Source organism: Nicotiana attenuata, chromosome 3 (genome assembly GCF_001879085.1).
Source record: "Nicotiana attenuata strain UT chromosome 3, NIATTr2, whole genome shotgun sequence".
NCBI classification, from domain to species: Eukaryota; Viridiplantae; Streptophyta; class Magnoliopsida; order Solanales; family Solanaceae; genus Nicotiana; species Nicotiana attenuata.
In genome coordinates, this window is record NC_031991.1 from 30,956,774 (window position 1) to 31,027,855 (window position 71,082).

The window sequence follows — 71,082 nt, forward strand, 5'->3', positions numbered from 1 at the left end:
AAGTAATATTTATGTTGCACGAGGTGATCATTTAGGCTAAAAACTTAGGACCCCCATTCTTTTATATGTTTATTGTTCACACTTAGTCATCAAATATAGACTAATCAAGTTGTACCTTGTAACCTCTAAAGATTTGTATTAATCACCTATATAGTTTGATTTTTGCTCGATTCCTTTTACAGTTGTTCACGATAGAACCTTTAAATTCCTTGTCTTCCTTCACTTATATGATCGCTTAGGACAATGGTAATCCGATAATCCCACGTAGTTTAAACTTCGGCCGGGACCCACAGTTATGGGCCTCAAAGAGTACCTGACACCTTCTCTTTGAGGTAATTTGAGCCCTTACCCGATCTTTGGTGACACAGACTAGATAAAAAAGAGTTATTTGCAAATAGGTTCCCTAACGCACCTTAAAATTGTTAGGTGGGGACTCTTCTCTTTTAAAACCCATTTTAAAAGAGTTGTCACGTGTTGAAACTTGCTTTCGGGAGAAAACGGGGCGCGACAACTCTAAAAGTTAAATTATGAACTTTTGAGAAATTATTCATTAGTTTGTACCACCTTTGGCTAGTTTCGTATTGTTCGACACCAACTTGAGGCTTTTTAGAGCGATTTAAGGATCAGGAGTGGACTTGGGAATGAGGTAAGTCTCTTGCCTATCCTTGTAAGAGGGAATTAACCCCATAGGTATTTAAATTGTCATTTGCTACTAATTACGGGTGCTACGTGCGCACAAAGTGATGAGCGTCCGTGCGTAGCTAAAATTCATGTTATGTCCGGGTAGACATAGGCCTTTATTTATGCTATTACTTGCACTATTTGGACTCGACTTGCTAGTTTAATTGCTTGTATTAGTAAGTAAAAATTGGTTAAAAATTATATTAAATCGAGCTTCATTACTTACAGAATTGGCAGAATATTATTTATTGATGGAAATTATATTCTTTCATGGGCTTACCTCGGAGTTGTAAATATGAAATTCGAAATCCAAAGAGTTTCCCTATTCATGTGGATCGGACTGAACGCCTCGAAAATATTTAGATATATATTATGGGGTGCATCCATGGATCGGGCCGTGTTGTCACTCGGAGTTCGATTACACCTGATATGCCTTACATGACTTGAGAATTTATAAATACATGTTAAGCCCTCACATTTTGAGATTAGTATGAGATATTTGGGGCTTTTAATTGTTATTTGATAAATGGTCATTTTATTATTGCCCTTTTATTCCATCATTGATATTGTATTTCATGCCTATTAGATAATCTTGTACATTCTGTATATTGCCCACTAGTAAGTGTCGAAGTCGACCCCTAGTCACTACTTCTTAGAGGTTACACTAGATACTTACTGGGTGCATGTTATTTATGTGCTCACGCTATACTTCTGGACAAATTGTGCAAGTTCTGAGGCATGTGCATCTAGAGTTATGTCACGACCCAAAATTCCACTAGTCGTGATGGCACCTAACCCAACCAGCTAGGTAAGCTAATTAACAACTATCCAATTAAATGATATTTATTAAGAGAAAAGAACATAATAAAATTGCCTTTATACAAAGAATTCCCCAAGGACTGATAGTACAAATCATGAAATTCTAAGATATAGAGTTTACAAAGCTGGTTTGAAATAAAATACACCATCTGTTTGAAGTATACATGAACAGATTTGAAAAACTAAAGCTACCAAGATCAAAAGGCAGCTATGACTGGAACGCAGGTACATCTCCAAATCCAGCTCTCGCCGTACTTAGCAACATCAACATCCAACATCTGCACGCAAGGTGCAGAAGTGTAGTATGAGTACAACCGACCCGATGTACTTAATAAGTAACAAACCTAACCTTAGGTTGAAAGTAGTGACGAGCTGGGACATGGGTCAGGGTCCAACTCCAATAACCAGTCGCGGTTCATAACAATATAATAAAAATGGTACAAGAAAATAACTCAGAGATAAGATGCTCAACTCGTTCACAGTTACGACAAATAGGCATGCTTTTCAAGTATAATAGTAAATCCCAAATCTTAGACCGAAAAACACCAAGGACATATGAGTAAGTTCAAAAATTGTGATTTTCCCAAAAAATCTTTTAACAATAAATAAGATGTTTCATTTCTCAGATAGCATGAGGAAAATACATCTCAATGCCTACATGTCAATGTGTATCTGAACTCATGAATGATGCAATATCATACATCATGAGGAGAGTGCATCTCTATGCTCGCATCTCAAGTATGCATGTCAAATGCAATGCATCTCAGTGATGAAATCATGTAACACACTCTCAGAGTACTCAATCTCATGGTCTCACTCTCTCACTCATCACGCTCAGTACTCAGCACTGTACAGGGCGGATATCCAGCCCAAACAAACATGAATAAATCCTCACACTCAGTCACTCAATATTGTACAGGGCAGATCTAGCCCAAAATCAATAGCAACTGACATTCAGTCACTCAGTACTGTATAGGGAAAATCCAACCCAGGGTAGATCCATCCCAAATATAAAGGTTTAGGGCAGATCCAGCCCATGGCAGATCTAGATCAAATACAAATAATCGCTAGCAACTGCGCCCACTATGGATGTGCAGAATCGGGAGGGGCGGATCCACCCCTAGCGCTATGATAAGCCAAATCCTACTATGAATCAATAAAGCATATCGCGGCGTGCAACCCGATCTCATAAATATCACTCATAACAGGCCCTCGGCCTCACTTAGTCATCAATCTCTCCAGTCTCTCGGGCTCACAACACTTATGCTAAGTAGCCCAAATCAATGATATGAGATGTGATAATATACAATAACAGAGACTGAGATATGATATGTAATGATGAATGCGACTGAGTACAGAACAACAATTAGGCAAATAACTCAACAGCAAAGAACGACCACTGTGGGTCCCAATAGTACCAGCATATAGCCTAAACATGATTTCTAGCATAACTTACAGCTCAAGTGCTCTAACATATAGAGTACAGTAAAAAATGCAGATAAGATAGCTACACTATTCTATAAAATCGACTAAATGATAATTCACACGGTGCACGCCCACACACTCGTCACCTAGCATGCGCGTTACCTCAACATCACTCACATAATACGTAATTTGGGGTTTCATACGCTCAGCACCAAGTTTAGAAGTGTTATTTACCTCGAATAAGTCAAATCCAATACCGAGCAAGCCAAGCGATGCTCAAAAAATACCACCACGCGCGTCCCAACCTCTAAACGGCTCGAAACAAGCCTAAAGCAACTCAAGAACATCAAATCATGCCTAAGAAAACCATTCCAAATGACAAAGGTCGAATCTTTAATTAAAACCCCAAAGTCAACCAAAAAGTTAAACCTGGGCCCGCAACTCGGAACTCTACAAAACTCATAAAATCCGACAACCCATTCAATTATGAGCCCAACCATACTAGTTTCACCAAAATCTGACTCCGAATCGATATTCAAAACTCAACAATTCACTCTAAGAAACTTTGAACAAAAAAAAGCCAATTTTCTCTTTAAAATTCACAATCCAATTACCAAACAGGAAGATAGATTCATGAAATATAACCAAAACGAGTAGAGAATACTTACCCCAATCCCTATGGTGAATATCACCTCAAATATTGCCCAAATCCAAGCTCCCCAACTCAAAAATATAACCAAATGAACAAACCCTCGATATTAAATATTTTTTTCCGTTGTTCTACCCGTTTTGTGTACCAAACAATCTCAAAACTCGCTTTTGATGCATCTAATGGACTCCTTATAAAATTCCAGTCAAGTTAGGCTTTTGAATCACTTAATTTGACCTTATAATGAAAGAGATATGTTGGTTTCAATATTTGGAAAGAGTGCAAATTTTTAAATACGAAGTCAGTAGCAATTCGTAATTAATCTTAAAAATATCTGGCAACCTAATTCTTAGTAAAATGACCATAAATTCCTCACACGATGTCAAAACTTGATGATTCCAGTTGCTATGGTTCCAAAATTACGATATTGATCTAATGCTTCAATCAAAACAGAAATTGGAGCACATTAGCTTAATGTGGTACCATTTATGCTTGAAGAAACGACATCGAAATATCAAAACGAGTGCAACACAACCCAAACCTATCCGAAACTCACCCGAACCCCTCGGGGCCCCGTCCGAACATACCAACAAGCTCCATAACATAACATGGACCTACTCGAGGCCTCAAATCACGCATAACAACATCGAAATGATAAAGCGCACCTCAAATCAAACTTAATAAACTTTTGAACTTTCAACTTCCAAAACCCAAGCCGAAACATATCAAATCAACCCGGAATGAACTCAAATTTTGCACATAAGTCCCAAATTACATAACGAAGCTATTCCAATTCCCGGAACCACAATTCGAATTCGATATCCTCAAAGTCAACTCTCGGTCAAACTAATGAACTTTCCAAACCTTCAAATTTCCAACTTTTGCCAATTAGCACCAAAACCTTCTAGAAATATCCAAATTCAAATTCGGGCATTGCCCGAATCCGAAATCACCATTCGGACCTAACGGAATCATCAAAACTCCGTTCCGGGGTAAAATACTAAAAAATCAAACTCAGTCAACTCTTCCAACTCTAAAGCTTCAATCATGAAATTTATTCTTCCAAATCAATTCCGAATAACCTGAAAATCAAAACTGACAATTCACACAAGTCATAATACATCATACGATGCTGCTCAAGACTTCAAATAGCTGAATAGAAAGCAAATGCTCAAAACGACGGATCGAGTCGTTACATCCTCCCCTACTTAAACATACATTCGCCCTCGAACGTGCCAAGAGTCGTTCTAAAACCATCAAACCGCCGTGTAACCTTACCATGAACATACCCGGGGGTGATCCCACGTCACCCTAACCCGTATAAGCCTGAGAACACAACATAACTGAAGATCATTACTCCAACCTTAGACCGTATACCTTAGAATCCAATTTCCACATCCATAATTCCTTACCATACCCGAATCTCTCACCTACACATTATATAAGTCTAAAAAAGTTGTATCGAGCCATAACCATAACCCAAGATGTAATCAAATGATGTACCACATAACTCAGATGCTTACAGCAATAAATGTCATATCAAACCAAACCTCGTTCTAAAACTTTCGTACATTGTCGATTATGAAAGAAACACATAGAAACATTTAACCACTTATCAAGTCAACAAGTCATGGAGCCCTCTCTTGTACAATCAGAACCAAGACAAATCCTAAGCCGACTTCCGATATTATTCCTCCATACATACTGTAATCAAATCTGATAGTATCCATTTTAGGTATATTGACCTTATATCATCAAACGCATCCATTCTATTGACATGCCACACCAATATAACATAACACCACAACCATGCAATCTGTGTACCAATAAGCAACAATTCAAATGTACTCAACATGGGGAAAAAATGACTCAAATGAGAGAACTGTCCCGCAAGTTCAACAAGCACCACCATAACCGCAATGCCATGTGTCCTTCATACATAGTAGAACCAAGATACATGAATCTAACAGAAAGAATCATATCTCAACATAACTCTGCTGCAATGCATGACCCCATCCGAATAATGGTCTATATAAAATACCTCAAGCTACCATGCCCAAAATCAACAACCACGCGCAATTCAAAATAAAGTACCCAATGTGCATGACCATAACCACAGAGTAACAAATAACACAATACCACAGTCCAAAAAGAACATAAACAATGCACAATCAGTCATTCACGCCCTAATATCCATCCCGCTCAAATTCCGCTATAAGGACCAAATGGAACTGCACCATGTGTGCATGTAACCAATGAATCACAACTCCTCGTAGCATAGAAGAGTAACTCATAGAACATATCAGACATGAATAAGCTCACACTAACCGGATGGCACATCCCTCAACAATAGCAGTACGGATCCAATCAATCCGACCCGATATAGAATACACTTCCTCATTAGGCCTACCAATGGGCCCCCAAATCAACCTTGGTCATCTACAAATAGATAATTAACTCTCCGAAGGTCCAATATGACCTAACCATAACACATACTATCAACTGGCTTGGCCATATCTTCACATTCCGCAACCACGAAACAACCTGCTTCTTAGAACTATCAGTCCACAAATCCATAGAACACACGAATCACCGCATCTGATCCCAAATCCACCGCCTAAATGTCTAACACATCTCTCATACACGATCATCCCACGAGGAATACTTCTATTATTCTTCTGTGCCACATAGAAAAATCTGACCATCAGTAGTCGATCAACCAGGTGAGTACCGCAATACCAATGAAGCATCCGTAAGTCAAATCACAGTGCGCCTTCTGAATTTACACTCTACTCAGGTAATACCAATTAGTAATAGCATTCATCTAAGCATCTAAAACCATCCACATTGTTCACGATTCACGACCTCCCCTTCAAAACTGGTCTATGACCTTGCACATGCAAATCTCAATCCCACACAGCACACCTTATCTACCATATCATCATATGAAAAGTACGAGAATCTCATAATCAACTCTGAGTCACCAGAACAATACATACCCTATCAATTAAAAATATTCCATTTGTTTCCATCCAGGAGAAAATCACAATACGTAACATGCTCTTCACGCCGGTAGGAAATATTCATCTCAAATCGTGGTCGTCGAAAACTCTTCGAAACCCATTTGCACATAACCAAACCATTAGAGCTGAATCTCTCTAACTCAACCAGGCCACGTAGGTCAACAAAACCTAAGAGAATGACCACAAAACACATGTAGAGACTGGCCTCATCATATGTATCCAAAGGACCGATCATATCCATTATCGTGCTGATCCAACCTACTACCAAGCTATCCTATTTCTCCGAGTTCCTTCCGAATTACCCTCAAGTTGACACTTCCCCTTGACAGAACACCACGATCATCCACCAAAATACACCAAATGAGACCCTAGCATAAAACCACACCGCCCTAAGGCCCATAAGCTTTTGTATTCCCTCTTAGCACCCCAAAATATCATAATCGAGACACCCACTCTGAAGAGACCTCATGTGAACCTAAAATTATTTCCTTTACCTTCCTGATACTGAAATATAGAATCCATAATTATACCGAAATACAGTGTGTCCTGACACAATGCAGATCCTAGATCTTGCTATATACAACTCCGAATAAATCTCAATTGTTACATATAAATCTTGAATCCATTAGAACCTTCTCGAGAGTCATCTACTCTGCTCAAATCTCAATTGCACCACCCAAACGGGCCGAACGACTTGTGCCCCATTAGCACAATAACACCCAAAGAAGTAATCCACACCTCTAAATAACCGAGTAAATTCCTACTCCATGCGCACTACATCCTTCATGAATAACCACTCAATCATTCAAAGATTCACATATAACCATAAAGTGTAATACAACCTGCATCTAGAAATTCCCTCACTCGAGTCATCCTCGATCTCAACCTCTGCAAGTCATAACTGGATCCCAAGTATGCCTCAGACCGAAACCAATACAATATGTAACCATGAAACCAAATCTTCGATAGCAGACTCCCCCACTTGGCTCAAATCCATAGATCAAAACACTCGATAACTCACAATGCCCATACTTTATTACATCTATAGTACCGCAGTAAGATTCAACTAAATCCTTCATAAGCTCATGTAACACAAATCATATAATACCTCAAATCATCTGCAATCTCACATTCATCTTCGTGACGGTCAGGTCAACTATTACAACCAATCCAAACTCAAATCGTAATACCCATAACCCACTAGTAGAAAAGAAGTCCTCCTCACAACCTCATAAGGATCACCCGTCCGTAGATTACCCCGCAAGTTATAACCCACATGCTTAGCCTCAAACTGACATCTCTCTATAACCTTTCATAGCCACAACTACTCCACAATCACTTAATCTTCCTGAGTCTGAACTCATCAATAAGACATGAAAATCTATTTCGTTCCATAATTAAACAACATGAAAAAAAAATCTTTCAACACGCTCATAAATCGAGACTATACGTCACATAAAGACATAAATCAAGCACTCAATAGTCCTTTTTACATCTCAAGAAAATTCTTCTCGTCACATTCAAACCGCCTGAACACATTCCGCCGTTACATCATACTCATTATATAGCCATCCAGCCACTCATCGAGCCACAAATTCCACTCAAAAGAACATTACCGGACATATAAGTGCAAAATCACATGCTCACACAACCGAAATCCCCGTGCTCAAGCTACAGTCAAAACCCGGCCTCCAGTTCTCTAGACCGGCCCATCATCAGCACACTGAAATCACATCTCGCACCTTATCCATAAGCCGTCTATGCACACCTTATCAGTTATGTTTCAAGCTGAATCGATGTTGCACGATAAGGAATGAAATATGGGAAGTTTATCCTAAACACCCTGTAGCCTCTCGAAGATAGGTATGGAAGTCATCATACCGATCCCCAAGACTCGACTAGACACTTGCTCATGACTTGTAAAACCTATGAACCTAGAGCTCTGATACCAGCTTGTCAAGACCCAAAATCCCATTAGTCGTGATGCCACCTAACCCAACCCGCTAGGTAAGCCAATTAACAATTATCCAATTTAATGAGATTTACTAAGAGAAGAAAAGATAATACAACTGCCTTTATGCAAAGAATTCCCTAAGGACAGGTAGTACAAATCATGTGCTTTTAAGATATAGAGTTTACAAAGTTGGTTTGAAATAAAATAAACCATCCGTTTGAAATATACATGAACGTACAGATTTGAAATACTAAAGCTACCAAGATCAAGAGGCAGCTATGACTGGAACGCAGGTACATCTTCAATTCTAATTCCCGTCGTACTCAGCAACATCGGTATCCAACATCTGCACACAAGGTGCAGAAGTGTAGTATGAGCACAACCGACACCATGTACTCAATAAGTAACAAACATAACCTTAGGTGGAAAGTAGTGACGTGTTGGGACATGGGTCAGGGTCCAACTCCAATAACCAGGCACAGTTCATAACAATATAATAAAAATGGTACAAGAAAATAACTCAGAGATAAGATGCTCAACTCGTCCACAGTTACAGAAAATAGGCATGTTCTTCAAGTATAACAGTAAATCCCAAATCTTTCACCGAAAAACACCAAGAACATATGAGTAAGTTCGAAAACTTTGATTTTCCCAAAAAATCTTTCAATAATAAATAAGATGTTTCATTTCTCAGATAGCATAAGGAAAATATATCTCTATGCCTACATGTCAATGTGTATGTGAAATCATGAATGACGCAATACCGTACAACATGAGGAGAGTGCATCTCTATGCTTGTATCTCAAGTATGCATGTCAAATGCAATGCATCTCAGTGATGAACTCATGTACCCACACTCTTACAGTACGCAATCTCATGGTCTCACTCTCTCACTTATCACCCTCAGTACTCAGCACTGTACAGGGCGGATCCAGCCCAAACAAACATGAATAAATCCTCACACTCAGTCACTCGGTACTGTACAGGGCAGATCCAGCCCAAATCAATAGCAACTGACATTCAGTCACTCAGTACTGTATAGGGCAACTCCAGCCCAAAGTAGATCTTGCCCAAATATAAAGGTTTAGTGCAGATCCAATCTAAATATAAATAATTGCTAGCAATTACGCCCACTGTGGATGTGAAGACTCCGGAGGGGCCCATCCATCCCAAGCGCTATAATATGCCAAATTCTGACATAAATCAATAAAACATGTTGCTACGTGCAACTCGATCCTATAAATATTACTCACAACATGCCCTCGTCCTCACTCAATCATCAATCTCTTCAGTCTCTCGGGCTCACAACACTCATGTTACACAGCCCAAATCAATGATACGAGATGCAACAATATACAATAACAGAGACTAAGACACAATATGTAATGATGGATGCGACTGAGTACATAACTGCAATTAGGCAAATAACTCAACTGCAAAGAACGACCACTGTGGGTCCCAATAGTACCAGCATATAGCCTAAACATGATTTCTAGCATAACTTACAGCTCCAGTGCTCTAACACATAGAGTACAGTAAAAATGTTCAGATAAGATAGCTACGTAGTTCCATGGAATCGACTAAATCACAATTCACACGCTGCATGCCCGCATGCCTATCACCTACCATGCATGTCACCTCAACATCAATCAAATAACACGCAATTCAGGGTTTCATACCCTCAGCACCAATTTTAGACATGTTACTTACCTCGAACAAGCTAAATCCAATACCGAGCAAGCCAAGCGATGCTCCAAAAATGTCATCCCACGCGTACCGACCTCCGAACGACTCGAAACTAGCCAAAAGTAACTCAAGAACATCAAACCATGCCTAAGGAAACAATTCCAAATGACAAGGTTGAATCTTTAATCAAAACCCAAAAGTGAACCAAAACGTCAAACCCGGGCCCGCACCTCAGGACACAACAATACTCGCAAAATCTGATAACCCATTCAATTATGAGTCCAACCATACTAGTTTCACCCAAATTCGACTCCGAATCAATGTTCTATGAAATATTGGACAAACACCCCCCCCCCCCGCCAATTTTTCCTTTAAAATTCACAATCAATTACAAAAATAAAAATAGATTCACAAATATAACCAAAACCGAGTAGAGAATACATACCCCAATCCATATGGTGAAAATCGCCTGTAATGTTGCCCAAATCCGAGCTCCCCAACTCAAAATATGACGAAATGAACAGACCCTCGATATTAAATATTTTTGCCTAGCCGTTCTACCTCATTTTATGTGCCAAAAGATCTCGAAACTCGCTTTTGATACCTCCAATAGATTTCTTGTAAAATTTCGGTTAAGTTAGGCTTTTGAATCACTCCATTTGACCTTATAATGAAGGAGATATGTTGGTTTCAATATTTGAAAATAGTACAGATTTTTAAATACGAAGTCAGTGGCAATTTTGTAATTAATCTGAAAAAAATCTTGCAACCCAATTCTTAGTAAAATGACTATAAATTCCTAATATGATGTCGAAACTTGATGATTCCAGTTGCTATGGTTCCACAATTACGATACGAATCTAATGCTTTAATCAAAATAGAAATTGGAGCTCATTTGCTTAATGTGGTACCATTTATGCTTGAAGAAACGACATCAAAACATTAAAACGAGCGCAACGCAACCCAAACCTATCCGAAACTCACCCGAGATCCTCGGGATCCCGTCCGAACATACCAATAAGTCCCATAACATATCACAGACCTAATAGATGCCTCAAATCACACATAACAACTTTGAAACGACGAATCGCACCTCAAATCAAACTTAATGAACTTTCAATTTCCAAAACCCGCGCTGAAACATATCAAATCAACACGGAATGAACTCAAATTTTGCACACAAGTCCCAAATGACGTAACAAAGTTATTCCAATTCCCGGAATCATAATCCAAATTCGATATCCTCAAAGTCAACTTTCGGTCAAGCTTACGAACTTTTCAAACCTTCAAATTTCCAACTTTTGCCAATTAGCGCCGAAACTTTCAAGAAATATCCAAATGCAAATACGGGCATACGCCCTAGTTCAAAATCACCATTCGGACCTACTGGAACCATCAAAACTCCATTCCGGGGTCAAATACTAAAAAATCAAACTCTGTCAACTCTTCCAACTCTAGAGCTTCAATGATGAAATTCATTCTTCCAAATCTATTCCGAATAAACTGAAAATCAAAACCGACGATTCACACAAGTCATAATACATCATACGATGCTGATCAATACTTCAAATAGCCGAACGGAGTGCAAATATTCAAAACAACCGATCGGGTCATTACAAGTTTGTCTGGGCGTGCATTCGCATTATTAGAAGGCTTAGTCGTGAGCTGCTTTTCACATGCTCCGTTCTGCATCACCCAGAGCCTTCTCTTGTTATGTTTTATCATTTCTGTCTATTTTGTTTCAGACAGTAATTCTTAGAGAGTTTTGTACATTCTACTAGTTTGCTTATGCACTTGTGGAACTGGGTTTTAGAAATATTCTAGTAGATATTATATGATTTTGAGTATTAAATTCATTATTTTACTCTTTTGTTAATTTATACTTTACATTACTACGATCACATATCAATCGTTCTCTTATGAAATAAAATCAATTACTTTAAAAAATATTCAAAAATGAACAATTACGTGGATAGTTCATCATTGGCTTGCCTAGCGAAAACGTTGAGCGTCATCACGGTCTATAGTGGGAATTGGATCGTGACATCCGGTTTTGTGTTTATAAACTTCCTGACAAATAGTACATCTTACATAATTTCTATCTTCTTCTAGTTTTTCAAATAATTGTCAACATTTACTTCTTAATATTCGACTCTTCTTAATAGGGAGAAGAGGCCTACCTATATTACAGTTACCACGACCGCCATTCCCAGTATTTTGACTAGAAGTACCAGGTGTAGGTGGTGTTGTTTAATAATTATTAGGCAACTTAATATCATCTATACCGTGATCTTCTTGTATGCTCATAGTCTACATTTATATTTTCAGGTGAACTTTCAGAAATATGTGAAAAACTACTAGAAGAACCACCACCACCTCTTATTATTTTTAGTATTTTTACTCTTAATAGTATCACTACCACCTTACTAGTAAACGCTTTTTTGGCCACTCTAAAATATCCATTATGCAAATTAAATTAATAATTCTAATAATAAAATCAAAATAAATACCAAAGAAGAAAAAGAGATGGAACGAGAGTACCGAGAGTCCGGATGCCACACTAAATGTGATATCACACACTTCTATTGATATTTGATGATACCACACTTCATTTGATAATTATAATTTTGTGGTGGCTACTGTAAATAATTGATAAAATTTAAAATAATAATTAATTGAGACTTTGAGAGCAATAAGCAATTCAATAATAAAGAGGGAATTGAGAGAGAATTAGAATAGAAGAAGAGACCAAGTTGTGAGGAAAAGTGAAGAAGAGGGGGGCAATTTTTAGTTTTTAAAAGGCTAAAAATATAATTTATTAATTTTTAGGGGTAGGGGCTATTTTATTAAAGGGTAGGCCGAAATGGTCTTTTCTTGCAAAAACAGTCGTTGCCCACCAATCATCTCAGATTTTGACCGTTAGCCGGTCAGTTTTTTTATTTAAAAAAAATTCATAACGGCTGTCGGGCTGGATCGGGTTGGAACCCGGTTAAAACCCATTAAAGGATTACCAGGCTAGCCGGATTTTGGGGCACCAGTTGCCAAAAAGAGCCCGACCCCTTCCGGAACAACCCCCTACCTTAGCCAATCTGTCCCACCCCTTACTGGACAGGACCGACCCAGGTTGTACCGGGTCGAACCAGGTTATTAGTTGGCAGGCCCGGCCCGGCCCGGCCCGATCCAATTAATACCTTTAGTCTAAAGAATACTTTTATATATATATATATATATATATATATATATATATATATATATATATATATATATATATATATATATATATATATATATATTCCTTTTCTTAAGAAAAAAGAAAGAATTGATCTTAGTAATTCAAAGACACGTCTGACATACCAAGAACGTGGAGACATTTCTTCTATATTTCGTAAAAATAAATTCCTATAAGAATACCTTTTCTCAAATTTCTAAATTGATCTGAGACAAGTTAAACTAGTATTTCAAGTCTAGTCTTGAGGATTATTAAGTCTAAACCCCAAATAAGTCTAAAGTAGGTGGCATTTGTAGGCATCTAAGTTTTATTGGATTTAAATCCATAAAGTTATTTGGAATATATTTTAAATTATAATAATCCAAATAAGTATTATAGGTTAATATAATTAGATTTTAGCTAAGTACAATAAATGAGTTGCAATAAATAGATCCAAATATATTGGGCCAGCCCATGCAAGTAGGGCTATAAATGATGAGCCCATTTCATTAAGCCCAAAAAAACTATATTTTCCTAGAGGCCCAGTTTAGTGCCACGTGTCAAATGACGTGGTATGCCGAGTCAAACAGAAGAGTTAATAGGATCATGTCACATGTCAAAATGACAACGCATGCCAAGTCAAATTAAAAGGCCAATGAAATCATGCCACATGTGCAAGTGACATGTTCTGGCCAATCAAATGCAACCTTGTCACGCTTCAATCTGATTGGTCAAAATGAGTTTGTTCTCATCACAACTCTTCTCTTCCACAAATATAAATAGGGATCTTCATAACTCAAATAAAGGGCACCAGAAATTATAACAAGTAAGAGAGAGCTCGTGGATCAAACGGCGTAAATTCTTCTACAAGCTTCGAGTTTCAAGCAATCAAGATCAAGTCCAAGAAATCAACTTCAAGCTCAAGAACGAAGAACAAATGAAGGTTCAAGGAGGACGAGTTCAAATCAAAGTTCGTGCTAGTTGAATTCAAGGTCATCATTCGTGAAGACACGCATAAATTCAAGATCAAACTCAAAGGCCCTTGAATTTATCTTAGAAAAGAAGAACTAGAGGATTCATAGAAATTATAACACTGATATCGTTTGAAATGAAATATTACAATTGTTGCAATATTTTTTGGTGTCAATTATTTTCTTGACGCAATTTTATTGTCTATAGCATACAAATAGTCAATGGACTAATATTCATAGTATTTTATGAGTAACTGGCTAATATTAGTAGCAATTTTGCTTGGAAAGGCTAAATTAGGTATAGTTTTCTAAGAGATATGGGTTCTATGAATTTTATCATTAAAACATAAGTTTTTAATATGACATTACATGTCAAATGAGTTTTTTTTTTTTTTTTTGAGCCAAAAAAGTAATAGTTAGGCTCGTTATTATTCCAAAAAAAATAAAAAGCAAAAGTAACGTTGATAGATTATTTCATAAGTTGAGCAATCATTCATAAGTTGATAGAAAATCCGAATACATGTGTACGACATGAAAACCATGTACTTTGTAAATACTATCTCTAACAATTACTCCTTCCGTCCAATTTATGTGAACATAACTTCTTTTTAATTGGTGCCAAAAAGAATGGCTCATTTCCTTATTTAAAAATAATTTATCTTTATGCAATGATCTATAGCCACACAAAATATATATGTCTTATTTTACACTGTAAGTTTAAAAGTTTTCTCTCTTTTTTTATACTCTGTATCCAGTCAACATAAATTAAAACGGAGAGAGTATTATTTTTGAAATTATGTGTCACAACTTGACTATAATGCAATCATAGTGAAAGTTGAATAGTTAAGTCCTTAAACAATACCGAAGAGCCAAGAGTAGCAAATATATTAGTACTTATAATCGGTAACGAATCTCAAAGTCCTACCATCAAAATTTTCAACGGGGAGTCTGAATATTAGTATTATTATTGATTCAACTTTCTATGGTGTATGCTACTGCTGTTTTTTTATTCATTAAATTATACATTTATCTATCTTAAACAGATGTTCAGAGAATAGATCTAACAATTAAAAGTGTGACGTAGTGGTTCTCTTTTTCTTTTTGTTTTTTCCTTCTTTAAGATGGGTGGTACCTTCCTCCTTATCACTCAAAAAGGCTCAAACAGTCCTCTATACAACACAAATTCAGCAAAAAAATAAGTGAGATAGAGAGAGAAAGGGGAGATGGGGTTCACAGAGAAACAAGAAGCTATGGTGAAGGATTCTTGGGAAAACATGAAGCAAAATATTCCTCAACTCAGTCTTCGTTTCTTCTCCTTGTGAGTACCACTTATATATATATATATATACACACACTTTTATCTAGTCTGGATTTGCTACTGCGCGTAAAAGTGTGATGCATACAATATATTTTTTCCCTATTTGGGCTTCAATATATTTGTCCATTTGATATAAAAGGGAAGGTAATTTTAATGTGGCCGATTTGACAGGATCTTGGAGATAGCACCAGCAGCAAAGAACATGTTCTCATTCTTGAAGGATTCGGACGAAATTCCTCAGAACAATCCTAAACTTAAAGCCCATGCTGTTAAAGTTTTCAAGATGGTTAGTAGTTATATATATAAACATTTTTTTCCATTTTATCTTCCTTTTAAGCAAGGATCTCCATTCGTCATTTTTTTGGATATGTTCTTAGAATTAATTTGATGCAACATATTCAATAATATTGTCTTATGGTGCTTAATTGGACATTTCGAAAAATATTATCAAGTGTATTTTAAAAAGTTCGCGGTAACATATATTGAAATTATCACAATCTCTACGTACCTCATATTTCCCAACGAAGGATAAGGACCGTGGCATGCACATGCTCACTTCGTCTGGTTATACGCATTAGCTTGGAAGTTTCTGCTTGCATTTTCCGTCTTACTATTTTATATTTTTTTTCTTTTCATGGAAGTTTCTTGAAAAGTTTATTGGTTACTCCACTACTTTTTATTTCATTTTATATGAACTCCAATCCAAAGAATCATTATCTTTCTATCTTTATTTTATGATCATATAAGTACCATGACATATTCTGACTAAGGATAGTTTTGGTATGTGCTAAAAATTAATTTTTCCTCTTAAACTTCGTGTCCAATAAACAGTGGCGGATGTACATGGATACTTATGGGCACTTGAGCACCCATTGCTTTTAACCAAATTTAATAAATTTGCATAGGCAATTATAAAAATAATTAGATAAATATAGAGTGAACACCCATAACTAAACTTTTTTTCCTCTTCTTTCGAATTTTTTATCGGCGAGCACCCATCACTTTAAAATTCTAGATCCGCCACTGCCAATAAAACATCGTTATATAAAAATAAAACTTAGGGAATATTCAATAATTAGGAAAGTAAAGTATTTTCACTAAAATCAAACAATTATATATAATAATCCAAAAAAGAAAAGAAAAGAAAAGAGAAAAGACTAATATAATGGTTGAATATTTATAGACATGTGAATCGGCCGTTCAACTGCGGGAGAAGGGTGAAGTGGTGGTTGGTGAGACTACGCTCAAGTACTTGGGATCCGTCCATCTCCAAAAGGGAGTTATTGACCCCCACTTTGAGGTAATTTTTTATTTCCCCATAATAAATAAAAAAAACAAAGAATTTTTAACTTCTATATAATTAAAAAAACATTTATATATATGACTGCGTTTGTGTATTAATGTAGGTAGTAAAAGAAGCATTATTGAGAACAGTGAAAGAAGCAATGGGAGAGAAATGGAGCGAAGAGATGAAAGAAGCATGGGGAGAAGCCTACGACCAGTTGGCTGCTGCCATTAAAGCTGAGATGCACGTTGAGGCTGCTGCAGCCTAGGCCTAGCGTTCATGTTCTTTGTTTCTTATGTATGTGTGGATTATATTTTGTCCTTTATCCGTTCACTTTTACTTGGCAGATATACTAAAAATAAATTTTCAATTTTACTTGTCACTTTACGCATACAAAGAGAAGATAACTTTTTTTTCCTGTTGTATCCACAGTATTTATTACTCATTTCAAATCATTTTCTCAAATCCAATAAAATATGCATCCATTATTATGGGTATCATGATAAATTATGCACTTCATTTATTATTTCTTAAGGGGCGTCAAAAGTCAAAACGTGCCAAGTAAAAGTGAACAGAATGAGTACGTTACAATGAAGAATCTTAGTTAATTGTCCCTTCCAAAAATGAATAAATGGGTGTGCTTGATCATACATATTCCTCCACTTTGGATACTTAATTATCATATACTTCATCGTTTACTTTTACTTGTCCACTATATTAGAAATACATTTTTACTTTTACTTGTCCAGCTTAGCAAATCAAGATAAAGGCAAAAAAATTTCTTGTTTTACCCTTATCATTAACTACTCATTCTCCAAATTATTTTTCGATACTTTTTCAAATGTTGTCATTATTATGGGTAATCGTAAAATACATAATTTACCCTGATGTCCTTGTTCTCCTTGAGACAAGAATGGCTGCCTATTGGGTTGTCAACCTCTATATAAGCTTGTCACTAAAATCATAGTGAATAGGATAAAGTCCTTACTCCAGACCATTATTGGGCCATCTCAGGACAGTTTCCTATCTAACAGAAGAGCTGCTGATAATACCATAATTGTTCAGGAGTACATCACTCATTTCCAAAAAATGAAAGGAAAGAATGCTAACATGATCCTCAAGATAGGCTTAGAGAAATCCTTTGACAGACATCAGTGGTCTTTCATCAAGGACTCCCTAATGTTCTTCAAGTTCCCACCAATATTGACAAATTTGATCCTATCATGTATATCCACTAGCTCCATATCCACCCTAGTCAATGGGAGCCAAACTAAGCCTTTCAATCCTACAAGAGGAATCATCCAGGGAGACCTCATATCCCCATACCTATTCATTATTTGCATGGAGAGGCTCTCAAGGAACATTGACCAGGCAGTCCTGAGAAAAGACTGGTTTCCAATCACCATCAGTAGGAATGACCCAAAAAATCTCTCACCTTTTCTTTGTTGATGATCTCACACTCTTTGGTAGAGCCAATAAAAAGAGTTGTGATGATATCCTGGCTACCTTAGATGAGTTTAACAGTGCATCAAGCCAAAAGGTTAACTTCCAGAAATCCAAGGTCATCTTCTCAACCAATTACAAATAAGATTGGGCTGTTAGCTGCAGCTCAATGCAAGGAATTAGGAAAAGCAAAGATTTTGGTAAGTACCTAAGTTTCCCCATCTTCCATAAAAGGCCTACCAACAGAGATTTTCAATTCATCATTGATAGTATGAATACTAGGTCGGTAGGCTAGAAAACTAAAATGTTAAACATGTTGGCCGTACAACTTTGGCCAAATCTAGTCTGGGGAGCATTCCCAGCCATGTGATGAACTATATAAAGTTACCCTCTCACATCACCAACTAGATAGATAAAATCCAAAGAAACTTTATATGGGGAACAACTGCACATGATCAAATTGGATACTATCACTTAGCCTAAGAACAGGGGGTCTGGGCCTTCAACAAGCCCACATGAAAAACAAAGCTAGCCTAACCAGTCTAGCTTGGAGACTATACAAGAACACTGACACTATGTGGGCTAGGGTACTGATTGGGAAATACTGTAGTGGTAACCATCCTAGATCTAAACCTAAACTAGGACTTGGCAATGTATTCAGGAAGGATCCCTAATATGCAGCCCCTCAACACAATCCTCCAGGGGCCTTGGCATAACCTGACTTGACCATTAAGATCGACTCCATCCTCAGCAATGGGGAATGGAACCTCGATGTTATTCACTACCCCATCCCCAGGGACATTAAGTGTGTTATTCAATCCACCTTAATCCATATTTCTAGCAACTCTGAGGATAAACTTATTTGGAACCTCAATGAAAATGGGCTTTCAGCTCCATATCTGCCTACAACCTGATTAGCTCTGAGCTAAACCCCAGTACCAGTCCTGATGATTACTTTGGCTGGATTTGAAATCTAAAGGTCCCTATAAGATAAAAATCTCCACTTGGATGATGCAACATAACAGACTTCCCACTACCAAGCACCTAAACAACATAGGCTTAAATATAAGCCCAATATATCACTTGTGCTTCTCTGGAGTGGAAGACATAAATCATATCTTCTTTGAATGTACAAATGCCAGAACATTCTGGTAGTCCCTATCCCTAAAGTGTACTAACAAGACCTCTCATCCACACCTTGTGTTTTCAATGGTCCACTGGGAGGATACATGGCAAAAGGTCAAGAACATGCAGTTTAACAATGCTATCAGCTGGAAATCCATTCTTCCTTTCTGTTTCTGGAGCCTATGGCTCACTAGAAACAACAATCTTTTTGAAAATAATAAGAACTTTGCCCCTGTTAAAAAAATCATTGCCAAAGCCACTAAATACTATCATGTGGATGTCCAACCAGGGATAAAGGTGAAACAACTGCAATCCACATCAAATGGGAGCCACCACCTCCTGGATCCTATAAGCTCAACGTTAATGGGTTTGCTTGCCAAAATCAAGAGTAGGAGGGGCTGGGGTGTCAATAGGAATAGCAGGGGTGACTGGATACTAGGATACATGAGAGGCTTACCACATACCACAAGCTTAGAGGCTGAACTTCAAGATCTATGGCAGAGACTCAAAATAGCCTTTGAGCACAAACTCACACCTCTACAAATATGCATTGATTCTGAATTTTAAGGATGATAAATAAGGGAAACCTGCACTTTAACTCTATTATCTTTGAATGCAGGTCATTGATGGAGCAACTGGGGAACCCAGTACTAGGACATAATTTCAGAGAGCTTAATCAGGTGGCGGACCTCCACGCAAAGGAAGGAGTAGAAATGAAGTTATTTGATAAGATAGAAATTATGACAGGTCCTCAGGTGTTTGCAAACAAGGCCCTGTGGGCAGACATTTAAGGAACTGTTTTTGAACGTAAATCCAGAGGGGGATCCCATTGTAATGCAAGACAATGTTAATACAATTATTGGGAGTTGTAGCTCTCAAACAATGATGTAAACATTTTACTATATTATATAATTATCTAGTTCACCAGAAAAACATCTGAATACAAAAGTTCAAACGATGAGAAAGAGAAATGCCCCTATATACTCTTTCCGTTACAATTGAGATGAGATAGTTTGACTTGAAGCGGATTAAAAAAATAAATTTGTGGTTCTAAAAGTTTAAGAGGAAAAATATTTGTGAGACCACAATATTTATATGGCTATAAAATTTTCTCATTAAGGGTAAAATGAGTAAATAAAAAGTTTAAATTTGAATTATTTTCAAATATAAAAATATATCATTTTTTTACCGACTAATAAGAAAAGTATGTCATATAAATTGAAACAGAGGGAGTAGTAAATAGTGCAAATCGAGGTTCTTTAACAGAGGCGGAGCGATGGTTTGAAGCTTATGCATTCGGGATTCTAATCCTTTTAAGTTATTGGGTTCTAAATTAATAATTTTTGCATATGCAATGAATTTTATAAGACAAATACAAGGTTTGAACCAAAGCTACTGGTTGCACCGAACCGATAGATAACATGTTGGCTCTGCCCATGTTTAGAGACGACTCAACCCAATTCGGGGCCTAAATTCAAACTACAATGCGAGGCCTTAAGCTTTTCTTTAGAAAAAAAAACTTGTATCATTATTTTTATTTCAAGTCCATTTTCCTAACTCTGTGAGATGCAAAGTTATCAATAATGTTTTTATAATCTATTTCTTCTAACAATTCATTTTCAATTGATAAAATAGCTAATCTATTAAATCTTTCTTGAGACATTGTCAAAACAACAAAAATAACGAATTTTAAACAAAAAATAGTAAAAGGTTTGACAGTAAAATCTAATTGACTAATTCAATTGATAAGTTGATACCAAAATAACTTTTTGCTACTTCTATGCTTAAAAACTTGAAGAAAAACAAAAACAACACAAATTTCTTTTTTTCGTGTATGTACAGAAAATTAAAAAAAAAATCCGACCTTACCTTACCACCTTCGGATTTTGTTCCACAAGAAAGAATGACAAAAATCTTGTATGTGCTTTTGACAGAAGGGAGTACTTGATGAAGAAGGTAAAGAAGATAAAATAATATGAGGATGTAGTTATAGTTGTAAGAATATAAATATCAAAAAAAAAAAAAAAAAAAAAAATCAATCCCAAAAAGGTTCTCTTTTCCCAAATAACGTTCCATACTTCCGAAGTGAAAAAGGATTTATATCCCCTAAATATGCTAATGGATAACATCGGTAATAAAGTAAAGTTCTTTTCCTTTTTCGTAAAAATATTGTACACGATAACAATAACCCAGTATAATCTCACAAGCGGGGTCTGGGGAGGATAGGATGCACGCAGCCTTATCGCTACCCTGGAAGGGAGGTTGTTTCCGGCTAAAGAAGGTGAAAGAAGCCCTGATAGCAAGTAATAAAAAGACAAATAGTTAGGAAACATAAATCGAAGATAGCAACAGAGAATATGGAAGGGGTACCGATAACAAGTAATAGCAAGATAACATATTTAGAAAACTAAATCCAAGGTAGCAAACGAGAATATGAACGAAATACTGCTAGCAAACTACGGAATTACTGATGGCAAGTAATAACGGAACGAGACATGCGAATATAGCAAACTAAAGAAAAAAGGTTACCGTACTAGCACTAATACTACCGAAATAGAGAAGACAAAGGGTAACGCTCGACTACCTACTAACCTTCTACCATAATCTTCAACCTCCACACCCTTCTATCTAGGGTCATGTCCTCAGTTAGCTCAGGCTGCGCCATGTCCCGCCTGATCACCTCTCCCCAAGACTTATTTGGCCTACCTCTACCCCTCCTCTCACCTCCCAATATTTTTTTTTAAAAAATTACACAAACCTAAATTACTAAAAAGATGGGGCCTTCAAACTTAGGGGGCCTAAAGTATAGGTGTTAAACGGGCCGGGTCAGCCCGGTTCCGGACCTACCCAGACCGGTTAAAATCGGAACCGGCCCGGTCCGGTTAAAGGGGGCTGGGCTGGGCTGGGTTAGGGGGGCCGCGCGAGTTGCTCCGTTTACTTTTTAAATACCGGCTACCCGGACCGGTACAACCCGTTAGATGAACAGTGCCGTTAAACCGGTTAACCGGCCCGGCCCGGACCGGCCCAGACCGGTTTAATGGGTAAATTTTTTTTTTTTTTTTTTGGGAGCTTTACATACCTGTCTAATTTTTAAAAACATAATAGTGGTATATTCTAGTATAAATATTTTATATCTTACACATACCATGAATATACCAATTATTGTATACTAATTAACATAATTTAAAATTGTTGGAATTTAACATATATATCATACACATAATTTGCAAGTATGATACATGTAATAATAGTGGAATACTTTTGTCACTTTTTTGTATATTTTACAGTGGAAATTGCTTTGAGTATATATTTTATAAGTCTTGATTATACCCTGCGTATATATTTTATACGTATTTAAAATGAAAGAAATATAATTTAAATCATATAGGAGTATTATATAAGGTAAAATGCCGGATCCTAGGTTATAAAAAATATAGTGTATATATTTAGGGTATAAATGCTCAAATCATAAATATACAACAAATAAACAACTTGATACAATGTAAAAATACATAAGATAGGCATTAAATATATTTTAGTACACAATAAAAATACATAAGATATTAATTTACTTTTTAAATGCAAACTTTAATTTTGTAATTTTGAGAAAAATGCAGCACTTGCAATTTATAAGTGCAATTTTTTTCCATCTTCCTTGTACTCTTTATATTAATACAAAGTATTAATATAACTTACAATAGTTATACAAAATACAAAAAAAATAATAATAAAATACACTAAACCCGGCCCGGCCTGGCCCCCTCAACCCGTAACCCCTTACGGTTCAATTTTTACCCGGATGAACCCGAACCCGTTAAACCCGTTAAGCCCCAACCCGTAACCGGCCCGGACCATAACCCGTACGGGTCCAAAAAAAGCCAACCCAGCCAGACCCGATCCACCCGTTTAACACCCTTAGCCTAAAGCCCTTGTGCTTCACACCGCTTGGGCCTTTAGCTGCCTGTTCCTGTTTTCTAAGGAGTAATTTATGATTACTCATTGAGTTTAAAATACTCATCTCATGAAAAATGAGATCTCCTAATATTGACAATTTAGTAACTTTAACTCTATTTTATTTTTGGTCGAAGTTACTTAGATCTCCTATTTCTAATTAATCTTAAAGAAAAGAAAAAAATGGCACAGCCTAAAAAGAAGAAGTAAAAATTTGCCTCAAGGTGAATAAAGTTTAGTAATGGATTTTTAACACCGTATACCCCTCTATAAATCTCTTTACTCACTATGCCTTAATTATGAAAGTTACATTGTATATCCATAAAGAAATTACATGGCATATCTTGATAGAGAATCAACCACTATTAGTAAGAGGATAATATCCCTTAAATGTAGGCTTAATTGTTGAAACGTGTACTCAGCAATTTTGAGATTCACATCTCTCCTAATTAAACAATATTCCTATTTTTCTTCAGACTTCTTTTATGATATTGTATACTCTATGCCTTCAAATCTTCCTATATATTTTGAACATACCATAATATTTTTATTTAGAATACAATTTAAATCGAATATATCACAATATTCTAATAACAATTATAATATCTAAACCAAGCATATCACAATATTCTAATTTAGAATATATTATTCAAACTAAATATACCATAATAATTTAATTTGTAATTTAAAATATTTTAATTTGAAAAATCTGATTTGAATATTGCATTCCAAATGAGAATATTGTGGTATGTTTGATTTGGATACAATATTCAAAATTAGAATATTATCGTACGTTTGATTTGAATATTGTATTCCAAATTAGAATATTGTGTTATGTTCGATTTGAATATTGTATGCCAAATTAGAATATTATAGTTGTTTAATTTGAATATTGTATTTTTCGTTGGGATATTGTGGTTTATTGGTTTGAATAGCATATTCTAATACTTTATTTAGTTTAGATATTATATTCCTAATTAGAACATTTTCACTTCTTTTTTTTTTCATTTTATTAAATAGATGAAAGAGAAGAACAAGATATGAGGACTTCATAGAGAAATTACTGGGGTTTGAACTTTTTGGTGAACATGTATAATTTCAATCCTTAAAACGTGGGATGATGGAGTGTTTTAAGGGAATAAGTTGGAGTGAGAGATAATTTAGTTTCTTAAAAGGTGAGATTTATTTAATGGCATATAATGATATTAAAAGTTTTAAAATAATAAACTTTTATAAAGTAGGTATACAAGGTAAAATAAATATTTCAAAGGTATGTGAAGTTAACTAGCATTTCTAGTGTGCGTATTGTGTAGATTACTCTTTAGTAATCGTGCACGGCCACTTGATGATCCAACAACAATAAATAGCTCCAAACAAGTTGAAGTTAAATCTCAGTATTTTATTTAAACCACTTGATGCATCCAAAAAAAGTAAAATAAAAAAGAAAAAGAACTTGTCCCCAAGAAGTAGAGGGCATGAACTTTAATCAAGTCACATAGAAAAGTTTGAAGTAGAAGAAATACTAAAGTTTAGCAAATACCCATCTCATGAAAAATAATTACCCACCCCTACCCCTATCCATTTTCTTTAACCTAGCCAAATGACTTAGCTACTAAATTGCCAAGCTAAACCAAGTCAATTCAAGCCAAGCCGAACCAAAATAAGTCAAGCCAAATTAAGCTAAACTAAGTCAAATGGATAAAAAAAGTTGGGATGGGTGGATAGGTAAGTTAGATAATTAGTTTTAAACCGGAAGGTATATATTGTAAATAATTTCCAAATGGGTAAAAAAATTAATTATTTTAAGATCAATAGATATTTTGCATAAATGACTCTATTTTCCATATTTGAAAGCTAGAATCTTTGTCTCTTTGCTTTTCTGGCCTATATGGCTCCACGAGAGTAGCCAAATCATAAATAAATAGAATTTATGTGGCATTTTTTGGCAAACACATGAAAAGAATGTCACAATTTTTTTCGAGTGCCTCCAACAAGTAACAAAAAGCACGAAACATGACAATTAAAAGTAGAAGAAAAACTTAATTGGAATGGAATTGAAAAGATTATCAACCTCTGCATCAAAGAGTGTTGGGTATTATTTATAATGCAAAGACAAAAATTTCTTTTTGAAAATTTATTTACAATCAATAGCCGTGGATTTTTATTTTTCAAGTGTTCTATCTATTTCAAAATGGTTTCTTGCATGAAGCCTTAAAGCCAAGTGTTGAATGACTTTGGCAAGTGGCTATGCAAATCTACCATGTGTCTTCATGCATGGAAGATTAGGTACACTTGTTAATATTGAAGACAAGTGGACTATATATTTGGACAAGTGTTAAAAGTCTCTCCACACTTGTCATACATGCAACCTCCCTCATTGCCTATAAATAAGATGATCATTGGCCATCATATTCACTCAATTCTTAACCAAGAATTCATTTTGATAATCATTACTTTCTTCCTACAACATTTTAATTTCTGTAACAACTACCGAAAAAACCTTCTTCTCTTCTTTCTGGGCAACTGTTTTGTGCAAATTCTAAACTTCAAGCCACGAGTGCACGTGTTTGGAGGTGCTGTGGAATCTTGGGGAGCAACCGGTCTTAACGATCTGCACCTAGTCGGGCCGAAATCGCTTTCAAGGCAGTGGCTTGCCACGACACAGAATTTTTGATAAGTTGTTCATTCTTTCCTTCTTGTTCTTAGTCAATATTATCTACTCATTTTACTTACAAAGAGTAGTTTATCAACTTAGGGTGATAACTTATTCGCACCGGCTATTTATATTAAAACTAGTAGATTCATAACACATGTATTGCCACATACACTTTTCTCACTTAATCATGGTTAATTCCATGTATTTCCACACCAGTGAATCACTCAACCATACTTGATATGATTTGGTGTAAACATTTTGTGGGGCAAAGATTTACCGTCAACTTAGTCCAATCAAACGTCATTACGCACCACTTCGAGTCTTTCTAAAATCCTTTATTTTAGACCAAAATAAATCTTTCTGTCTCTCCTTTCCGTTGAAGTCAAGGTGGCACTGAAAAACAATCATTAACACTGCTCAGTTTTAAGAACATTTCCTTAAACACGAAATAGCTATTACTTAATACTTTGGCTTCTAAACCGAAACTTTATGAAACTTACTCATAATTAATGATAGGTATTGAACCAAAAAAATTATACTCGTGATGTTGACCAACGATCATGACAGAGAACTATAAAACAACCAATCAACCATGACATTATTCAGTTTTAAATATATTTCCTCAAACACGAATTTGTGCACTTCTCATTCCTGATGTTATTACTTGGACTTCCAAAACAGGACAATGCAAAACTTTACTCAACGTCTATGGTAGGTATTCAACAAAAAAATGTAGTCGTCATAATGACCAATGATCAATTTATGTACGACTAGGCTAATGTCGATTGGGAGGTTGAAAATTGAATTTATTCATACGTAGATTGATCAATTTTTATCATGTCGACACTTAGTTATCTGATGACAATTGGCCAAAATTAATCGTAAAAGATCACCGTTATTTCAAATAAAACTGCAAATCAAAGTTTTAGAGATGATATTCGAACTTATAAATAGTCCCAATGCCGTTTCCTTCTTTTTCCCTGTAAACAGCAGCACCGGCGAGAACCACTGCCCTATAAACCAATACTTTATTATTTACTCTCTATTCACCTAGTTTCAAGCCAAAAATATAATATAACTAGAATACAAAAGGAAAAAGAAATCGGAGCTTCTTGCTTAATACAAAAAGGAAAAGGAAAAAAACAAAAGAAAAGAATCAGAATAAGTCATAAATTGGAAAAGAATAAACATTCGATTTACGAATGAATGATGCAATAGAAGTGCCGGTAGTTATCCCAACTATACAGCGCGCGTAACCACATAATCAGAAGAACAGAGGCAAGTAAGCACTCTACAAGTAAGGAATCTAAGAAGCTCGGCAAGAGGGAGCATACAACTCCTCTATAACTTAACAATTTTTCTCAGTTTTTCTTGAGCTTCCTGTCCTTTCTTTTTAGAGTATCGAGTAAGCTCGGATCACCTCAACAATGGGTGCCCGGCACAATGGACACTTCCCTCCACCTCGGACCAATTCATTTGCACATGTGGAGCAAGTGCACATGTGCCCACATCTGTCAAGATACAAAGAAAGCATTAACTATCAAAAGATCATGAACACAACATTGTTATATCACTCAATAAGACTCATTCCTTGTACTTTTTAAAGTAGTTGCTGCAAGGTACATGAAACTACGTAAGAAAAATTTTACCTGTACAACAAGGCATCAATGTGATTATCACAACAAATACAGCAAGTACCCTTTTTCACGTGGCCCCATTTAGATCCATCTGCTGAAGTCTCAGCAATCCCTGTGATAAATTTGCAGGGAAAACCCAATCAGAAGAAATTAACTGATGTTGAAAAGAAACAGATAAATGGGTTAGAGGAGGTACGACAATCATAAGAGCTTCAATGTTTTATCGTATGCCGTAGATGAGAGACAGACCTTGTCCGCCAGCTGATCTATTCAAAGCAGCTGAAACTTCCTGTCTGACAGAACGTTGCAACTCCAGTTGCATATCCATGCAGGCCTCCAACATCTTTTGCATGTGATTCATACCTTGCTGCAGTCTTCCCATGTCTGCTTTAAGATCATTCATCGCCTCCCACTCCTGCTCCAGAACAGAATACGCTCAATTCCCGATAAGCAGCATAAATATACTGAAATCATTCTTTCATGGAACATATAAAGACCGTGGGACAATTTGATAAGATGAAACTATTATAGATACTGGAATGAACAGAATATTATCCTGTTCATATTGGAGACATACTAAATTAGATGCTTTTCTTACCAGCATGTAAGGAGTGCAAGATTCTAAGTTGTGAAACGATGGTAGGAAGGGAAGCATAGCCTTAAGGTATCACTATCAACTGGAAAAATTATCAGGACATCTAACAATAGCTTCTAGGAAGGGATGGTAAGCTTACAAGTTCAGAACGATGCACAGTGTGACGTGGCCAACCGGACTGGTGCACATCCTGATGCCAAAGTGGTTGTGGAGGAGGTACAGGAGGAGATGGTCGCACAAGTGAAGGCCTGCTAATTCCTTCCGGTTGAGCAACATTTCTCTCATCATTCTGTTGGTCCTGATCTCTTTCTGGTGAACTTGGAATAGGCAAGTTCCTATGCATATCCCAGTCAATTGGAGTGCGGCCTTGCCTTTCTACATATGACTGAATTAAATGATCTAAACTTTCACGGAAGCCACTGCGAAGAAGATTGGAAACACTCCTCCTAACAGACAAAGAATCTCAACAAATAAAGAAAAAGAAGACCTCATAAGCACAGATGGGAAAACAGAATGACACATGCATTTTACCTGCTAAGAAGCTCCCTGAGTTCCATACTATACACATTATCATCATCGGGCGGATGGAATCTACTAACTCTCCTATAAGGGACAGAACGTCGCATTCTAGGAGGATCAGAAGGCCCTTCTGACCAATTCTCCACAGCTTCTCGTGACCCAACCTCATGCCAAACCTCATGATTTTCTGGTAAACGACGTTCATCTCTGTTCACTTCACCTGTGGTTTCAGGGGGCCAAGCAATTGGTTGATTTTGTGGCCAATTCCCACTTGTGTTCTCCATAATTCCACGAGTCCGTTCATTAGAAGTTGCATCGCGGTGATTTCCTCCCTCAGCTTCAACAACAGGTTCCACTCGACCCCTTCCTTGGTTAGGAGATGCTAGCTGATTTGTAGCCTGACCAGCTGTACTGGAATCAACATTCTCTCTGTGATCAGGCAACTGATGAGTACTCCGCTCCTGTTCCCTAGACTGCAGCTGCTCAAGATTTTCGTTTTCTACCTCCTGTGAAGGATTTGTACTAGTCTGGTTATTTCTCAAACCACCGTTGCCACTGTTAGATGAAGATTCAGAATTGCTGCTTACTTGACCACGTACAATGTTTTCTAATCTGGAGCGAAATCCTTCCCTGGTTGAGATAAAAGAACAAGAAGTCATGCATTAACACAATAAAAGTGATCATTTTGCAAAAATAGCTATAAAAGCAGATTCTTTCAGAAGAGTACAGAAAGCTGAGAATCAGGGCAAAGTATGTCTGGGAAATGTAAAATCACTTAGGTAGCCATCTCATGCAAGAAATAAGATGAAGCACGAAACACAAAGCAGAAAATCTTTCAAGGATTAAAGCTCCATAATAAAGCAGAAAAGAAAATGTGGATTCTTTGTCAAGTGCTTCTAGATATTCCAAAAAGGAGAATTCCCACTAAGCGAGCCTTTTTAAGATATGCATAATTAAATAATTACTAAACAATGTTACAAGCATCATATAAGAAAGAATAAATACATCGTGACATGCAAACTAAGATCTATAAAACATTACTATCAAATTAGTTCATTTTATTTTCCAAAAGGTCCGCATTCAAATTTCAATTACCTCAACTCCCTTTTAGCCACAGTTAATGTGCCTAATTTGAGATCAATCCGCCTGAGTTCTTAATGAGTGAAAGACCGCAATAATCTCTTTGATAGCTTATACAGTACTACAACATATAAATAAAAAATAAAAAAGGAAGAGCACAATACATTGAGAAATAAATCCTATTTCTTAACCGATTTCATCACGAATCATCCTCAGGAAATACAATACATTGAGAAATATATTTAGTGCTTACTCAATTAAGATTCCTCAGGATGATTCTATTAGTTTTGTAGGGATGCCTAGCCTGCACATTAATCTTTCAAAAACTCATCAGTTTCCAGTAAACGAAATTCAGAACTTGCAACATTTGGCAGATACTCTTGGGTGCAATACTTGGACCCTACCTGCAGTGTACCTTGGACTTCCTTTGGGAGCCAAATTCAGAGCATCCATGATATGGGAGAACATTTTGGAGAAATGCGAAAAGAGGTTATCTGATGGGAAACATCAATGTCTTTCCTAGGGATGCAGGTTGGTGCTTATTAACAGTGTTTTGGACTCACTCCCGACGTACACTATCTCTTTTTCCACTACCAGCCAAGGTGGAAAAGAGACTTGACAGCATACGAAGTGAGATCTTGTGGAGGGTAACAAGGAGAAGAGGGCCTTTCATCTGGTAAATTAATATAATGTAAGGTTGAGTAAAGTACAGCGAGGGATGGGGGTTAGAAATCTCAGATATCATAACAAAAAGGTCTCCTATTCAAGTGGTTCTGGAGATTTATTCTTAAAGAAGGTACTCTCTGGAAGATGGTGGTAACCAAGAAGTATGGGATGAACAATAATTGGTGTACTAAAACAAACAAGTCGACTTATGGAGTAAGTGTATGGAAGTACATTAGAAGTCTGGTGGATGACTTCAGGTGCAATACCTTGGTGAGAAATGTTAGTAAAACTCTCTTTTGGGATGATGCATGGTTAGGGCATTCACTTTTTAAAGGACAATTTTCCAGAATTATACAGCATGGTGGTGGACAATCAACAAACTGTGGTACAATGTAGACCTAATACTGGTTCGGATTTCCACTTTAGGAGAAAATTACAATGACTGGGAATTGGGAAAGGTTTCTCACCTTATTCAGCTACTTGGTAGCTTTACAGTTCAGGAAGAGGACACAGATAAGCTATTATGGATTCCACAGAACAATGGTATGTTCATTCTGTAATCTTCTTCAAGCTTGGGGCAGTCTCATCTCTCATGGCCATGGAAACAGATTTGGAGGACCAGGGCTCCATACACAGTGTCTTGTTATTTGCTAGACCTTGGTGAATGAGGGAGTGCTAACTCAACAGAATTTACAAAGTAGAGGGATGACTCTATGTGGCAGATGCCTGCTGTATGAAAAGAGCGAATAGGAAATTAATCACTAGTTTTTGCACTGTATCTTTGCTACTTAGATCTGGAATCAGTTCTTCAATCTTTTCCGGGTCAGCTAGGTTATCCCGAGAACTATTGAGTAACTGCTATAATGCTGGAGTTGCAAGGACATTGGGAAGGGGAAGCGGAAGATATAGGAGACCATTCCTGCTTGTGTCTGGTGGGTGATTTGGAGGTAGAGGAACTAAAGATGTTTCTTGAAAACAAATATGACAACATTTATATTCTGTAATACAGATGTATTCCCTTTTTGGGTTTTTGGTGTAGGCTAGAAGATTGATAGGATGATAGATTTTTTCAGCTTCCTACAGTAATTGTAAGAGAACTGAATAGTGTATAATTTTGGCACAATCTTTGTGCTTCATGTATATAACCTTATGATTCTCGAAAAGAAGAATATAATATAAAAGGGGGTTCCTTCATAAATCTTCACTTTTCAGAAAATCCAACATTATAAAGCATGGTTGCATTTTTTCCTTTCTGTTTGTTGTGTGTGTGTGTGTTGTGGGGGGCGGAGGGGGGGTAAAGATTTGTCCACTAAGATAGATACACAAAACAGATACTGAACTGAACAATTACACTATAGCCTCACATGCACAATTTGTACTTAAAGGTGTCAATTATAGACAGAAGAGAGAGAACTCACGAAAGTATACTGCCAACAGAAAAGGAGAAAAGAACTGAAATGTGCAGAGAGACCAATTCACAAGCAGCTTATAGGGGAAAACAACCAAAGTAATCCTTAGACACAAATAACGACCTTAATTGAACACATCTATAAGCTTGTACTGCTGTATCTTTGAGTTCTAAGTGATCTTAGACACAATAGTTCAATGACATTAGTCAAGCAATAAAATTTAATAGCCACATAACCCAAGTTGAATTCAGATGAGAATAGTAAGATCACCTAATGTGTCCCCAAATACACCACATGAGGTGTTTAGCCGAAACGGATTAGTGTTTTTGAGCAGCAGCAGAAGTAGTTTTCTGCTTTTAGAAAGAAGCTGCAAATTCTAGCTTTTTTAAAAAAGCAGAAGCAGAAAATTAATTTTTTTCAAGACAAAAATATCCTTAACAAGAATTTATATTTTCTATATTATCCCTCATTAATGTAACCTTTTTCTTTTCCTTTTTTTTTTCTACCATCCCTTTCTTTTCTTTTTTTATTTCGGCGTATTTTTATTCTCCTTCTCCTATCCTCTTTGGAATAGTCTTTCTACTATAAATAAATCTTTTTTTTTTATCTTGTTGTTTCTTCTTTTCTTCGTCTCCAATTCCTCTTTGAAATAATTTACAAGGCTAATCACTAGATTCAAACACTCGCTTCACAAGATATGATTTTTTTTTCTTTTGTAGTATACCAATATTGTATTATCTGTAGTTTTTAATTTTATTTCTATTTCTTTTTGGCATGCATGCATATATTATAATTGAAAAAATGCAATACTACCTAAAGATAGTATTTTTTATATTTATTTAAATAAACAAAAAATTAATTGAATTCTTTTACAATAAATGTTTAAAAAGTTCTCTTTTAATTTATACTAATAGTAAAATTAAAATTGATACTGTCCTCTTTTGTAATTTGATACTCAAAAAGTACTTGTTGAAAGGATTCACCCAACACAATTTGCTTATTATTGCAAAAAGCACTTCTTAAATAAATAGGCCAGACGCGAACTGCTACTCTCAAAAAGTACTTTCTCGAAAAGCACTTTTGAACAAAATACTTCTCAAAATAAGCAGTTTTTGGCAGCTCGGCCAAACGGACTCTTAGCCGTGGCTATCGACAAACTGGATGACAGCACAAAAACCTACTCCCTCCGTTCCAATTTATGTGAACCTGTTTGAGTGGGCACGGAGTTTAAGAAAAAATGAAGACTTTTGGAATTTGTGGTCATAAACAAGTCAAAAAAGGGCCCAGAATATTTGTGTGGTTGTAAAAGCTTCTCATTAAGGGTAGAATTGTAAGTTTAAGCTAAATTGTTTCCAAATTTAGAAAGGGGTCGTTCTTTTTGGATGGACTAAAAAGGAAATAGGTTTACATAAACTGGAACGGAGGGAGTAGTTGGTAATGCTAGAACCTTAACAAGTTACTATTATATGATCATACTTGAGGGTACTATCCATCATTTTAAAAACACGTGAATCATTCTGACAGCTGCAGAAGGGAATTGGACCAGATGTTACTGCCCTACAACAAAACTGAAAGAGTATACAGCACGGGAAAAGATATTTGATAACTTATTACATAGGACAAGCTTCAACAAGTAATAAATTTCAATTATTGAGACAAATCCTGCAGCAAAACACAACTAAACCAGGCCATGTACCTGAGTCCAGAGACAGTGTGGCGTTGCCTAAGCTGAACTAGTTCATTTGCTGCCATTGAAGGTGGTCTCTCTTCCTCAGCAGGCACTTCATTTCTCAAGAACCTTCCTCTGAGTAGTGACTGTAAAAGGGTATAAAATGAGATACCTATGAAGTAAGCTACAACAACAACAACAAACCCAGTATAATCCCACGCATGGGGTCTGGGGAGGGAAGAAAGTAAGCAACAAATCTAGAAAAATTTAGCTGAAAGTTCAAAGACACCTCCATGTACAGCCGGCAACACTCAAACAGGCTAGTTGTATCTACCTCTAATAGGAATAAAGTAAAACGAAGCACGGTTCAAGACAGTGCATATCTCTGTAATTTCAATTCTCAACTTCACAATTAACAAAGGACAAACAACATAATGCGCACATGAACAATTAAATCATGATTTCTGTTGAGGATTCCCCAAGTAAAATAGAAGATGAAAACTGGATGGAGAATAAAAGGGATAAAGATTAGAAACTAACCTGAATCCTACTGCGATGGGCAAAATCAGAAACTGCACGATGCTCTAAAAGACTCTGAAGCTCCCCCTGTCTTTCCCTTTCAATCCTCACAAGCAAATCAAGTAAAGCTTGCCTTCCACGCAGCCTCAGCATGTCCCTTCTTACGTGCTCTGGCTGGCCTTCCTCATGGTCTACAGCGGACCCATCACGAACACGATCAACTTGAGCACTAAGCCCACTGGACTGTTCTTCCCTTCTGCCACCACGAGCTCCTCTTTGTTGACTAGTCATTTGGACCCACTCCCTCACGATTCTTACCCTTTCACGCTCTGTCTCCCCCAGCCATTCGCCTCTTGGGCCACCGTTCCTCTGGGAGACATTAGATGAATGGTCACTGACCCCACTCTCCATCCATCCACGAACGATTTGCCTCACCCTCTCCCTCTCAACTTCCCCTAGATCAGGAGACTGTTCACGGCTGGAGTTCCCATGCTCACTGTTCTCAATCTGTGGTCCAATCACATCAGGAGACCAAGTACCATATTCATTCTCACTCTCATTAGCATCCACCAAACTACCATGGTTCTCACTCTCCCGGCTTTCTGAAATACTAGTACTAGAAATATTGGTACTAGAATCCACACTCCTCTGTTGTGTCAGTCTTTCCCTCACCCTATCTCGGGCACGATTCAGTATATGCTCATCCTCCAACTCCCGCCACATTTGCAAGATGGTCGAAGCTCTACTGCTCCTCTCAGCATCACCCTGATGCCTTGAACTAGGAGATCGTGATTCTCTCAAGAACGAAGAATCAAGCGTCGACACAGTATGCAAACCAGAAAGTGCCATCAACTCAGACTCACGATTCCTCCTCTCAATAGTAGTGATCATATCTTCTGCCTGTCTAGCAGCCCACCTACTCAAAATCCGTGAATGCCTCCTCCTAGCAGCAGAAGACTCAGCCAGGTCATCACCACCTTCAATTCCCGAACTCCTCCTTCTCCTCCTCACAAGACGATCATTGCTCTCATCGTCCTCGTCTTCAGTGTTGCGTGCTGAACTACAAGAAGCAAACGACATACACTCGTCCAAGTGCCCGCGCATTATTAACTCCTCCCATCCCCTCTCAAATTCAGAGCTGGCATCATCCCCTGTGCTCTCGGGCTTCTGTTGCAGTTGTTGCTGAAAATCAGTCATCCTTCAAACCCCACTACCCCCAACCTAAGACTCTTAACACATCATACAACAATGAAATTACCCTAATTAAAACCCACCTAAATGCAGAACACACCATTTTTCCCCACCAAAATCATACAAATTCCTCCCAAGTAACTCCATCTACTAAACTCTAAACCTAATTTCACATCAAATTTCATTAAAGCCATAGATGGCCAATGCCACGTTTGATAAATACGACAATCACCTGATCAGATTACACAGGTCAGACAAGTTATAAAAAAGTTCCAAATTTTACCACTACAATGAAAATATATGCACGCAAAAGAAGAATTAAACATAATTCTATAACGAGATTGAATAAATTGAACTGGAAAGTGAAACAGTAGAGTGCAGAAGTAGCAAATGATTGCTAGGTCAAAAAGGGAAACGTACCAGTGAAGGTTGTTGCTTATGGCTGAAGAGTGTAAGAATCAAATAACACGCTGATTGTAAGTCCACCATAGAAATGTTTATATAATGTATTGTATAGAGGGAGAAAGATGAAAGAGAAGAGAAATGGTAAAAACAAAAAGATGATCTGGGAAATTACGATATTGTTGAAAGATGGGGGAGCTTTTGTGTTATTTTTTATTTTTATTTTAGAAAAGAAAGACCAAATGAGAGGAGCAGCGATATTATTATTAAGCTGACATGTCATCATTTATTTTATTTTATTTTATTGTTGGCACTGTTCGCTTTTTCGATTTTTAGTCACACCCTCCAACTTTTTAAAATGGAAAGACTAATCCCTAATCAGAGCAGTCAGCATGCAACTTTACTGGTTAACTCCTACAAGAGAAGATTGAAATAGAATTACCACCAAATTACTTTATTATTTTAATGTTATCCAACATTACCGACTGATTATTTTTGCATATTTCACCAAATTTTTAGAATTTGCTTATTTTGAAAACCTCTTTTAGTCATTTGGAGTTTTATATCACAACCCTTGGTAGTGTTTATATCCTTAATTCTCCTTTGATGTTCGATCCAATGCTTTAATGATATATTTGTATACTATTCTCCACTCCAACCTTAGCCTATCTTCCGTATTTTTGCTCCCTAGAATCATTCTTCCATTATTAGTAGCCCTGCAAGAGCCTGTTTAGCCGAGCTGTCAAAATCTGCTTATTTTGAAAAGTACTTTTTTTTTCAGACGTACATTTTTTAAAATTACTTTTGAAAAAACACTATTTGTATTTGGCCAATTCATTTAAGAAGTACTTTTTGCAACATTTGGTAAATAATTTGTGTTTGGCCAATCAATTCAAAAAGTGCTTTTGAGTATCAAATTACCAAAAAGGATAGTACCAAGGTCGTATAATTCTTTTGAATATAAAAATAAACTTAAATATTTATCGTAAGAGACTTTTTTTTATTTAATTAAAATATAAAACATAAAGTAAACAAACATATTAAAGATTAAATCAATTTTACATATTATAATATTATCTAGTATAATTACTTATTTTTATATGATGATTTGAATAATTAAAATAACATCATTCAGTATAACTTAGAAGTCTATCCACAAATTACTACATATTGATAATCCATTATGCAATAATAAGTAAAGTCACTCACACATGATTATACTTCTCAACAATTTCATCTCTACTTCTATCACACAATGCTTCCATATTAGTAGAAGACTTGCCTCGCATTTCTAAAGGAATATCAGAAGGTTGATCTCCTTCATCAATCTCTTCAGTAATGTCTTCATTAGCATAATAGTTGAATTCTTTATCGGTAGAAGAATGTTGTCGGATTAAATTATGTATAGTCATGTAGTTGTAACTAGATATTTTGAGTATCAAACTTGAAAGATGGCATTGAGCGTAAAATAAACATAATTTTAAATATATATAAAAAAAAAAGCGTAAAAGAAATAGTCAAGTATGTTTAAATTCTAATTCAAAAAGAGTAACTAATTATTAACAACACATAATGTATAATTTATTTTTAAAAAAAATTAAATTCAAAAAGAAACTAATTATTACCTAACCTTACCAACTTTGTCCTAAAATGCCAAGTGGCCTATTGTGAGGCTGCCATTTGATTAAATATGGATGCATTTTCTTCTTCTTTTAATAATATATACATAGATTATGCAATGCAATGTAAATTTATTACCTAATTATAGGTCATTTTCACAAATCAGATTTGATAACTGTTTTAAAGATTTGGGAACTAATAGCATATAATAGAAGAAATTATAAATAACTATTTGTAGGAAGAGAATTGATAATCCAAAGAAGATACAGATAATTTGCTTTAGTGTGAAAAAAGAAGAAGATAATTTGGAAAGTTACGAGACATTACCCAAAGAAAAGATCAAAAACAAGAAAAGTCAATAAAAATTCTGAAAAGTTAGATATCTTTAATTTTAATAGGATGGTAAAAACTAGAAACAAAAATAAAAAGAAAAAAATTAAAGTAGTAAGGGATAATTTGAAAAATATAAATTTATGGTGAGGATAGTTTTGTCTTGAATAAATTAATTTTCTACTTCTGCTTCTGCTTCTTGGAAGAAGCTAGAATTTTCTGCTTTTTCCCAAAAACAGAAAAACTGCTTCTGCGTCTGGCAAAAAGTACTTTTCTGTATTGGCCAAACAACTCAAATTTTTTAAAAAGTACTTTTTTCTTTCAAAAAAGTACTTTTAAAAAAATTTAAGCTATTTGGCCAATACTGAAAAGTACTTTTGGCTAGCAGCAGAAGCAGTTTTTCTGCTTTTGGGAAGAAGCAGAAAATTCTAGCTTCTTCCAATAAGCAGAAGCAGAAGTGAAAATTAATTTATTCAAGACAAAACTATCCTCACCATAAATTTATACTTTCCAAATTATCCCTTACTAATTTAAGTTTTTTCTTTTCATTTTCGTTTCTAGTTTTTACCATTCTTTTAAAATTAAAGATATCATATACATAAATCATATTGCAATTTTCCAAATTATTTATTGATTTTTCTTGTTTTTGATTTGTCCTTTGTGTAATGTCTTATAACTTTCCAAATTAACTTCTTCTTTTTTCATACTAAAGTAGATTATCTACATCCTTCTTTGGATTATCAAATCTCTTCCTACAAATAATCATTTATAATTTCTTCTCTTATATGCTATTAGTTCCCGAATCTTTAATACAGTTATCAAATCTAATTTGTAGAAAAATACCTACAAATAGGTAATAAATTTACAATTTCGTCGCATAATCTAGAAAAAGCATCACACATTAAGCCAAGTGGCAGCTTTACAATAGGCCACTTGGCAATTTAGGACAAAGTTAGTAAGGTTAAGTAATACTAATTAGTTTCTTTATGAATTTGAATTTTAAAAAAAATAAATTATACATTATGTGTTGTTATATTAGTTACTCTTTTTGAATTTGAATTTAAACATACTTAACTATTTTTTTACAAAAAATTATGTTTATATATTTAAAATTATTTCTATTTTAAGTTCAATGTCATCTTTCAAGTTTGACACTCAAAATTATCTAGTTACAATTACCATGGCTATACATAATTTCATCCGACGACATTCTTCTACCGATAAGGAATTCAATTATTATGCTAATGAAGACATTACTGTAGAGATTGATGAAGGAGATGGGCCTTCTGATATTCCTTTAGAAATACAAGGTAAGTCTTCTACTAAATGGAGGGATTGTGTGATAGGCGTAGAGATGAAATTGTTGAGAAATATTATCATGTGTGAGTGACTTTGCTTATCATTTCATGGTAGATTATCAATATACAGTAATTTGTGGAATATACTTCTAATTAATACTGAATGATGTATTTTGATGATTCAAATCATCATGTAACAATAAGTAATAATAATATATGCTTTGGTATAACTATATATGTAAAATTGATTTAAGTCGTTGATATGTTTGTTTTTATGTTTTATGTTTTAATTAAATAAAATAAAAAATAATAACAGTCTCTTACGATAAATATTTGAGTTTATTTTTCTCTTTAAAAAAATTATAAGACCTTGGTACTATCCTTTTTGGTAATTTGACACTCAAAAGTACTTTTTAGAAAGATTAGCCAAACACAATTTATTTACCAAATGTTACAAAAAGCACTTCTTAAATGAATTGGTCAAACACAAACTATTTTTTTCCAAAACTACTTTTGAAAAAAGTACTTCTGAAAAAAAAGTAACAACAACTACCCAGTAAAATCCCACATAGTGGGGTCTGGGGAGGGTAATGTGTACGCAGACCTTACCCCTGCCCCGGTAGGGCAGAGAGGCTGTTTCCAATAGACCATCGGCTACTTCTAAAAAAAAAAGTACTTTTCAAAATAAGCAAAATTTGGCAGCTTAGTCAAAAAGGGCTCTAAAATGTCTAATAATTATATTCTGCGTTATTTAGATATAAAGTAAATTTTACCAAAAACCTTTCCGTCCTTTGCCTTTTTACTCTTCTATATTAGGTTATCTCATCACAAATTAATTTTTAAAAAATAAATGATATGTAACTAATTTAGATAAATAAGAAGTCATTAATTATATTTTTTTCGGATCCACCTTTACTGCTTTAATTAATGAAGTGCTAATCAAACAAAATATATATGAAGGAGATGGACAACTCCTTGACCTTGTACCACCTACAGGCTACAATCATGAATTTTAGGGTGGGGGCAAATGTGACTAACTCTTTAGACTTTGGGTTAGACCAGTAATCTAACCTATGGAGAACTGCAAAAGAAAATAAATAGGGTATTATCACTTTTAGCACGCACTGAAAAAGTGTATAAAATTTGTATATTTGCGTGCATAACATACAGAATGTGCACTAACTCTAAGTTATCTTAACAAAATTCTAAGTCTAATTGGTTCCAAACTTAAAGTATGTATTTGATTAATCCCGACCGATACAATTATTCAAGAATAGATATTATCACCTTTCAGTTGTTGTTCCTTTGATCATTTTTTATGGTCTTCTGAACACCTTTATATATATTATTATTCTTTTTGTTTTACTTTTCTTTCTTTGTCACTCAAAAGAGTGAGATCACATTAGAACAGGTTAATTGTTTCACCTTTTGCGCTAGTGAGGGACAAAGCAAGCATTAGAACAGGTAAAATTATGATAAAAGGACTTTTTGTCATATGATATCTTGAAAAGATTCTTAGCTTCTCTCTTTTTTTCTCAAAGTCAAATAATTATTTTCTCAAAGCGTAAAAAATGTCAGCATTGATTGCAATTGGCTACAAATTCATTACAAGTAATTATATATGTGAGTTCCAAATGATGTGTGGTGCCAACTAAAAAAAAAAAAATTAAAGTTACATATTGGCTTAATTTGATTATGTTTAAGGTTGCAAAAGCTTTTTATCTTGCACACAAGATTTCCCTCCGAAGAAGACATACTCATTTGAAGTTATTGAACTTGTCTTTAACTCAAGTCATAGCCAAAACTTATAATGGACACTGAATTCCAATGAAGTAGATGAAAATAAAAAATGATTAAGATTTAAATCTCAGATTAGAAAAAAAAGTATAGTCCAAAAGTTGCATATAAACAATAGAAATGTTCCCATATTTATACCACCCTTATTTTGTTTGAAATGCTCAACCGATTATCTTTGTCTCTGCTGACTAAACTAATAAACAGTAAAATGTATCAAAGAAGATAGGAGTAACCAATAAGTAACCCCAACAAGTGAAAAACTATCTTTACATGATTATCCATAACAAAGCATAATCGAGACGCATCATACGACATATCTAATTTATTTGCATATGTCTATTACCCTAAAGACAAAAGCATTGGGATGTATCAGAAATAGGGTTTGCCATGTTAGGTTACATGTCGTGATTTAATCCTTTATATATGCACCTTCCATTCCCCTTGTCTCCCTCTACCCCTCTCCTATCATTTGTCAAGAAATTAGCAAAACGCCATCTCCAAGAAGCCAAGAAATGGTGGCTCTCTTCTTTTGGGAAACAAATCAGATTAAGTTTAACTTCTCTACACTGATTATATGTTGTAAAAGATATTTACACAATCAAACCACTTATAAAGTACGTACTCTTAAGTATAAGCAAATATTTTTAATAAATATAAATTGACAACCTGATAAAAATAATAATTAACTTGCTTTCATATGCTGTTTTTAGCATAAAAGTTCTATATATAGCTTGAAAGTTAAATAATCCATTAGCAAAATGGCATCCCCAAGAAGCCAAGGAAGGGTGTATTGTTTGGGGAACAAATCACGTTGAGTTTTGCATGCCAATGCTGGAAATTAGGATTTGGCAACATGGAAGTTACTTGTGAAATGAGAATCCTAGAAACTTCCTAAATTAGGAGGGGTCCATCATCCATGGGAGGGTGGTATATTATATTAAGAGTATTTAGTAAATGTCTAGTTCTAGGGGAAGGAATGTGTGTTAGTGATCTTTTTTCTATGTAAAGTCGAATGTGATTGAGCACTCATCTCTGTGTACTTTTATTTCTTGGGAACTTGAGAGAACATCCACTGAAATGGAGACAAAATATCTTTTGGCAATTGTTACTTTCACATGGATGCATCACTTCATACAATAAGGAACCAACTATTTAAAATGTTTCTCCTTGTCTTTTTCTTTCTTTATTCTATTAGGTTTTTACTTTTTTCCATTAGCCAAGAGCCAGGGTAGATGTGTGTGTTAAATGGCTGAAGGACCGGTATGAACACTACTTCTGGTCCATGAATGTTAATTGCTACAAAGTTTCATTTGATTCCTTTTTCACTATTCTTCGACCTTTCTCGAGCTCTTTAGCTCTTTTTCCTCGTGCCGTTTTGTAGAAACAACATAAAATATTACTAGCTAAGAAATTTTTCCTTATTTTGCGTTTCAATTTTACTTTCGGCATATAAAATGTCCAGCTAAAACAATGAGATGGAACCTCTTTGGTTACATCATTGCCGTAATTTAAATGTAAACTTTGTGTTTACCCTTAAAATTGGATAATTATTAAACTTATAATTTGGTTTTAAGGACACGTGATTTCACCTAATACCAATTGATAAATGTAAAGATTAGTGATAGAAATTAACAATAAGATAAAGCAAACCAGTGTTGAAACATAATTCAGCCCTCGAGCTAGAGTGCCCTCGAATTGGTCGGAACCAAAACAGTTAATAAATAAGCAAGTTGATGAACAAGAATATGAGCCAAAAAAAGTGTTATATTGCTTTGATATCCAGAATGTAAGTGTTTTACAAATGATTGGAACTCCTCTTTATATAGTAGAGGAATCTTAATTATGGAATAACTCTAATTACAGAAGAAAATCCCACGATTAGCTAATTTTACAGTCCTTGATTTGATCCGTTCCGAGATTTCCGCCGTGATCTTCGACCAGTCACGGATACCTCGCCTTTCTGTTATCATGCTACCTTCGATCTTGCTCGATGTCTATCTCATTTGGTCTCAATCACTACCGGCCTCAATCTTGACAGCTACCTCGAATCTCGAACTCGGTACCTTGTCGTCATGCCTCGATCTGATCTATTACGGGATCGATCTTCGATCCTTCACACTGATCTCGATGAATCAGTAAAATCGGGTGGGCCCGATTTTAACTGTATACAGATAGTCCCCTCGTTTTTTGGAGTATAATGACAAGAAACGAATTGAGCCTTCAATCCTATACCTGTCATGACGTCATCCCTGTAACGTAAGCGGCAGATGTGATCGAAACGTCTCGTCGGTACAGTTCCACAGGCATTTATTGCATGCCAGTTGATGGTCGGCCACTAGTGGTTTCGAACCAACCCATAAATAGGCCCTTTCCTCATTGATTCAAACTTTGCTTTCAATTTCTTCCAATCTCCAAAGCTTTTTACATCTTTCAAGTTTTTCCATTCTACATAATCTTCAGGTTTTGTTGTCAGCCTTCTCTCAAAACACCAAGTCTTATTTTCTTCTTCTTTCTTCAAACTCAAACCCAAAATGGCAAAAACGTCCAAAATTGTGCCGCAGAAAGAAACCGCCTCTTCGTCAAAGTCCGTTGGCGCCGGCGCCACGGAGGAACATCCTCTTGCGGACTTGGTTCCGACGAAGTGTGCCACTGCTGCTGATTTCAAGGTGGGGAACACACCCTCGACACAAGGCCTATGTGAACCCATGTCGAGGTATATATGTACAATTACCGAGCGTCTCCTCGAGAAGGTGAAAGAGGAGTGCAACTGTGTGGGAAAGGATGTCATGGTGCCTAGCCCTGAAGAATCCATCACTACTACAAGAAGGGATATCTGACTGTCTACACCTACCCCTTCACAATAAGTCCCTTGGACCCCATCATCGTCGCCTTTTGCTAGAGGTACGATGTCACTCTGGGCCAAATTCACCCATCGTTTTGGAGGATCGTGCTCCTCCTCCGATTCTTTGTCTGTAAGATCGAGGGGTATCCTTTTACCCTCGATCACCTCATGCGCCTCTACGGCCCTCGACTTTATCGGGGAGGCATGATCAAACTTTACCGCCAAGCCACCAAACCCCTGTTCTCAAGCATAGGCGGGGCTCGAGACCGAGGTTGGATGGGCAGGTTTGTCCGAATAAAGACTTCGGATCTAATCCTCTCCGCATATATGTCGTTCCCTGAAAGGTGGAACATGAAACGTAAGCATTGCTTGGCCTTTCGTGTATTTATTATTGTCGTTCACCTTTCTTGTTTTCCTCTCATCTAAGTTCTTGTGTTGCATCCAAGGCCGTTATACCGAAAGTAGTCCCCGACCTGAGGCAATGTGTTCCACCCCATGTTTTCGTACGTGGAAGTACGCCATAATTAAATTAATATAAGCTCGGAAATAATATGTTACATCCTGCATTTTCGTACATTAAAGTTTCGTCGTAAATTAATCGATGTAAGTTCGGGAATGAGATTTATTTTGGGATTATAAGTATTAAAGACATCGAAGGATTCTTCATCACAAAGTCCTTAGGTCTGAAAGCACGCGTTGCACTCTTTTCTCTTAGACCGATTTTTGTCCCAAAATGGGTTTTTCCGACGAAATTTTTAATGAGGCAACCATTGTTTGTGCTAACTTAGAGTAATTCAAAAGTATCCGAGGCTTCTTTACAATCAACCTCGAATACTGGAGGGCATCACCCTCGGATGTCAACTTTGTTACAAGGAAGATACTTCGTGTCAACTAGGTCTCGATAGGTAAAATTTTGTAAGGGCCAAACGGTCAAACGAACCGTGCCCATGTAGATTACTCGATCCCTAAAGGCAAACATGTACGCATGTATAATCTATTTAGAGAAGTATTTTTTCTTGCCAAATATTTCATGCCTTAGAGAAATTTTTACTTTACAATTTCATACTTTTGGTCTATCGTGGAAGCAGGCTTAAGGGCCGATCACAACTGAAGTTCAAACAACTTACCCCATACTCGGGGACTTCCGTCCAAAAAATTGACGTAATCGAATTATTGAAGTCTTGATATCTTAAGACCTTAAAAAGGTAACCCTCGTTTTTATAGGACACGACCACCCCACTCGGGGACTGACACTTCGAAAAATTTCGAAGTATAATCGAGAATCAAGCCCAAGAGGCAAATCCCAAGTTAAGGGCTACGGCCAAACTGATACAGTTTGGAGACGTTCGAATTCCGTAATAAAACAGGCCTTCGAATATTTTCATAAAACCGATTTAAAAAAGGCTACCCTCGACAAAATTACAAAGGGTTTCGATCACATCAACCCTCAAAAACCCTAAGGGCTACCGAATTATTCCAACTCTCGAACCATTTTCTCTTTTCATACTAAGGCATTACGAAACAAAGGGTTTTGATGTCATCATCCCTCGAAAACAGTGGAATATGAATGAAGATTTATCTCATGCTAAGGCATAACAAATTATTAGGTGATTAACTTTATACGCCAAAAGGGTTAGAAAGCCTTATGTATATTAAAACGATCGTTCTACAAATGGCCACATTGGCTTAATACAAAAGCCTAAGGGCAATCTTTTGCTTTGAGTTCGAGGGATCATCCTCACTCAATAAAAACCTAAGGGTTACCTTAACTCGAGTTCGAGCAAGTACTCACTCGACACTAGTTCGGTCTTGGTCCAAAATTGCATAGGCCTCAAACCTATGAATGCAACCTCGTAAGGCATCAATAAAACAAAGACAAAGCAAGGGAAAAAGGAAAAAAAGACATATTCAGAAAAGAAAGAAAATTTTTTATATACAAAAGTTTTTCTTACAAGGGCCACATGGCCCGATCAAAAACTCTTTACAAAGGCCAAAACTGCCTTAAAAAGAAACACTACTAATCCTAAAGGCCTAGTCTTCTTCGGGAGCAGCTTCTTCACCCAATGAGTCATCTCCGTCGGACCCGCCCTCATCCTCGGAATCCTCATCAGGAAATGCTAACTTCCGAGCCTTAACTTCCTCAGCCTTGGCGATCTCGAGTTCAGCAGATATGTTGACATTTTAAGCAATGATCCCCTCAAGAACCTCCCTTCGACCCTGCCACTTCGAATGATCAACCATGCCCCTAGCCTGCTCGAGAGTGGCTTCAGCATCAACTTTGTATAGATCCGCAGTAGCTTGAGCCTTAATATTGGCATCAACCATTTCGGATCTGGCAACCTCGAGCTCCTTGGACAGATTGGCTAAATTGGATTCGAGCTCCTCGACTTCTTCGCCTGGACCGAGGCATTGTTGCTTGTATATCGAAGCTGTGACTTGGCAGAATCCAGCTCTACTTGAACGATATCCTTTTGTGCAGCCAGGATGTCCATATATCCCTTGAACCGATCGGCTTCTGCTCGCACTTCGTCTCTTTGCCCTTGAAAGCCCTTGATCTTTTCGAGCCTCTATCGAGCCTGCAGAATGGGATTGTTAGTCGTTATCTCTGAATCGTCCTCACTATCATGAAGAATTTGGAATACCTGCTCGGCCATCTCTTCATGCGCATTTCGAGCTTCTACCAGGTCCACCTGAAGCTTCTCATTGAGAATCTTGTAAGTATTGCACTTCTCAGTGAGACCCTGGACCTCGACCTTGCATTCCTCTCGGGCTCGAAAAGGCCTCGTGGTGCAACACCGAAACCTGCAAGGTAGGAAGAGATATTAGAGATATCTACAAGTTAAAATTCAAGAAAAGACAATGGTACTTGAACTTACTTGATTCAGAGCATGCTGGGCCTCGTTGAACAAGTAGGTAACATCCACTGCATTCATTTTGGCTTGATCCTCCTCAGTGAACAAGCATCGAAGGTAACTTTCCACCCCGACAGGGGCAGGTAAAACTTGTGTATCTTTCGGGATCGAGATGATAAGAGGCCACTTTCGATCGGGGTCAACACTGGGAGCCGGGAATGGGTTAGTCAGTGTATAGCTCGAGGAAGCCTCATTCGAGCTCTTCCTTGGTATGTCCAAATCACCCAAACCGTTGATATTTTACACATCAGCAAAACAGCCACGGAATAAATCTCCCCCCCATGGGCCCCCTCCCCGTAACAAGTGTCTGTAGCTTGAGCGTCACGTATCATCGAATCAAGAACTGGAGGGAATAAGGAAGAGTCCCCGATCACTATTACCGCAAGTAGGTATGCAGAGGCATCATTTTTTGTTTCGAGGAGCCTCGAGCTCGGTTTCTACCCCAGCCTCGACCGCCTTCTCGGTGGCCTCCCCATCTTGAGGTGAGGCATCTTCAATTCTTGTTGGCTTGGGCTTATCATACCGGGTCAAAGCAGCTTCGGCTCCTGCCTGTCCAATGGTTATTTGAACCTCGATGTCAGACCGTACACGAGGCACCAATCCGGAGTTTTCTTCTTCATCCTCTCTTCGATCTCATCCGACAGCTGGTGACGGACTCTAGAGTTATGGGGATAACGTCCCCCTTTGAATTGCGGGGCCTCCTGGCCATTTTTTTCTTATCCGGGATCGAGGAACTCGGAGCCTCTTTCATTTTCTTCTCTTTGCCTTGCTTCAAGGCAGACTGGGAAAGAAGCACCACTTCCTCAGCAGAGAGAGGCCTCACTGGCACGTCCTTCCCGAGGCCTACAATATGGAAAAAACGAGTAAGTACAAATAACAAAGTCTGAATGGAAACCTTGCCAAGGAAAAAAAGATTACCATGGTTTCGAGCCTCCCATCAGCCCCTTGACAACTCCATCCAAGCGCACTCGGAATAAGTTTTTTGTGACACCAATCCCTCGACCCATTGTGTCACGACCCAAACCGATGGGCCGTAACGGGCACCTGATACCTTACTCAATCGAGTACCTACGTAACGTATCTTTCGTATCATACTATCATAGGTAAATGATCTAGAGAGTCTGTCATGAGATAAGTAGAATAAAGCATGGGGAAATACTCGACATTGGACGACCCAACATGTAATCCAAACTTATACATATGACGTACGGGCCTGTAAGGCCGGCATGCTCCTTTATATATTCAAAACATAGGCCGACAAGGCCATACAAGTATCCGTATACATGACATCTGTCTACAAGCCTCTAAGAATACATAATATCATAAAGGTCGGGACAGGGTCCCGCCATACCAATCAATACATGTACTAATCATACTGACTAAATAGGCAACTCCGGAGCAAATGGATCGCACCAACATCTTCCGCTGAGCTGATAGCCTACTTGGAGGACTCTCGACCTGTCTATCGGAACCTGAGGGCATGAAATGCAGCGTCCCTAGGCAAAAGGGACGTCAGTACGAATACTGTACCGAGTATGTAGGCACATAAATAAGTATATAAAAGACATGGAAAAAAACATGGAGTAAATGACTCAAACTGTAAGTCTGGATAACTCTGTAAATCATGAGATATTTATAGTGTCATGCATATGCGTATGAATGTCATATCGTGCATAGGTACATGCGTTCATAACATCATCAAGCCTCTGAGGGCATCCTATCATATCATCTCGGCCACTGTGGGCAAAATCATCAACGTATACCAGCTGATCAGGTGGTGGTGCGTATATAACACTGTAACCTTTTCCCATATCCCATATACATATATACGCGTATATAACGCCATCTGGTCATGGGTCAATGTACATGTACAAAATGAATGCAATGCATGAGAAGTACATTAATAAAATCTTTCGGAATGTCATAAGACCATTATGCCTTTGATTAACATCATGAAATAAACTTTATCAACTTACGTATTTTCTGAGACCCATGAACTGATGATAGAATAATATGACACATGGGGAATCAACAACATAGGAACCTCTAGTATTTCTATGAATAGAGTCATTTATAGAAGTTGTGCATTTACTCGTTTCGTTTGTAGCGTATGGATCATGCCAAAAGAAATAAGGGATAGCCTTAACATACCTGAGTCGATTTTCTTGACAATTCCTTTAACACATGTTAATTGCGACGAAACACATGTTGGCGAGATCGGAGTAGGGAAAAATCCGTATGAAACGCTCGAAGCAATAACGTTGCTGTGCAAAGATAATCTTGGCTAAAACTCTTTCTCAATAACATTGCTATGTTCCTTGGCTGAAGCTCTTTGTCATTAACGTTTCTATGCTCCCTGGCTGAAAGTCTCTTAAGAGATTATGAATTGATTTTTGAACTAGGAAAGTTATATTTGATTTTTAGGTGGGCCCCACTTTAGGAATGACTTTTGCCACCAAATTTCTTAATGTGACACATATTATAAATGACTATTGAGTCATTTGGTTGAATGGCATATGCTGCCACGTTTCCACACTTAAACTTATCCAAATTTTATCCACCAATTTCCTTAATTACATGGTTAATCTTCCACCAAAAATTCACAATTAACCAAATATCCTCATAATTAAGAATTATCTCAAATTACTTAAAATACTACTCACTTTTATCACACTTTATACATCTTACTATCATGGTCATGACACCTTGTATGGCACTAGTCCATAAATATCGGGTATTTTAGCTCGGGCCGTATTTTATCCCAAAAAGACAAACTTCGACGAAATTTGTTTTCTTTGATTCGCTTACCCTCTCACCTTCACGAATTAACTTATCACTTGTTTGAAATAGCGTAATACTTATAATCCCAAAATAAATCTCATTCTCGAACTTGCGTCGATTAACTCAACGTACGAAAATGCAGGAGGTAACATCTCATTTTCGAAATTATTTTAATTTAATTATGGCGTACTTCCACGTACAAAAACATGGGGTGTAACATTATTCCCCCCTTCGGAACATTCGTCCTCGAATGTTGACTGATGTACTTATCATTCTCATAACCCATAGCTCTTGCGAATACTTTAATACTCTTCTTGCCATTTAGGCAACTGTTCTTTGAATAAGGCCAAAGGCCATGGCATTCCCCCTTTTAGGCCTCTTTCTCACACCACGACTCGTGGTCGGATTCCTTCCAATCTCATAACTATTTCTACCTTCTATCATGCAGCCCGTACGACTTTTTTCCTTGTATGTGCGCCTATGCGACTCTTCCCTTCAGCTTTTAGCCAATCTCTAGGCCTCACCTTGGGACTATATACAGAACTTGACAAGATGTCCCTTTGGATATCTATAGGTTTATTGAAGTTCTTTGTTTGATACTTTGTTGAACTTACGAATATTGCCATATTTTACTTCATAGACTCGGTTATTCATTCGTATGACTTTATTGCACCTAGGTAGGTCATACTGTACCATAACTCTTACTTCGATTTATCGTTACTGAGATCTGCTACCAAACTCCAGGTTACTCTCGTTGCTTATTTTATACGTATAAATTTATGTCCTTTAATGCTTCTTCATTACTGTTCATCTTAAGAGTGACGGCCTAATCTCACCTCATACTTTGTATCTTTTATCCATCCATTGTTGATTCACCTTATTATTGATCTACAATCTACCACTGATAACTTGAAACCTCTTACATAATCACTAGGGCATACGTTGCATCGAAGAACATTAGAAGTGATTTTCTTGATCCACCTGCGGGCGATACTATACTTCCATAGCCGTATTTCATAGCATTCTAATGTGATTTACCTTACGTGGGCATTTTAATCCTGTACAATTCATGAAATCCCCCTTTTTTTCTTCTTCAAATCATTACTCAATCGAAGGCCCAAACATCATCCTTTATCTATCACAATTACACCCTTATTCTACTACCAGGGCAGCATTCCATCTCTTTTAAATGCTATTAGTGTCCGGCTCCTTTGAGTTTATTTAGGCTATACTGAACTTTATATAACTTAGAGAAACCATCAGATCTTCTTGTTTTCATGGGCTTAATCTTGAGGAATCCATTCTCGTCACCTTCTCACTCGCCCTTTCTTATCCTTCCTCTTGTCTTCCTAAAACTTTATCGCTTTACCATACTTTAGCTTGCGACCTACTCATATTTCGCAACCTTCCTTCAACTTGCTTGCACCATATATTTCCTTATGTTATTCTGGAATATCAAGCGAGACATCACATCGTCTCTAACTCTGCTTTACTCTCTTAACTAGACCTCTCGGTACCTAGAAACCATAGACTGGAAGATATGCCACTTGTGACGCCGCTATCGATATTGAATCCCAGTGCTTCTAGCCTTCTGTCCGAAGTATGGACTATTCGCAACCTTTTGCATTTGAGTATCTCGTACGTTGTTCCCTTTTACCTTACTAACCTTAAAATATTGCCTCACCTTCTTCTATCTCTTTCACAACCTCCCTTTCACATAAGTATAATTTATATCCACAACTTGAAGCTCTATTATAATACTTGCACCTCTGGTGCATACACAATCCAGTGGGAGCTTCATACTGACTTCTTATGAGGATACTCTTCTAACTGGCTTTCTTGTAGAGCCGTTATAGAATATGGTTGTTGTACTACCTCTCTTGTACCCATGATATTAAGAGTGATTCTGCAATGTTCTCAATCATGATGTCTATAACTTCCTGGGTCCAATAAGCAGACTCATAATTTACTTAGTTGATGTAAATCTTTGGTTTCCTCTTCCTCCCAATCAATCTTTATGAAGGCTTAAGTTATCTTTCGATCTGTGACTCATGGTGTTAGTTATTATTTAGCCCTTCATGGACGCTATGGAATATCCATGATACAATCTGCTAACACTTCAATCCTTTGTCTATGACCTAGGATCAATTCTTTATTTAACTTATACCGGAATCTTCTATGGCTGTATGATTGTCAACATATATGCTGCATGGATAATACTCCAAACTCTTAAGTGCGTTAATAACGTAACTAGCTCTGGATCATTGATCGAATATTTCTTTTCGTTCCTTCTCAGCTTTCTTTAAATGTAAGCAATCACTTTTTCTGGTCTTCTGCCCCCTTGTTGCATGCACACTTAGCTTATCTTAACTCCCACACAGGCCGGAATTTTCATGCAACTCACATGATCCCGAATATTACTTGCTTTTACTTCCCGTTTATTAGCCATGGTAGGTGCCACTTTCTTTTGGAGTGCATACAATTTTGTAGTGAGACTGTTGTTACACAACCATTTCCTCTTTAGGTCACTGTATTTAAGTTGAAGCCTTCTTCCTTATTTCCTCAGCTAGTCTTTCATTGTACTACCTAGGGAGGGCCCTCTGGCTCTTGTAAAGCTATGAGCTTATTACATTGTATACTTGACGGACCTTTTGATGTCCTTCCTTGTCTATAATTATCCATAGTTACTTACCTCTACGCCTTTGTGCTTGTAGGGTTGCTTCTGAACTTAAATTTTGACTGTTTCCCAGTGGCACTCTCTTTTATTTCCGTAACACTCATACGCTACCTTTAAATACCCCAATTCCTATCTAAATATTTTTCAAGGATCGCGATATCATTATCTGCGAGACTGGATTCACTATGTTGGGGTTCACTATGTTTATCTTGCACGATCTGTTGATTTTTCTGTATCTTCTTATCTAGCCATAACTAGGCTTTTCCCGAATCAACTACTGACTACTCGTTGGCCCATTCTCGTATCAGTATTCTGCGTAATCTTTCTTGGGTTATTTCTTTTGTCTTAACTTACATCTCGCACTGGCTCCTTACTTATCAATAACATCTCGGGCAGAAACCCTTACTTTCTCTCAATACCATCGTGCTTGCATAATGTTCTGGAATCGTAGCATATTTGTAGACTTTGAATAAGCGCAATCTCATACCTCTCTCATCTTTGTCGCATTCTTCCTTTCCCATTCCATAATTACTAGAACCACTTAATTCTGACTTAATGCCACATCACTCCATATTCCCCCCTTTAGGGGATAACTAAGGTTTAGAGCTATGTCGATCTACCTATAAATGTTTTACCTCTTCCCCTTTGGCTTCCTTTCACATCATCGATGATTCTTACTCACCTTGCAGTAATCATTCTGTACTGGTAATACAATTCCTTACTCGCGAGGGTAACACTTAGTATAACTGGCACATACGGTCCCTTAAGCTTAACTTTTCTCACATTGCTTGCTTTAGGGAAGCGTCTTCCTGAATGATCATTCTCTAAATTTCTCACGAATCTTCTTCTGTTGTCCATTCTGTTATTGCCGGAACGAGATCTAAAATTCTCACGATACCGACTATTATCAAATCACTCAGCCCCTAATTCATGTTTAGTTTATCTGGTTCGTCAGTCCATACTGATTTCTATTACTCTGGGATCTAACTTTTCCTTCGGGTAGTCGCGTTAGAGTCACGAACTTATTTCTTGAAGTGAGGATATGACTTTATGGCCTATACTCTTTTGTTGTCTCAAGGCCTGTCACCTCTCGTCTTTTCCTTCACTTGACTATAGACTCTGTAATACTATCATCTTTTTGACCTACCGTTGTCATCCATGTATCACATCTTACTCTTAATGCTTCATTAGCTCTCTTCTTATTTCCTGCTAATATTTCTGTCTATCACTTTATTCTGAAAACTTCAACAAGATATTCTTTTGCTTTTAGCTCCCCTTTGCTCCATCCACTGTCTCTTCGGGTTGCCTAGCATTATCTCTCTACTAGGGTGGAAGCCATACTAAGATAATATTTATCCTTTCCAGGCTTCCAGTGCCTATCTTCATAGCACTCATATCTAGCTGTACTATTTTAGAGTGCACCATCTAGGTGTCTCACAAGGAGGTCTATAAGCACCTTTGTAATATCCTTCGAAAATGTCAACTAACGCAAACAATCCATTCACCATTTTGGGTTACTCTAACCCCAGCCGAATCTGGATATCCCGTCCTTCTCTTAAACCATATCCGTCAGCTCCCATAGGGCATGACTGAGATGGGTGTGGCCGATTGTACATACATCTGTTGCTATTGAAGATAACTCAAAATGCTTATATATCTCTTCTCGAATTGTAGATAATGTTCATCCTTACTAATTGGGTACCTCGTACCCTTTTTCACCTTGTTTCGTGTACTTGTTGAAACATGTACCTTCTGATTCTCTCGTTGTTTTTTTTTTACCATATGGGTGGATAGATATTCATGCCTTTGGGCTTCTTATCAAGAAGCTTACACCTTTTAGTAAACACATGATCTGGTGAAGACCTCACATTTACTCATCATAAGCATGATCGAGTTCCTCTAACTCAACATTTCCACAGCTATATCTCTTACCAACCGTCTTTCTGAATGTAGGCATCGTTGTCTTACAGGTAAGATAGAGTTTAGGGAATTGAGTTCTTACACTGAGCTCTACCACACGATCTAGAGTAAGAAGAAAGAGTGACAATCCTTAATGCCCTGTAGCCTCCTGCTTATAAGTGTGGTGCACGACACACCCATAAACAAGACTCTACTAGACACGATTTGTAGACTCCCTAGGACAGAACTGCTCTGATACCACTTTTGTCACTACCCAAATCGATGGGCCGCAACGGGCACCCGGTACCTTACTCAACCGAGTACCTACGTAATATATCTTTCGTATCATACTATCATAGGTAAATGAGCCAGAGAGGCTATCGTGAGATAAGTAGAATAAAACATAGGGAAATACTCGATATTGGACGACCAAACATGTAATCCAAACTTATACATATGACGTACGGGCCTATAAGGCCGGCATGATCCTTTATAAACTCAAAACATAGGTTGACAAGGCCATACAATTATCCGTATACATGACATCTGTCTACAAGCCTCTAAGAATACATAATATCATAAGGTCGGGTCAGGGTCCCGCCATACCAGTCAATACATGTACTAATCATACTGACCAAATAGGCAACTCCGGAGCAAATGGAGCGCACCAACATCTTTTGCTGAGCTGATAGCCTACTTGGAGGACTCTCGACCTGTCTATCGGAACCTGCGGGTATGAAACGCAGCGTCCCTAGGCAAAAGGGACGTCAGTACGAATAATGTACTGAGTATGTAGGCACATAAATAAGTATATAAAAGACATGGAAAAAAACATGGAGTAAATGACTCAACCTATAAGTCTGGATAACTCTATAAATCATGAAATATTTATAGTGTCATGCACATGCGTATGAATGTCATGTCGTGCATAGGTACATGTGTTCATAACATCATCAAGCCTCTGAGGGCATCCCATCATATCATCTTGGCCACTGTGGGCAAAATCATCAACGTATACCAGCTGATCAGGTGGTGGTGCATATATAACGCCGTAACCTTTTCCTATATCCCATATACATATAATATACATATATACGCGTATATAACACCATCTGTTCATGGGTCAATGTACATGTATAAATGAATGCAATGCATGAGAAGTACATTAATCAAATCTTTCGGAATGTCATAAGACCATTATGCCTTTGATTAACATCATGAAATAAACTTTATCAACTTACGTATTTTCTGAGACGCATGAACAGATGATAGAATAATATGACACACGAGGAATAAAGAACATAGGAACCTCTAGTATTTTTATGAATAGAGTCATTTATAGAAGTTGTGCATTAACTCGTTTCGTTTGTAGCGTACGGATCATGCCAAAAGAAAGAAGGGATAGCCTTAACATACCTGAGTCAATTTTCTTGACAATCCCTTTAACACACGTTAATTTCGACAAAACACGTGATGGCGAGATCGGAGTAGGGATAAATCCGTATGAAATGCTCGAAGCAATAACGTTGCTATGCAAAGATAATCTTGGCTAAAACTCTTTCTCAATAACATTTCTATGTTCCTTGGCTGAAGCTCTTTATCATTAACATTTCTATGTTCCTTAGATGAAAGTCTCTTAAGAGATTATGAATTGATTTTTGAACTAGGAAAGTTATATTTTATTTTTAGGTGGGCCCCACTTTAGGAATGATTTTGCCACCAAATTCCTTAATGTGACACATATTATAAATGACTAATGAGTCATTTGGTTGAATGGCACATGCTGCCACGTTTCCACACTTAAACTTATCCAAATTTCATCCACCAATTTCCTTAATTACATGGTTAATCTTCCACTAAAAATCCACAATTAATCGAATATCCTCATAATTACGAATTATCTCAAATTACTTAAAATACTACTCACTTTTATCACACTTTATACATCTTACTATCATGGTCATGTGGCACCTTGTATGGCACTAGTCCATAAATACCGGATATTTTAGCTTGGGCCGTATTTTATCCCAAAATGACAAACTTCGACGAAATTCTTTTTCTTCGATTCGCTTACCCTCTCACCTTCACGAATTAACTTATCACTTGTTTGAAATCGCTGACTTTCTCGAAGGCATGTGCTTCAACCCTCTTAAAAAAATAGTCAGTCATAAACAAAATGAATTTAGCTTTACCTGGGGCTGAGGGTAGAGGACCGACGATATCCATTCCCCATTTTATGAACGACCATGGGGATAGGACTGAGTGGAGTTGCTCTCCGGGTTGGTGAATCATCGGCGCATACCTTTGGCATTTGTTGCATCTTCGAACAAACTCTTTTGTATCTTTTTTCATATCGGCCAAATAGTATCCTGCTCTGATAACTTTGCGAACCAATGGCTCGGCACCGGAATGGTTTCTGAAAGTGCCCTCGTAAATTTCTCGTAGAACGTAGTTGGTGTCTCCCGGTCCTAAGCATATCGCCGACGGTCCATCGAACATTCTCCTGTCCAGTGTTCCATCCTAGGCTAGTGTGAACCGTGCCGCCTTCGTGCGTAGAGTCCTCGATTACTTAGGATCCGATTGAAGCTTCCCATTCTTTAGGTATTCGATATACTTATTCCTTCTTCGAATACTGACCTCGAAAGTCATACGACAGTCCCTGAGCTAAGTTCGTCGTCTTCGATTGATGACCTCAAATTTGCAAGGGCATCGACCTCGGTATTTTGTTCTCGAGGTACGTGCTGTAGGGTCCATTCTTTAAATCGATGTAGAGACACATGTACTATATCCAAGTACCTCTGCATTCGGTCTTCTCGAACCTCGAAAGTTCTGTTGACTTGATTTACCACAAGGTGGGAGTCACACTTGGCCTTGATGACCTCTACTCCCAATCTCTTAGCTAGCTCGAGACGTGCAATCACGGCCTCATACTCTGCCTCATTTTTAGTTAATTATGAAGTTTTGATAGACTGTCTAATTGTATTACCTGTGGGTGGCTTCTAAATGATGCCTAGCCCGGACCCCTTCACGTTCGAAGCGTCGTCTGTGAAGAGGGTCCACACCCCCGATGATGTACCCGATTTTAATAATAGTTCCTTGTCGACCTCGGGTACGAGGTTTGGCGTGAAGTCGGTCGCGAAGTTGACCAAGATTTGAGACGATGGTTGTTCGTGGTTGATACTCGATGTCGTACCCGCTGATCTCGACGACCGATTTGGCAAATCGACCCGAGAGTTCGGGCTTGTGCAAAATGTTGCAAAGGGGATAGATGGTTACAACACTTGGGTGACACTGAAAGTATGGTTTTAATTTCCTAGAGGCGCTTATCAGAGCGAGCGCTAATTTCTCTAAGTGTGGGTATCGGGTTTCGGCCTCTCCTAGTGTTCGACTAACATAATAAACTGGAATTGCATACCTTGATCTTCTCGAACTAAAACCCCACTTATCGCTATCTCCGAGACTGCTAAATATAAGTAGAGTCGCTCGTCCACTTTCGGGGTGTGAAGCAATGGCGGGCTCGACATGTATCACTTCAGTTTTCCAAGGCTTGTTCACATTCCGGGGTCCATGCAAAATTGCTCTTCTTCTTGAGCAGTGAGAAGAAACGACGACTCCTATCTGAGGAACTCGAAATAAAACGACCTAGGGCGGCTATGCGCCCTGTTAACCTTTGTACAACCTTGACATTATCAATGACTGTGATGTCTTCGAAACCCTAGATTTTATTGGGGTTGATCTCGATCCCCCGATTTGATACCATAGAGCCGAGGAACTTTCCCGATCCGACTCTGAATGCACATTTCTCCGGGTTGAGCTTCATGTTGTACTTTCTTAGTATGTCGAAGGTCTCCTGTAAATATTTCAAATGGTCCTCTGCTCGCAGGGACCTAACTAACATATCGTCAATATAAACCTCTATTAATCTACCTATTTGTTCTTCGAACATTCGATTTACTAGGCGTTGATAAGTGTTTACCTCGAAAAATGTGAGTAACAATCAAAGATAATTTGTGGTTTTAAAGATATGTGATATATTCTAATACTAGTTATTATACAAGTAATATTAAGCTTAAGTAAGAAGAAATGATGAACCAAATCAGTGTTGTTGGAGCAATAGGGGCCTCGAACTTGGTTATCCCAGGGATCTCGAGGTCAGCTAAGAACAATAAAATATGAACAATAAAGTAAAGACAATAAAGCTGAAGAACAATTGTTGAGCACGTTAAATAAGGAAAGCAGAAAAATGTTCTATTGTAGTGAATAATGTGAGATGATCCTTACAAAATGATTGGGGTCCCCTTTATATAGGAGGAGAAAACCCCCAATATAGTACATTCCTAATTGTGGTATAAAATTCTATTGGTACAGGTGTATAAAAACCTAGTACGGACCTGTACCATTTCGTACAAATCTTATCCTTTAATTTATGCCCTGGTCCACGTGTCCTTGAGAAATTCCAGCTCTTTCTTGATTGACTTCGAGATTTTGCTGCTCTCGATGTAGGTTGTGCCAGGCCTTCGATCAGCTTCCTCGAGGTATATGTCCCTCAGCCGGGTTCGACCTCCATTTCGAGTTGCCTGGACTTGGACTCATAGCCAAATTTAAGACTTCGAAATTGGGCTCCTTGATTTTGACCGTATACAATAAGTAGCACCAGCATTTTTAATCCAAATGGCATTACGTTATAACTATAGGCGCCGTATTTAGCGATGAACGAAGTCTTTTCCTGATCCTCCAGGTTCATTTGTATTTGGTTGTACCCGGAGTAGGCATCGAGAAAATTAAGGATCTCGTGGCCGACCGTGGCATCGATCATGTGATCGATATTCGGCAAAGGAAAGGAATCTTTATGGCATGCCTTGTTTAAATCCTTATAGTCTACGCACATTATAAGTTTATTTCCCTTTTTAGGGACTACAACTACGTTTGCTAACCATTCGGGATATTTTACCTCCGAATAGATCCTATATTGAGAAGTTTTGTTACCTCGTCCTTAATGAATGCATGTTTTACCTCGGACTGGGCCTTCTCTTTTGTTTTATCGGGCGAAACTTCGGGCCCAAGCTCAGTCGATGCATAGTGATATCCGGTGGGATCCCTTTCATAGCTAAGTGGGACCAAGCAAAACAATCCATGTTATCTAAAAGGAACTGAACGAGTTTTTTCCTAAGCTGGGGGGTTAACCCCGTGCCTAGGTATACCTTTCGATTGGGTAGATGCTCGATCAGTTTGAGTTTGTTACATGAATCGTCGGGGATTATGAAGGTTCGAGGTATCATATAATCATCATCCTCGAAAGTTTCCTGCTCCTTCGATCGAGCTGAGGCTGGCGTATGCTGTTGCTATTTGACTTCTTGCTATCCCTTTGACTTCGATCCCTTTGTTGATGAAAGCGCCGATACCGGTACTACTTCATCGATTGCAAACATTTCTTTGGCGGCGGGTTGTTCACCGTACATCGTTTTGATTCCTTCTGATGTTGGGAACTTCAGGCCTTTATGAAGCATCGAGGGTACCGCCCTCATATTATGAATCCAAGGCCTTCCGAGTAGCGTGTTGTACCTTATGCACCTTCGATCACATGGAACATTGTTTCTTGGATAGTCCCGGCCACATTTACTGGCAAAATCATTTCCCTTTTGGTGGTTTTACTTGCCATGTTGAAGCCGTTCAGTACTCGAGCCGCGGGCACAATTTGATCTTGGAGGTCGAGTTTCTCTACGACCCTTGATCGAATAATGTTTGTCGAGCTACCTGGATCAAGCAACACACGTTTAACTTGAACTTTATTCATAAGGATAGATATTACCAATGCGTCGTTGTGAGGTTGTTCTATCCCTTCTGCATCCTCATCGTTAAAAGACAAAGTTTCTTCTGGTAAGTAATCCCGAGTTCACTTTTCCCTTGTGATTGTCACCTTGGTGTGTTTAAATACAGGTCTCTGAGGAATATCGACTCCTCCAACGATCATGTGAATCACATGCTGTGGCTCTTCCTGCTCGTTCGGCCTGTTTAAATCTCTGTTTTTGAAGTGGGTTTTGGCTCAATCACTTAAGAATTCTCGAAGGTGACCCTCATTGAATAGACGAGCTACCTCCTCCCTCAACTGTCTGCAGTCTCCGGTTCTATGACCATGGGTACCATGGTATTTGCATACTTGATTAGGATTCCTTTGAGCTGGATCGTTCTGTAGAGGTCTAGGCCATCTAGTATCCTTGATTCGTCCAATGGCTGATACAATACCCGATGCATCGATGTTGAAGTTGTATTCTGACAGTCGTGGTGCTTCCGTGGCCCGACATGTTTATCGAAGCCACTTTTACTCATGAGCCCTCGAGATTTCTATCCTCGATCATTCCTTCGATCACTTCGAACAAAATTATGCCCTGGGTCGCTATTTCGACGATCTGCGATGTATGGTTGATATCGATCTCTGTTCGATCAGGGTTTCTCTATTGGTGTCCCTTTGAATTCTGCCGCCGGGCCTACTTGGGTAGACGGAACCAGAAAGGGTTCCTAATTGATCGTCCTCGACCCTAATCTTTGATTGGTACCGGTTATGTACATCGGCGCAGGTCACGGCTGGATATTCAATTAAATTCTGCTTTAGTTATCGTAATGCTATCGAACTTCGTTCGTTCTAACCTTGAGTAAAAGCTTGAATAGCCCAATCATCTCTGACCGGTGGTAGGTCCATGCGTTCCATCTGGAACCGATATACAAATTCCCTCAATATTTCATTGTCCTTTAGTTTCACTTTGAAGAGGTCCGACTTCCTAGTCGCAACCTTTATTGCTCCAATGTGCGCCTTCACGAAGGAATCGATGGAATTGGGCGGCAGATTGTGGTACCATATTATTGCCCCTTTCGATAAAGTTTCTCCAAACTTTTTCAATAGAACAGATTCAATCTCATCATCTTCTAAGTCGTTCCCTTTTATTACGCATGTATAAGAAGTGACATGCTAATTAGGTTCGGTGGTTCCATTGTATTTGGGAATTTCTAGCATGCGGAATTTTTTCGGGATGGGCTTCGGAGCTGCACTTGGAGGAAAAGGCTTCTGCACGAACTTCTTCGAATCCAAACCCTTTAGTATCGAGGTGCCCCCGATATTTGATCAACCCGGGAGTTGTACGTTTCTACCTTTTTGTCATTAGCCTCAATTTTCTTTTCACCTGATTCAATCCGTTTAGTGAGATCCTCGAGCATTTTCATAATGGCGGCGTCAGTCCCTGATTCATTGGCGTTCGATTTCTCCGGTAAAGGTTCGGCTCTATGAACAACTTCTTGTTATGTTTCGAGCTCAATTCGGCTTGGTGCTCGATTCTGATTTTGGAGTTGTGCTATCGCAGCTTGTTGAGTCTGCAGCATCTCGAATATCATCGAAGGCTAATACCGCCTTCTTCACCGCTCTGTGCGTTTTGATCGGCTGCTCGAGCATCTCTGCAGATGCTATTTTCAGGGTCGACACCGAAATTCCCATTAATGGCAATATGGGAGCTGACATCGACTGGGTCTACGGCCGGCAGTCCATCGAGGTTGACTGGAGGTACTCCGTTTTTCGGGGCGGCTATGTTTTCGTTCTTGCCATGAAGACAAAGGTCGTTGTCTGTGTGAGTGGGTGTTACTTGAGAGTTTTGACATATTGATTCCTGAAATCAAAGACACTTACAAGAACAAGCGTAAAGCAATGTGTGTTACGAGAATTAATACTAGGCAATCACTATTATCTTTAGCCCAACGATGGGTGCTAAACTATTTACCCTTAAAATTGGATAACAATTAAACTTATAATGTGGTTTTAAGGACACGTGATTTCACCTAATACCAATTGATAAATGTAAAGATTAGTGATAGAAATTAACAATAAGATAAAGCAAACTAGTGTTGAAACGTAATTCAGCCCTCGAGCTAGAGTGTCATCGAATTGGTCGGAACCAAAACAGTTAAGAAATAAGCAAGCTGATGAACAAGAATATGAGCTAAAGAAAATGTGTTATATTGCTTTGATATCTAGAATGTAAGTATTTTACAAATGACTGAAACTCCTTTTTATATAGTAGAGGAATCCTAATTATGGTATAACTCTAATTACATAAGGAAATTCCATGATTAGCTAATTAACCATCCTTGATTTGATCCGTTCCGAGATTTCCACCGTGATCTTCGACTAGTCACGGATACCTCGCCTTTCTGTTACTATGCTACCTTCGATCTTGCTCGATGTCTATCTCATTTGGTCGCAATCACTACTGGCCTCGATCTTGACAGGTACCTCGAATTTCGAACTCGGTACCTTATCTTCTTGCCTCGATCTGATCTATTACGGGATCGATCTTCGATCCTTCACACTAGTCTCGATAAATCGGTAAAATCGGGTGAGCCCGATTTTAATCGTATACACTTTGGAAACCAGCAGTTGTATTTATTGTAGTTTTTGATCTTAGTGATGAAAGAGAGGAAGAAGAAAAAATGATAAGAGGGAACTTTTCTATATATTAGAAGAGGAAGATTTTCGACATGTTTGCTTAGTGTCTTTTTAAAAAAGCTTGAGGATAATTTAGTCATTTGGCGTAGCTCTATACGTGGCCTTTTTTCCCTTCCGCAAATACTACGTGTAGGTTTTTGGTTTCTTTCTCAGCCACCGCATCCTTTTCCCATCTTCAGTCTCAATATCTTCTCCATCGTTTTTTCCATGGATTCCAGAGCATTGTTCTCACTCTTTCCCTATGGAATCACATGAGTTTCCTTCGTTTGTCACCCAATTTTCCGTCGTTTGTCACTTCGAAAGCTTAAAATATCAGCTTTAACATGTGGAAACTCGAAAGGGAGATTTTGAGGTATTGGATGACCGACTTTCAAACCTCAATTTAGGATCCATTTAAGGTAATCGAGTAGTTCAACCGTTAGTTTTCTCCTCTGTTTTGTTACTTTTGTTGGTTCATTTTTACCAGTAACTATAGTCTATATTAATTGGGTTTTTGCAATTTTGATCTGTGGTATTATATTTGAATCAGTTTTGATAGTATTTTTCAACTTGTGATTTTAAAAGTTGAAGCTTAATTTCTAGGTTCTTTTCGTGATGAATCCAATTAGTAGGGCTTACTAATTAATTTGCTCTCTGCTATTTGGAACAGACCTAATTGATCAATCACCTTGTGCAGAGGAGCAGGCAGTTATACGGTAAGTTCATTTTCATCATCACCTTCTTTTTATTTTTCTTCTTCCAATCACTAAGCCCATTGCTAATGTTCAGATACGTTGGTCTCATTCTGATGCCTAATGGCCATTGTGTACTTTAGGTACTCTCCTACGATATTTAGAATTTGAAAAATCTTATTTATGGCATCTTTCGACTATAATTTTTTCCTTTCTTTCAGTTGCTTCTTGATCTCTCGACCTTGAGATCAATGCTTATTCTGCTATTAAAATAACTAAACTGATGAGTAACACAAGCATCGATGAATCAATTACGATTATAGCACACAACAAATTTATATTCATTTAAATCAATAGGCTAAAAGGCAGGTGATCTGCCTCATTCCTTCTATTCACAATCATTAATTTTGTGTAAAAAAAATTTCTAACAAAGACATATTTGTTGTGTTATTCTCACAATTTTTCCCAGAATAGGAAGAAAACAAAAAAAAGAAATAAAGGAAAAAGCCTCTGGTTGCATATGTTCGTAATTATTGCTTTCTGCTCCAGTAGATACAAAAATTATTATTAAATAATTGACTTAACTGCAAAAATTCGATGGAACATTTTCTCAGAATATGAGAATTTACATATTTCGTAATGAAACTTATTCTTACTCTTACAAAATATAAAATTGGTAAAGTAAATAATTTTATTTGCACTAAATTAGATATTACTAATGCTTCTGCTGCTATACTTTGTTTCATCTTCTTTGTCTTAGGTTTCACTCTGTGTTGTGGTGATTGCGTGTGTGTTCATACTTTTAGACTCTGGTGAGTATAGTTTTTCCGTTGGCTTTCATTTTCCTACTTACTTTCTGCTAGCTTTCATTTTTCCGCTAAGTTTATGTTGGCTTTCATCTTCTCTGCTTAGTTTCTTTGCATTGACATGTCGACTTTCCAAAATATATTATGCCTTTTACTGGCAGCATGTTAGTTGTTTATGGCTGTGTGAGTTGTTTCTGCCTGTGATATGTGCCGATAAAATTTAACTTATATTATGACATACCATATTAAGTAGTATTAAACATGTGGTTTCAATATTATTTCAAGGGATCTTAGTAAAATGGAACATTCAAGGAATAGAAAAGATATAGCAATGTCAAAGAGGAATTATGAAAAGGATCAAACCTTCAAAGATATACATGCCGACAAACGGCTAGGAGACGCGAATTATATAAACCACTGCCACTTGACCAAATAGAGGCCCTTTTAGCTCGACAACAAGCACAAAGAGCTGAATCGAAAAGATATCATATGCTTGACAATTCAGTTATTGGTAACTCAACTTACGCATTATCTTCTGCAGCTAGCGGTATTTTTACCAAGCAGGATTCTCCCGTTATAAGAGGCTCATTGCTTCGTCGTGTAACAGGTTACGAAATTTGTTATCAATTATAGATGGTATAGAATTACATCTGGTTATCCCATAATTTTCACATGGATAGTTGGAAAACTGATCCTTCAACACCTTACCTGCTGCAAAAAAATAAGTCTGACCTTCAATCTGTTTGTGCAGGTTTTTGCTTCCACTCGAAACATCTCAGGTAACACCCAAATATTCTGCGCATTTATAATTTTAGATTTCTTCTCCATGCTAAAGTTTATACTGCATACTATTGCTATTTATAATATTTTTAAAACCTTTAGCATTTGCTGGCGAGTAGGTTATACAACTTCTACTGTTACTCTACAGGTACAACAACAACAACCCAGTGAAATCCCACTAGTAGGGTCTGGGGAGGGTAGTGTGTACGTAGACCTTACTCCTACCCCGAAGGAGTAGAGAGTCTGTTTCCGAAAGACCCTCGGCTCAAGAAGACAAAAAGATAAAAGAAAATAATATTAGTACCACCACAAAAATAATATAAAAGAATATATATATATATATATATATATATATATATATATATATATATATATATATATATATATATATATGAAATCAAGAAGAATGATACAAAGCAAAGGCAAAATATTATCCCTACCAAACTAGTCTCCCAAAATTATGGCATAAGACAATACTTCAACTGTTACTCTACAAGTAAAAGATGTTAATTTACCGGTTGAGCTTGATATAATCAAAGCTATAATTTGTTTGCAGGTGAAAGTAATTCTTAAAGTCTTTATTATCTGGGTAATGAATCAGTAGATGAAAAGCTAACTACGGAGAATGAGACTTTTGAGAATGTGATTGCCTAAGAGCTAAGTACAATGATCTGGGCTATTAATAGTCGAATTGTTGGATTAGAGCAATTTTTTTTAGCCAGGAAAATAGTGTTAGAGTTGACTTGATACAGAACTTCTGTATAGTTTTTCTGTAAAACTTCATTGAGTAGCAATTAATGGACAAATAACAAATCAAAAAGTCATCTTACCGTCGTCCTTATACTGAGCGCATAAATGATTTTCTGAAGACTTTGTTGCTGCCTTTAAGGTTTATTTACCTTTCTCTCTCTATTATCTTCTTAGGTTTGTTTCCTTGGAAAGAAATTATGAAAAAGAAGAAAGTGGGTGAAAGCTTTTTAAGCATTTACTGTATCAAAGGAGTTGAAAATTGAGGTTAATAATTGTTGCTTGAAGATTCATCTTGATTTGGATGTCCCATTTTAACCCTCTTTTCTGCTCTGTCAAAAGTCCATGTTCTTGATCTCAAGGGTGTTTTGGGAGTTCTAGATACAGATTTGTTCCACTTTTAATTTTTGCCTATATCTTCTTCTCTTGTCTTCATCTTTTTTCTTTCAGATGCCTAATTATTCCTTTTTTAGTGAAGAACTTTACTTGCTTATCTATCTTTTAGTTTTTGTTTAAGGGTATTTTGGACCATTAACAGAATCTAATAAAACATATCCTTATATTCAAAACTGAACGGCCACTGCATAAGCTCTTGCACCCAATTAACTTTACAACTAAACATGTGTTTGTGGCTTCCTACTTCCTTCTGTCGCCGCTCTCTGTGTTCTGTTTAGGAGTGGCAATTTGAGCCCAAATCCATTCAACTCGCCCAACCCGTCCAGATATTAATGGGTTGGGCTAAAAATATTTTAGCGCATGGGTCAATTTGGGCTGAGCTCAAGTTAACCTATTATTTTTTATAGCCCATTCAGACCCATTAAGCAGCCCAAATACAACCCATGAAACTCACCCAAAACAAAGTGATCTCAACCCAGCTTATCTAGAAATTTACTTAGTTGCACCAATTTTACTTCTTTTTTTTTTTTTTTTTTGTATTTTCAATTTTTTGTTCTTTTATTTTTATGCATCACCCACCCTACCCCATCCCCCATCCCCCCTGCGCAAACCCCCTCAAAAAAAATTCTTTTTTTCTTTTTGTATTTTTAATTTTCTATTTTTTTGTTTTTCTGCACCACCTACCCACCCCAAACCCCCACCCCACCCCCACCCGTAAAATATTTTTCAACTTACACATTTTAAGGTAAAAGGTTTTTTTAATGCAAGATGATCATGGTTTATGGGTCAAGTTGGGCGGGTCGGGTTATGACCCATTGTTTAGCCCATCTTGACCCAACCCATCTTAGCCCAAGTACACTTTGGGTTGGGTTGTGCAATGACCCATTTATTCACCTAACCCATCTTGACCAGCCCAAATTCAGTCCAACCCGCCCATTTGTCACCCCTAGTTCCGTTGCTTCTTGGCTACAAACCCAAATTCATCCTCTTGAATTACTTTATTTATTTAAGAGCTAGGCTTCAAGGCTTAAAGCTTCTGCTTGCTACCAAGTCTTGCGATAGTTATGTCCATGATTCGCTTTACCTGAAACTTTATATTACATATTCTATTGCCAATTAATTTTCTATTGCAATACAATTGAAGGACATTCGAATTCTAATTTGGCCTTTTAATTTATCGTAATAGGGTTCAAAAATCATGATCTTTCAGCTGATGGTTATTTCTGTTGCAGAATTTCCTCAGCGTTTCCCTCTTTGTTAACCCCATTTGCTCATGCAGGTACTCTTTGACTATTTTGTGTCAATTACATGGTAGTCAAGATAGCTAAACTGTAAAGTTCTGATGTTACAAATGCTGGTGACTATCAATTGGTAATACCAAGGAAGGTGCCAGGTAATGTTCTTCTGTTTTATAATTATGTCTTTTCTGCTCTGGTAGTGTCACGACCAGGATTTTCCACCCTCGGGGGTCGTGATGGCGCCTACTAGTGAAAGTTAGGCAAGCTAGTTATTCCAGTTATTTAACCATTTTCATTTTAAATCCCTTAACAATTCCAAAATAACATAATAAAAACAGCGGAAATAATAATAACAAAAGAACAGTACGGAAGACGAAATATGATAATTTAGATTAATACAAACTGCGGAAGTCTAAGTACAACTCTACCCAGAATTGGTGTCACAATCTCACAGACTGTCTAAGAATACTACAAATAAGGTCTGAATAGAATTACACGAATCTGTCTCAGAATAAGTAAAACAGAAAGAAAATGATAGAAGGAGACGCCAAGGCCTGCGGACGCCTACAGGACTACCTCGGGTCGCCTGACGGTCTGGAAGCAGCAACCTCACCGTGGTCAAAAAGCTGCAGCACCGGGATCTGCACATAGTGCAGTGTAGTATCAGCACAACCGACCCCATGTGCTGGTAAGGGCTTAGCCTAACCTCGGCGAAGTAGTGACGAGGATAGGACCATACTACCAAATAAACCTGTGCAGTAAAATCATATACAGCGGAAAAATAAAGCCAGAAATATACAAGTAAAGATAGGAGGGGGAAAACATGTTGCGGGAAAATCAAGTAGCAACAGAAAACCAATAAATAACCATAAAGAACACCATAACTCAATTATTAGCAAGAATCAGGAAATCAAAGACAAGTGCACGGCATCACCCTTCGTGCTTTTACTCTCGTCCTCACCATAAGAATCAATATAATCGGCACGGCATCACCCTTCGTGCTTTTACCTCACATATTCATGGCACGTGATTATCCTTCGTGCATTATCACTCATATCATGGCACGGTATTGTACATCGTGGGGCACGACATCACCTATCGTGCTTTAACCTCACAATATCGGCACGGCACCACCCTTCGTGCATTAACACTCTCTCACAAATATCATGCACGCATCACCCTTCGTGCTTTTATACTCTTCCTTACCCAAACAACAATCACAAAGCTATAAGGGCAAGGGAATCAATAAAATTAACAATGAAATCCCGGCAAGGGAACAATAGCATAAAAAAAATATCAAAAGCGATAATATCCCGGCAAGGGAGACAGTATCAAAGCAATAACTTCCCAGCAAGGGAGATAATATCAAAAGCAATAACATCCCGGCAAGGGAGATAATTTCATAAACCTTTTCTCTTTTCCACAATTACTTCACAACTCAATTCACAACTTGAGCCAACACTCTACAATATTCAATTACCAATAATACTTCCACAACTCAATTCACCACTTGAGCCAACGCTCTACAATGTTCAATTACCAATAATACTTCCACAACTCAATTCACAACTTGAGCCAACGCTCTACAATGTTCAATTACCAATAATACTTTCACGAGCCTTGTTCAATAATAGAAATCATCATATAAAGCATGAACAACACGAAACGGAGTCACATTTATCATAGAATAAGACTCACAGCATGCTTGACACCGACGAATAGATACTCGTCACCATGCCTATACGTCGTACTCAACAATTAACACATAGCAAATAAGACACAACTCCTAATCCCTCAAGCTAAGGTTAGACCAAACACTTACCTCGATGCCACGAACATAATTCAAGCCTCAACTACCGCTTTACCTCTTGTTTCCACCACCAATTCGCTTGTATCTAGCCACAATTTACTTAACGATATCAATATACGCTAAATGAATCAATTCTAATGCATGAAAAATAGGTTTTCTAAAGTTTTTCCCAAAAAGTCAAAAATCGACCCCGGTCCCACATGGTCAAAACCCGAGATTCGAACGAAAACCCGATTACCCATTCACCCACGAACTCAAATATATAATTTGTTTTGAAATCGGACCTCAAATCGAGGTCCAAATCCCCAAAATTTGAAAATTCTAGGTTCTACCCAAAACACCCAATTTCCCCCATGAAAATCCTTGATTTTGAGTTGAAATCATGTAAAAAGATGGATTAGATTGAAAGAAATGAGTTAGAAATGACTTACAAATGATTTGGAAGATAGTTGTCTTTGAAAAATCGCCCAAAGGTGTTTAGGTTTTGAGAAGGTTTGAAAAATGGATGAAAATGCGTCTAAATCTCAATTAACTGGTCTCTGATGTCGCAATTGCGACCAGGGTTCGCAATTGCGAACCCCTTCAGAACTTGTTGACTTCGCAAATGCGAAGATTTAGTCGCATTTGCGACCCTGAAGAAATCCGGTCACCTTCGCATTTGCGAGGGACCCATCGCATTTGGGATGTCGCATTTGCGACCAAGGCCAGCCCAGACCATATCCGCATTTGCGATACAGCTACGCTTCTGCGAGCCAGGCTTCGCAATTGCGAGACCTGTAGACCTGCAACACACCAGAAATTTCCTAAGTCCAAATTTTACTCTGTGGCCTATCCAAAACTCACCCGAGCCCTCGGGGCTCCAAACCAAACATGCACGCAAGACCAAAAATATCATACGGACTTGCTCGTGCGGTTAAATCATCAAAATAACATCAATAACTATGAATTTAGCATCAAAATCAAAGATAAATCTCATGAACTCTTAAGTTCAAATTTTAACAATCGATGGTTCGATTCACGTCATTTCAAGTCCGTTTCTTACCAAATTTTACAGGCTCAATTAAAATCCCATATATGATCTGTACCGGGCTCCGGAACCAAAATATGGGCCCGATACCATCAAATTCCAATACATTCAAATTTCCAAAAACTCTAAATATTTTAGTTAAATAATTTTTTCAAAAATTCATTACTCGGGCTTGGGACCTCGGAATTCGATTCCAGGTATACGCCCAAGTCCCATATTTTCCTACGGACCCTTCGGGACCGTCAAATCACGGGTCCGGGTTCGTTTACCCAAAATGTTGACCAAAGTCAACCTAAATTCATTTTAAAAGCAAAATTCGTCATTTTTCACATATTTTCACATAATGGGTTTCTTATAAACGCCCGGACTGCATACGCAAATCTAGGTGAGACAAAAAGGAGGTTTTTATGGCCTCGGAACACAGAATTTACTTTCAAAATGAGTCATCACTCCCTCCACCTCTAAAACAATCGTTCGTCCTTGAACGGACATAGGCTCTGCATGTCGGACTCGGACTCCCAGGTCGCTGCCTCGGCAGGCTGACCTCTCCACTGAACATGAACTGAAAGGAACTTCTTCGATCTCAACTGACGAACCTGCCGGTCTAGAATAGCTACCGGCTCCTCCTCATAGGACAAGTCCTTGTCCAACTGGACAGTGCTGAAGTCTAACACGTGGGATGGATCGTCGTGATACTTCCGAAGCATGGACACATGAAACACTAGATGCATAGCTGATAAGCTCGGCGGCAACGCAAGTGTGTAAGCCACCTCTCTCACTCGATCAAGAATCTCAAACGGGCCAATGAATCTAGGACTAAGCTTGCCCCTCTTCCCAAATCTCATCACGCCCTTCATAGGCGACACCCGTAGCAACACCCGCTCGCCGACCATGAATGCCACATCACGAACCTTATGGTCGGCATAAATCTTTTGCCTGGACTGAGCTGTACGAAGCCTATCCTTAATAATCCTGACCTTGTCCAAGGCATCCTGTACTAGATCCGTACCCAACAACCGAGCCTCTCCCTGCTCAAACCAACCAACCAGCCGACCGACACCGCCTACCATACTAAAAGCCTC

General features: G+C 37.5%; 2 protein-coding genes across 3 annotated transcripts; one reads left to right on the forward strand and one right to left on the reverse strand.

Annotated features, from left to right (window-relative positions):
- Positions 15,417-17,526, forward strand: LOC109223472 (non-symbiotic hemoglobin 2). Its single transcript, XM_019387803.1, has 4 exons — positions 15,417-15,734; positions 15,906-16,020; positions 16,918-17,034; positions 17,141-17,526. The coding sequence occupies exons 1-4, from the start codon at positions 15,640-15,642 to the stop codon at positions 17,285-17,287; spliced, it is 474 nt and encodes a 157-aa protein (XP_019243348.1). The 5' UTR covers positions 15,417-15,639; the 3' UTR covers positions 17,288-17,526.
- LOC109223473 lies at positions 27,206-36,083 on the reverse strand. 2 transcript variants are annotated; one of them, XM_019387805.1, is made up of 9 exons: positions 35,900-36,083; positions 34,310-35,711; positions 33,797-33,915; positions 29,533-29,575; positions 28,958-29,451; positions 28,566-28,872; positions 28,081-28,246; positions 27,844-27,943; positions 27,405-27,705 (listed from the first exon to the last, which is right to left on the reverse strand). In XM_019387805.1, the coding sequence occupies exons 2-9, from the start codon at positions 35,483-35,485 to the stop codon at positions 27,588-27,590; spliced, it is 2,523 nt and encodes an 840-aa protein (XP_019243350.1). In that variant the 5' UTR covers positions 35,486-35,711; positions 35,900-36,083; the 3' UTR covers positions 27,405-27,587. The 2 variants fall into 2 exon arrangements, with proteins under 2 accessions (XP_019243349.1, XP_019243350.1); XM_019387804.1 differs by having other exon boundaries at positions 27,206-27,705; positions 28,958-29,575; positions 35,900-36,082.

Coding starts and splice junctions, on each gene's coding strand:
- LOC109223473 (XM_019387804.1), bottom strand. CDS start 35,485: ATGACTGATTTTCAGCAACAACTGCAACAGAAGCCCGAGAGCACAGGG. Junction 29,576..33,796: donor CACACTGTCTCTGGACTCAG/GTACATGGCCTG, acceptor TATCTCAACCAG/GGAAGGATTTCGCTCCAGAT. Junction 28,247..28,565: donor CTGTGCATCGTTCTGAACTT/GTAAGCTTACCA, acceptor GTTCTGGAGCAG/GAGTGGGAGGCGATGAATGA.
- LOC109223472 (XM_019387803.1), top strand. CDS start 15,640: ATGGGGTTCACAGAGAAACAAGAAGCTATGGTGAAGGATTCTTGGGAA. Junction 16,021..16,917: donor CTGTTAAAGTTTTCAAGATG/GTTAGTAGTTAT, acceptor GAATATTTATAG/ACATGTGAATCGGCCGTTCA. Junction 17,035..17,140: donor TTATTGACCCCCACTTTGAG/GTAATTTTTTAT, acceptor GTATTAATGTAG/GTAGTAAAAGAAGCATTATT.